The sequence below is a fragment of the Falco peregrinus genome, chromosome 5, assembly GCF_023634155.1.
Source record: "Falco peregrinus isolate bFalPer1 chromosome 5, bFalPer1.pri, whole genome shotgun sequence".
Classification (NCBI taxonomy): domain Eukaryota; kingdom Metazoa; phylum Chordata; class Aves; order Falconiformes; family Falconidae; genus Falco; species Falco peregrinus.
The window spans coordinates 58,632,589-58,704,245 of NC_073725.1; the positions used below are offsets into that span (position 1 = coordinate 58,632,589).

At 47.7% G+C, this 71,657-nt stretch overlaps 1 protein-coding gene across 1 annotated transcript; it reads right to left on the reverse strand.

The window, feature by feature from the left end:
• Positions 1–3,762: 3,762 nt before the first annotated feature.
• CSRNP1 (cysteine and serine rich nuclear protein 1) lies at positions 3,763–19,348 on the reverse strand. The gene is given in 7 exon segments (XM_055806172.1): positions 3,763–7,139; positions 7,142–7,342; positions 7,345–7,686; positions 8,826–9,122; positions 9,493–9,752; positions 12,123–12,318; positions 19,191–19,348. Coding segments are annotated over 6 exon segments (1,713 nt in total). The 5' UTR covers positions 12,295–12,318; positions 19,191–19,348; the 3' UTR covers positions 3,763–6,698.
• Between the last annotated feature and the right edge of the window lie 52,309 nt (positions 19,349–71,657).

Genomic DNA, 71,657 nt, shown 5'->3' on the forward strand with positions numbered 1-71,657 from the left:
CTCTGATCCCACAGAGGAGGCCAAGCGTAGCCCAAGAGCAATTTGGCTAGCTGGGAGGCTGGGAGAAGAGGGCAGCTGCCCAGTAGATGGCAATGGTGCCGTTCACGCAGCAGCGGGCTGAGAGGTATAAAACAAGCTGATGGAAACGTGGGCTAAGCAGCACTGAAAACTCCTCACGGTCATAGCTGTGAAGGAGAAAACTTAGTTCTTTCTGTTAGCTGCTTACCTAAAGTCTCACTTCAGCCAAGCTCTGGCAAAACAGGAATTTTTGCTCGTTTATGCAGGGAAAACACTGAAGCCAGAATGCTTACGTTTATCCAGCTCATTTAGCATCACCCACTTCCCCCGATGCTGAGGACTCACAGCTCCTCCAGAGGTGATGACCACGGAGGACCCTCACACAGTGCAGAAAGCAAACTGCTTTTATTTTGGTGTAAAGCTTGGGGCTGATTGGCTGGAGGAGGACATTTCCTTACGGGTGCAATGAGGATTTCTGTGATGCTGAACAGCATTAAGGACTAACAGTTGATTTTTTGTTTTTTCCCTCATCCCGTATTCATTGATAGATTAAAACCCAAATGGGCCATGTGCCAACAAAAGCCAATCCTGCCGTGCCTTTTTACAGGAAAGTCATGCAGATCTCTAGGTCTGAATTAAAACCTCAACACCTGCATGCAGGACTTCTGCCAATTCTGTGCAAAACACACGTGCATGGGTGGGGAAAGTGCCGGTTACAGTGACAAAGGTCTCAAAGCCAGCAGGGATGCAGAGGCATCACCTGGGATGCTTTTATTGCCTTCACAGAAGGGGCAGCCTTACCCCCTGCAGTGCCATGCTGCTTGGCCATGCGGTGCAAACCTGTCTTTTTCTTCTATCAGCCAGACCAGCAATGAGAAATGGTATTTTTTCCCAGTGCTCCTGCCTCCAAAGCAGACACAAGCCCTTGGGATGCAGGATCTGCCCCTATGGAAATGCCCCCGCTGCTGCAGAGCCAGCACCCCTGCCCTTGCCTTGTCTCGGAGCTCCTGGGCTGTTTTGGTTGGGTTTTTTGTTGTTGGGGTTTTTTTGATTTTTTTTTCCGTGCTGGAGATAAAGTCCATCCTACCCATCATTTTATAGCTGTTCCTGCCGAGAAAATTCCTCGGGTGTCTCATTCCCATGTGGCGCCAGGTCTGCAGGAGCCTTGCCTGGCGTCGCAGCCCGTCCCTGTCCCCGCCAGCCCTGGGTCATCGACTGACTCATCCCTTTTCCGGAGGCTGCTCCGCCACCCGGAGAGAAGTGCTTTCTAGTCTGGTGGCTACGCGCACGCTTCAGTGCATGGCGGCACCTAAAAATGAAACGAAAGCAGGCGATGAGTAATCTGTGCCGCTGGGTGTTACAAGCAAGGCGTACGGGGGTGGCAGGGTGGAAGGAAAAAATGAAATGGAAATGGAGGGGACGACGAAGCCCTGAGCGAGGGTGGGGAGTGCACAGATGGGTTTAATGGGGGTCAATGAATCCCCGATTCCCAGGGGATGGGAAGGAGCACCGTGTGCGTCCCAGCGCTGTGTCACGTCCGTCCCAGTGCGTGTGGCAGGTCGGCTGGCCTCAGCCCTGCCGAGGGCAGGGAGCAAACGCAGGGTGGCACCTGGCTTCATCCCTTTTCAGAGGCAGCCCTGTGCAAGCGGAGGGGCCATGGCTTCCACAGCATCGCCTTGCAGAGGGACAGTCCCAACCAGCCAGGGAAACTCTCCAGGGCTTCTGCCTCGCCCTTCAGCGCACACATGAACTCCTCCAGGCACAAAGAAGCTGGGATAAAACTGCCCCTTCCCTGTGGAGATGCCGGTTCCAGAGGCTGGTTGATGGGATGCGGCACCTCAGGACTGTTCTGTTCTGTTCTGGGGGGTGGCAGGTCCCCTGGCCACGATGCCCTTTGCAGGGGCACGGTGCAAAGCCACCACCATGAGCCGAAAACCCACCGGTGTGGCAGCTGGAGCCGTATGCTGGAGGCTTTTCCCCTCCCAATCAGAAAACAATGAATGTGAGAGGGAATTATAGGCATAAAGCCCATAAAAGAAAAAAATTAACACAAGCAAACCCATCCTTCTGGTGGGGAAACTGGGGCCGGGCACCACCATGCGCTGCAGAACCACCACGGACAGGGCATTTTTTCAGTATCACTGCTTTTATAGCCCAGCAACTAATTTGTAATGAATAGTTTGTTAATTAATTGAGCTTTGCTCTGGGGGCAGATGCCAACCTTTAAAAATGGATTCCCGATGGAAAACTAGACAATGGCATTCCTGGGCCAATATCCCTTGCTTTCAGGTCAATGCCAGTGGTTATGATTTACGCCCACGCCGCCAGACGCAAGCCCGTGGGATAGGTGCGCATCTCCCCATCTAGGTTTTGGGGATTTATTCAGCTTTTCCTCTGCACCATGGCCTGGCTCACATCCTCACCCTCTTGTTATTTCCCTGCCGTTGCCAGGACCAAATGTATTTTCCCTGCTTTTCCCCTGGGGTGCAGGATCGTGGTGATGCTTCTTTTTGTCTGCATCCTTCCAGATCCCAAAGGGCTGAGAAACAGTTTGTAGCCCTTGAGGGGAAAGGGGTTTCCGGGGTTTCCCACGATTTCTCCTAAATGCTTCTTGGTGATGGGGATGCTGCCACAACTGTTGCTTTTTCCATTGTCCCATAGAGACGGGCAGCCACCACCACAAACCTCAGGAGACAACACAGTTGTACCCCAGCTCCATGCGCTGATTTTTAAAATATTTTTTGAGGGGTGGAAGGGATTGTGTGGCACTGGTGGAGCAGGAAGCAACTTGAACAGGACAATTGTCACATGCACCACAAGTTAATGTGCCAGGCACATTGCCATGGCATGGCTGAGCAGCCAGAGACACCCCGGGAGCCTCAGGAGATGTTCTCCTTGCTGTGCAGGCAAGAGCTTGCATCACATTTTTGCCCTCAAATTAATTAAGCAATTTGCCAAAAAAGGTCCCTTCTAGTCCCAGCTCTGGGAGAAACTGCTCTTTGCCAGCCCAGGCTCTCCCCTGGCCAAAACGTGCTGCATTAGCTTAAAATTTGAAAGCAGGGGCTGGCACTGGGTGACTGTCTGCAAGGACACCCACCTCTGGGTGAATTAAGGGACTCTGGGGCACCCCTCGTGCATCTCCAGCTGCCCCAAGAGCTTCTCCTGTGTGACCTCCCAGGGTTTTGGTAGCATTCCCTGCTACGTTTCAGCGTTGAGGTGCCACTGAGGATGTGATGGACCTGGGGACACCTTGGAGGCTACCTGGGAAGTCTCCCCCTTTGCGTACCCAGCTGCCATGCATGGAGGGCTCCACCAGGAAGGATGAGCTGCCTGGGCTCCATGCCTCCTCCAGGGACCAACTCTACAGCTCATTTTCCATTATGGGACTGGCCTCATGCTGGTGCTCAGCCTCCCAGGCTCCCCCCATGCCTTTTCCCCATGCGAGGGCATGGGGACGCTCTTCCCTGGGCTGTTTTTCAGGGGGTGGGGGTGGGTGAGAAAGAAACAGGGGTCCCCAAGCTCAGGAGAAGCCTCTTGGAGGACACCAGGCTGGGACAAGGGTTGTTCCTGCCCTAGTAGGATGCTCCCATCTTAACACTTGGGGTGAGAACCATTAGCTTCAAAAAGGGGTCAAAAAAAGCAAAAACAAGCAAAAAAGGGACAATGATGACATACAATGCAGTGTACACACCCATCATCCTAATTTTTGAGCCAGAGTAAAATATCAACAGGGTGAAATCACTGCCATATTCAAACAAAATTATTTTATTGAAAGTGTAATGGAAATTTCTTCATATTGCTTTGATGAAATGAGAGACAGCAGCTGTAGACAAATATGCTTTTTTATAAACAAATGCAAATGGATAAGGTAAAAATAAAGCATTTTTTTAACTTGTACCTTTAAGCAACATAATCACAATATATACACAAAGAAAGCTAAAATAAAGCTATGTTGAAACCAAAGCGTTTCAATCAATACATTAGATAATTACAGATTGTGTCAATAAATACCCAGTTTTTAAACTGTTTAACAGGCAACTTTTTACACAGATACCGAGAAGAAAAAAAAAAAAATATATTTACAATTCAGTGCCCGGGGGGGGGGGGGGGGGGGGGGGGGGGGGAAGAGAAAAAAATTATTTTTTTTTTTATTATTTTTTGGCACTGACACAAATAAAAAGAATAAATTATAGAAAAAAAATCCACAAAGGCAGGAGTCTATCCCCACCATTCATTAAAAAAAAGGGTGTGTGTGTGTATATATATAAAATATATGTATATATTTTATATATATAAATATATATATATATGCAGAGAAACCTAGGAATGTTATAAAATATATTAGTGCCAATAAATACAGAACGGTACCAGACTTTCAATTGTCAGTATTTTTGATGCAGTCTGAAGAATAGAAACTACCACCTAGGAGATAACCAAAGGGGATTTTTCAGTCTAAAGAAACGACGCCAAGAACAAAAAATAGTCATTTTTTTTTTATATATATATCTATATATATATATCTCTCCAGGAAATCCTCCATCTGCCAGTAGTATTCCTACAGTCGCCCTCCTGCCCGGCGGGGAGGTCCCTAGGGGTGATGCTTTGCAGGAGGATGCGGTGGCGAGCACGGGGGCGAGCACCTGCCCACGGCCGCAGCGGGTCAGCTCCGCTTCCAAGTTGACCGGCTCAATACCAGAGAATATGTACAATTAAATAGTAATAATAATGATTAAAAAACCCCAAAGCAACCCAGTCTTCACCATATTTGTACGCCAGAAGTTTCCTAAATTGCTGGCAGGTTTGCACGAGATGCCTGTCGAATAGCAGGTACCCGAGAGCACCATCCCTGTCATCGGGGGTATAAACAGTTCAGCCAATGGAAAAAGCCTCAAATCCACATTTTGAGGTTTTTCTCCTGTCTGGGTGTCTGTGCACCCCCAGGAGCTGCTCCCAGCACCCCGCTCCCAGGGCAGCAGGGCTGGGATGCCGGAGCTGCCACCTCCCCCCGGTGCCAGTAATGCCAGGAATCACTCCATCACCAAATCTCACATTTTCCACAGGGGGATTTAAAGCCGGTTTTGGGGTTTTTTTTCATACCACTGGCATAGGCACTTAGTGTATCACTGATGTACAGATTTTAACGTCCAGTTACATCTCGTGGCAGATAGTGTCTGTTCTCAGACTGATTTAAATAGCGAAAAGGCCAAGAGGGCCTCCAATATCCTTCCCAAACACAACGATTTGCCTCATTTCAAAAAACAAAAGCCTTCACATTTTGCAGCTTTGTTTTCAGGCATTGTTTTTTCTTCCCTCTAAAACTGCACTCAAAGGATAAAGAACCCAATAACCTTCACAGCCATTTATTTTACTTGATTTACCTATATTAAAAAAAAATAATACTATAAACAGTCTGAACCACTAGATTTTGGAGCTGTAATACCCTTGATGCCAGGGAGTCCTAAGGAGCACTTCGATGAGGAGCGTGAGCACAGTGTTGCTGTTGTTGGCTTTGCTCTGCCAAAGCCCCCCCAGGGCTGCAAAGGTCCTTCCCGTTACACCCCCCCCCCCCCCACTAACAGTTCCTCTGCATATTCAGGCACCACAACTCATCAGGAAAGATCTCATGGCCAAATCCTTTGGAAATTAAATAAATTATACAATAATTTATGGAAAGGGGTTTGTTTTGTTTTTCAGAGCTAGTTCATATTATTGTTCGAATAGCTAGTTTGGCTTGTTTTGCTCTCCACAGCGGTATTATGGAGATCACCCACCATCACCGTGTCTGCTAGGGGGCTGATGGAAACCAAAGGACGTTGCTCAAACATTTCCCTCGTCCTCCCCACCCCACCCATCTGCATTTGGCTCTTTTAGAAATATAAGTGATGAACCGAACAGCCAACATCTTTCAGACTCAGAAAAACCAGGGTCATCTTTAGGATGGGTGCTGCTGAAGACCTTATTGCCCTTCCAGGTCATAGATAAACCACAGTGCTATTCATGTACTACAGGTAGAAAATAAATAAATACAGATATATTATGCAAAAAAAATATGATTGTACACATAATACATCTGAGGTATTACCAATTTAAATAAGGTTTCATGCTAGTTCAAGCTTCGGTGGCTAGTTAAATTCTGGAATTTGCAATAAATAGATGAAAAATGATTATGTATATAGTGTATGGATTCTTCTGTAAACCTTGTCCGATTTAAACGTAAGATTGTGTTGGGCTAACTCTTACGCAAAACACACATTTTCACAATAAATACAGCTTCAAAAAGTTGTTTTAAAAAGTTCCTGCAACACTGAAACATTTCTAGAAGGGGCTGTGTGTACAACTGGCAACGTCAGCGAGGAGTATTTCTCAACAGGTCTTTTCATACAAAACACAAGGAAATTCATATGCGAAATTCTTTTTTCCCTCCCTCCCCACCCCACCCCACCATGAAAGTTTAGAAATTTTTGCACAAACAGTGAGAGAACTGATTGTAGCTGCAGTATGTCAAAATGTCCACGTTCTATAAAGACCAAAAATAGTTTGTTTGCTTAGAAAGTATTTTTTTTTGTATTTTCCTCCTTATTTTAAGTAGCGCATCATCCTTTTGGTGAAAGTTTGCCCGTCCAATTGTTCTTCAGTCTTCCTTTTGGCACCAGTCCTTGCTGCCTGAGCCACATGGCATTTCACACTTTCACTGTCTCCATCAGCGATGACTTGATGGCATCCTCCAAAAGTTGATTGTCTGTGAAAGGGGCTGGGGTTTCGGGGACGGATTCGGACAAACCGATGAGGGACTCCAAGAAACAGGAGCCCTGATCTCCGGCTTGTGGGAAGCCAGGGAAATTAGGCAACTGAAACTGTAATGCTGAGAAGTTATCGAGGTTCTCGTACTCCTTTAAGGAGTTGTAAAGGGGTCCCAAGTTATAGTCTGAGAAGGACTGGAAGAAATCCAACGAGTCAGAGGAAAGGCTGAGGTCGACGTAGCTCTTGGAGCAGGGCTCGGCCGGCGATGAGGCGCAGCAGGACAGCCCATCGCACCGCGCATGGGCAGCATCCTCCAGCAAACCCCCACCATCCTGGTTGGCATTCTCATCCAGGCACTCAGAGAGGTGGGACAAGTCGGCCAGGGGACAGGCTTGGCCTCACCACTGTGGTCCTCGATGAAGAAGTCGGTGGAGTGGAAGCAGCTCAGGTCATCCTGGCCACGGCCACCATCTTCCTCGGCATCTGAGTCGTTGAAGTGGAGGATGCGTGCCAAGCCATCGTCATCCACATCCGATTGGGATTTGTCAGAGGGGAGACTCTCGTAGGGCTCCTCCCAGGTCCTCACTGGGGGTGGGAGGAGATGGAGGAGTCTGTCATGTCACTGCTGCAGCTGTTCTCCCCCAGGGCCTCCAGGTCAGGGCTGAACTGGAAAGCAGGTGCCAGCGGCACCCGCACGCTCCTCAAGGAGCCTTTCCCTGCCGCGCATCCCAACGATGGGAGCCGCTCCCGAAAGAGGGGCTCAGCCTCCACCACCTTCTCACTGCTCTGCTGCTGCTTCTCCAGCTCCAGCTTCATGATGGTGTGGATGAAGTGGGTCTGCACGCGGGCCTGATTGAACTCGATCCTGCCCTCGGTGTTGCCACAGCCATCCTTGGTGCAGCCGCAGGGGAAGGAGGTGTGATCCATCTGGCATGGGGGAGAAGCAAGAGGCGGAGGGTTAGGACCGAACCTGGTGGCACAAAATTGAAACCTCCCGCGACTCACCTGCCCTGAGAAACCAATTAACAACTGAAGGGTTTAAAAGCAGACTAAAAAACCCACAAAGATAGACACCCTGCTCTTTTGAAGGGTTGCCATAAAAAAGTTGGATTTCAGTGCAACTGAAAAAAGTTAAAAGGTTCCAAAAAAAACCAAAATAGAGCGCTCCAAAAGGAGGCATAAGGGGGAAAACATGAGGTTTTGTATATTGCATCATGATATTTAATACCAGATCCATATCGGGAGCTTCTGCCCCTTGTTGAGATAAGGACAAACTGCTGAACAGGCACCTTTATGTCCCTGTGAGCAGCAGCCACTAGAGGGGGGCTGTGACACGCACAAGGAGCGCCCATCCTGCACCCCTCTGCCTGTGCACACCCACCCTACACCACCCCCAGCCTGCAGCCACGGCATGGAGGGAGGGAGCAGCACCCAGAGTAGGCAATACGGCTCTCCAAACGCAGCTGCGCAGGCACCCATAAAAAATAAAATGAAAAATATAATAAGCTAATTGAATATAAATTATCCCACTTTGCAGGTGGTTTGCACAGCTAGCTGTGGGCTGAGGCTCAGCTGATGCTCCCACGTTTGCCTGAGCGCGCTGGGAGTTGTGACACCCACCAAGGGAAAATAAAATTAAAAATAAAACCAGGGGGAGGAGGAGAAATCGCAGCCTTGTGTAAGGAGCAAGAAGCTTTCATTTGTGAAGACATTCCCACGTGGCCCATCTCCAACAGGAGACCAAGCAGGTGCGGGTCTCGTGGGATGAGCGGTGCGGATGCATTCACGCCCCAGGCTCAGGCACTCCCCCACGGCTTCAGCACTGCGTGGGGACGGCTGCCTGTGTGATTTGGGACATGAACACTTTCGAGCAGCGTCTGCCTCACAGCCTGGGGGGAGCATCTCCAAGAGCTTTTCTTGCCTGCTGCGCTCCGAGCACAGGTGGGAACAGATGCATTTTACAGGCTGCCCTAATTCTGTCCTGCTTGCTCAGAACCCCCCTCCTTTAACACATACATCAGCTGGAGCTGTGGCTTTTCCCCTGTGGCCAGAAGCGAGGGCAGTACCTGACATTTAATGCCTGCCAAGCTGCAGCTGCAGGTCTCTGGGTCGCAGACCTCCCGGCAGTCGCAGCCGCAGTCCTCCCGGGACAGACGGATGTTGTGCAGCTCCCGCTTCTCCTCCTTGTCGATCTTCTTCACCCCCACAGCTTTCAGCAGCGCACGTCTCTTCTTGGCGGGATAGGGCTGGAGGAAGAAGCCATCCTCCAGGTCCACGTTGCTGACATCAATGTCGTCGTCGGAGATGTCTTCGATGGTGAGCTGGTTGGCCTCTTCTGACTCCTTTGTGCCGTTCATGGTGAGCTAAGGGCAATGAATGGGCAAAGCATTAGGGACCCGTTTGGGACATGGAGCCATCAGCACCTCCGGGTCAGGAGAAACATGAAAGGAAAGATCTGTCCCCCGTGATGGGCAATCCCAGGACCAACATCTGTGTCAGAGCCCCCAGAGCCCTCACAGACACCTGACACGTGGAGTTCAGTGTCTTTTCCATCAATTTTCAAAGGTGGAAAACTGAGCTGAAAAATCCCACACTGCAGCCTGTGTTTCTTGGAGGCCCAAGCAGGGTTAAGGACCAATGCCCCCAGGCCTCAGAGAGGCTCCTATAAAAACTGGCCATTAACTAATGACATCTACCAGCTCCTCGTCAACCCAACCCCACGCTCCTACTCACTTTCCACTTCAATGCTTCCAACTTCTCTTCTTTTAATTTCTCTTCGAGCTTCTCTCGACGTACGTTTTCCTGCTCCTTTGAAAACTCCGCTAGCGTGAACTGCCGGGAGGAGCTGTGTTTGCTCACCATCCCCAGGGTACAGCCCCCACGACTAGGCACGCTTGTGAACCCCTGGCAGCGTGGGAAGTAAAACACAGTGACCCGGTCAAACTCTACATTGTTCTTCTTTAGTCGCTTGGATTTCTTCAGGATAGATGTGGCTAGAAATGGGGAAAAAAAAAAAAAAAAGCACAGTCAGTACTGCCACCCTGCAGGCAGGATAGAAATATGACAAACAGGCTGTAAATACTACAAACAGGCAGGACTTGCAATTACTCTCTCAACAGGGACATGACGGGATAAGGTTGCAACATTGCTCGATGGTTCCTGGTGTTTTAGGATCTAACACTTCAAAGGTGGGATGAGAACGGAGTGGAAAGTAAGCCAAGTCCCAATGCATCGGAGTCACCGACCAGATTCACCCTAAGAAACGGTTGCTGCTTCTCCTTCCCGCTTGACTTCCTCCAGGAAACATACATTTGCTTATTCTTCAAGTGCAGCAGAGCATAGCGAACAAGCAACAAACCATCCTACATGCCTGTCTTGCTGTAAACCCAAGCACCCTGCCCCACATTCAGGAGCTCATGGTCTGCTCCCGGGATGCCAGAGTGCCAACACTCCAGCGCTGTGTGGCTCCAGCTTTTGTGGCAGGGCAGATAATAGCCAAAACAGCTGTTTTTCTGGTACTTCCCTTCACCATCCACTGGGAGCAACTATGAATCTATAGTTTATTCTCAAGAGGCTCATTTGAGAGCAGCTGCAAAGATGTTAAATCTTTATGCAGGTGATCCCAGGGTAAACATGGCAATACATGACGACTCTGGTTTATCTTAAAACTGCTGAAACATGCTACACACCATTTAAAGCGAAGCCTCTCCAGAGATACCTGGTTCTGCACATTTGCACGTGCAAACGTAGCAGATGGAGGTGGACTAATTAGCCAGGGCAATTTCAGAGTCAGTGAGTTTCCACGAACGTAGCTACCCATGGAAAACAAAGCAAAATGCAGTGGCAGTGGGTTGCAGAGCTGCCTTTTCTGCTGCATGAGCATGTCAGGAATGGGAGTGGGCTATGCACAAATTCAGTGGTAGGGTTTTTTGGTCCCATTCTCTGCTGGTGCATGGATGTCTCCGTTGCCACCATGGGGAATATGGAAAAAAATAACCCAGAAAGGATGGGTGACTGCAGAGCTGGGATCCGAACCCCGCTCTTCATGGCAGAGCCACAGGCAGCCCTGCTCCTGGGAAGCCAAGTGAAAGGACTGCTGAAAACCTGAGGGTCTCGGCTGGTCTGGCTGGCCCCGAAGGCTGGGAAAGTGCAAGACTGGGCAGTTAGCTGCACCCACATTTCACAAGTCTCGCTTGCCAAAATATAGCATTTTGGTTTCATATGAAAGCAAAAAAAAACCCCAACAATGTTCACCCAGCTGTGTCAGCAGCTTCTGCTAAATAGCTGGGGGTTTCACACTGGGATCTGCAGTGGCTTTGATGATATCTTAGCACTGCGCATTGCATTTTCATAATAACCTTGACTCAATCTTCTAAAACATTAGCTCTTTATCAAAAGACAAGTTAACCACCACGATCATCTATCGGCTGAGCTGCTGCACTTTGGCATTTGCTTCTCTCTCCCCGCACCCCTCCTCCAAAATTGTTTTCCCATTCCTGACCCTTTTCCAATTGAGCCAGAGAATACAAAAAGTTCATTGTTTTGTCACAAAACCTGGGAAGACAAGCCAGAATGAGACTCTTTATTATTACAAGACTTCTAAAGCCTTTTCAGACCACTGCATGTTTGTGTATGTCTGCTAAGTGGACCTTAACTGCTATATACAGTGGGTGTTCAGTATAATTTACTAGGTCGGACTATTTCTCCTCCGTGAAGATGTTCCCCTATTGTATTTTTTATTTTTCCCTTCACATGGCAGATAAAGGATTTTACAACCTTGCCTTCTGTGTATTTTCCTAAAAGCTCTCAAAACTGATATTGCTGGGAAAACAAAATAGCGTTTATCTGCACTAGCAGCGAAGGCAATGTCAAACATGTCATGTTCTTTGGCAAAGTACCAAACTTACGTAGGAAACAAGTTCCGAAATGGTAATTACGCTACTGGTTAATCATTTTTAAAAAACAGTGTTATGGGTCTTTGCTGTCTGTTTAATTTTTGCCTAAGGAATAGCCTGACAGGGGACTGAGGGATCGTCCTACAGTACTGGCTTGGTGGCACCTGCATGCCTCTGCACACCCAGGTCCCTGACTTTCTATTCCTGACAATTTGGACTTCAAAAACATTAAAAAGGAATGATAAATGCTGGGAGGAAGGGCTGAGGAAGACAACCCTGAGGATGCTGGCTGATTACAAAACCAAGATTAATTGGTGTAATGACAGGGAGCTGGCGTTATGGCTGCTTCCACCCGTAAAGTTGTGCCCCAAGGAGGTCTCTGCATGGTGATGACCCACCACCACACTACAAAGAAACCCATGCAGCGGCACGTCTGACCCCAGGAAAGGGGCTGCCGGAGATACTCACGGGTAAAGCTGGGCGTTAAGGCAGAGCTGGGCTTGGGCTCTCCGCGGGAGCTCTCCTCATCTGTCTCCCAGCCCGATGATGCCGAGGAGGAGAGGGGGGAGCAGGAGGAGGAGGAGCAGTAGGTACTGTCATCCCCCAGCTCTTCATACTTCCTTTTCAATACTCCACTCATGGTGACGCCGTATTTTTCATATAACTGGAAAACAAAGGAGGAAAGCAAAATAAAGCGAGGGAAATCCTGGGTATTTCGGGTGATGAGTAGGGTGGCTTTAACCCCAGCAACGTTTCTCCACCAGGTCCGCCTGGCTGCACAGGTGCAGTTCCCAGAAAGTGCTCCCCCAAAACCCCTACATCTTTCCACCTTCACTGTGCACACCTGCTGAATTTCTCTCCCATTTTACCACGCTGCAGAAGAACCGACTATCCCAGGCAACAAACTGTCCGGAAACCAATTCAATCAACACAAATGTTATCAAACAATAAGTATTACATTTTGCTTACTAATTCTTTTACGTTAACTCCTTACCCAGATCGCTTTCTATGCAGTTACAGCTTTAACGTTTCGCTAATTACAAAAATAAGCCAGTTTGCAAAGAACAATCTGTTGGCATGATTTACTTGCTACAGCCCCCTGGGGAAACAGACTTATTAAATGAAGCACTGAAATACAAATATATCAACTGTGAAGAACAGCCCTTCTCCTCACGGTGCCTTTCATAGTCAGTCCCCCATTCAATAAGCTATTCTTGTTTAGGCTGGGTTATGTATCAAGCATAGTAGCAATTAAAAACAACGCAGCTAATTAAAAACAAAGAAGCTCTGTACTTGCCTAGATTCCTAAATTTCCTGCATGCTTTTCCCCTGCTCATCTTAAAGAAAAAAGAAAAATTACTTTGTTGCATCTTTTTTAACCTTTGCTTTTACAAAGTTTGTGTGGGTTTTGTCTCCTGAAATAGCACAAAAGCTGCACGCTTTGCCAACAATAGGCTAAGGGGTGTCAGAGCCCACCTAACCTGGGATGCTCTTGCACAGAGGAGGGACTGTGTCCCTTTTTAGATGCTGGCAACACCACACCACGTACCCTTGGCTGCTGCAGAAGTAACTGCCAGTTTATTTTGCAGCCAGTGAGCCATACCCAAAGCTGAGCACCAGGCTGCTGCTGGAGAAGTGACTTGCTTTGACCCCATCCCACCGGGTTGCATGGCACAAGCGCGGGGATGCAGCCCCAGCCCAGAAACTCCCTCTAGCAAGGAGGGGAGAGCCTCAGCAATGTGGGATGCTACCCGTGCTTCAGTAAACCCAGAGGTAATACACAAAATCTAAAGCATCCCTAGAATTCGAGTGACACTGGGACAGACATATACAGCCTCAGGACGGTGACAGATATGGGGGTGACAGATACAGGGTGCAGATACGGGGGTGACAGACAGCTGGTCCCCATCCCCTCCCACCAGCTGAAACTCCTCCACTGGCCACATTTGTTCTTTGTAACGGTAACACCTTCTCGCCTTCTTTTGCATGTCTGAAGTTAATTTAAGTCTCTGAAAAAGAAAAATATAAACCATAACACTAAACCCGCCCTCCTGACAGCTCTGAGCAGGCAGCACAGAAACCACACCACCTTCAAACCCTCCTAACGTTGAGGTTTTCAGTATCTCGACTGCTGCACAGTCACACATGGTAGGACAGGAGCACACGCCGTGCCTTCAAAGCCCTGCGCCAGCCCTCGCTAATTATGTTTACCAGCAGCTTCCCCGGAGACAATAGTCCCCTAAAAAGTAACAAAAAAAAATCCCTGGATGAAGCAGTTCCTCGGGCTGAAGTTAATCATTCACTGCAACGTGTGCCTGTGGGGCCAGTGGATCCCCCACAGCCCCCTGAACCCAGGGAGAGGTGATCCCCTCCATCCCTCCTCCTCCTCAGCAAACCCAGAGCTGCAGGTGGTTCTGCCACAGAGAAGCTATTGTTTTTTTGGCCTTAATCCAAAAAGAGATGGGGAGAAGGTAGATCTGGCCACGCTCCAGCCCCAGCAGCACATGTCCTACCTGACACCTGGATTAACCCCTTTCCTGCCTGTGCTCCAGCAAAGCAGAGCTCGCAGGCAGCCACAATGCCCCAACAACCTACATGGCTGCATTTACAAGCCTTTTATTTTATTTTATTTTTTTTTTTTTTTGTGTGTGCCTTCTGCTCCGTTTCATATGTGCTTTAAGAAACAACTAGGAGTAAATAAACCCTACAAATCCATGGCAGGGGTCCGAATCAAAGCCTGGGCTGCAGCCAGAAGTTTGCTCATCCCAGTTGATCCCATCATCCACCCAGAGCAGCCAGAAACTGCAAAAAAATCCTGCACGTGTCTTGAAAGAGCATCAGTTCTCACCACAAAGCAACTGGTCGCTGCTCCAAGGGATACCTCCGACACTGCTGGTGAAGGATGCTACTGACTAGCCAAGGGAGGGAGACACTAGCTCCCCAAAAAAGCCCGCAGGACACAGTGAACACCCTCTTAGAAGTGATGTTGACCACATCCAAACCTCACAGGGGACCTCAGAGGGTGGTGGAACAGTAAGATCACACCACTGAAATAGGCGTCCCAGTTCCAGACCAAAACAACCAAACCCCACATGGCATTCAGTTCTCCCAGGACTGACCTGGTCTGCAGGACTCCCAGAGAAGCGAGAAGGTGGATATCACTGTGCTGCAGAGTGATGCAGCCCTGATGCTCAGGTCACCTGCAAACCCAACAACGCCCAGTATGAGCCGTGCTGCCTCCCCCCAAACCACACAGCAAGAAAAATCGAAGCGTTTTGCTCACGCACGCTAACCAAATGAACATAAACACCAAGCCAGAGCCAAGGCAAGCTGTGCATAAAATGGTGCAATTTTATTTATTTATTTATTTTAATACTATCATCGCTCATTAGCCACGCCTGGCAGAAGGATGAAAGGAGGTGTGTGCATCTCCCATCTATGAGAATAAGCCAAATACACAGGGGAAAAAAACCCCAACAACCACCGCTGGCATGCCGTCTTATTCAAAACACCTATTGTTTTGTTAATGCAAAGTAGGTGTCGTGCAAACATGATTCTCAATTAATGGGAAAAAGCTGGTGAACCTGTTGCCCATTAGCCAAAACACATTAATTTCCCCCAATAACGCTTTTCCCCTCTTTGCTGATTTACGTTTTCCAGGTCAAGTATTCAAATCCTTCTCCGGAGCTACATGCAATGTAGCAGGGCTGCACCCATCGGTGTCTTACTTGTTATCCACCCCCAGAAAATCCTCCAGACAGGGTTTTCGCTGTCAAGGCAAAGGCGATCCTCTCCTCCCCTTCTTGCCCTGGCACTTGGAAGCAGAATTATGCCAACAATTTGGACACTGCCTTGAAAGCCCTGTCGCTGAAACCGCTGTCCACTCAGCCAAAAAAACCCAGAGGCCAATTCTGACACAGCCAGGATATTTGAATTGCTGTAATTCCACAAGTAATCTTCAATCCACACTGATGTCTTACAAAGAAATCACAAAAATGTGCACAGCGGCATGGAAAAAAAATAAATATACATATATATGCTTGCCATTGTAAATCTCTACAGGCACCACCAAGCGCAGGATTTTACCACCTTCTCCTTCTCTCTCTCTTTTTTTTTTTTTTTTTTTTTTTTTTTTACATAACCTGAAATAAAATAATCCTATCTTCCTTTTAGTTGCCAAAAAAGACATTCTGTTCTTGGCTAAGACTTCTTACTCATCTATTTTACTGAAAACAGCTTTTGGAACAAGTACATAATGCAATGGATCAAACCCGCAGGAATTCCTCTCTGGCACCAGAACTCCCACTATCCTGGGAATACTTTCTAACAAATATTTAGCCCAGATGTGCATTCCTTTCTTTTTCTCTCCCTCTTTTTTTTTTTTTTTTCTTTTTTTTTTTTCTAAAGCATTAAAGTTTGGGTGGGGGGAGTAGGGGGGAGGTGGCTGTCTAGTTGGGGGGAAGGGAATTGAATCTGCAAAGTCCCATTTCTGGTGCTCGGCAAGTTGCAGGGTAAAGCCCTAATACACTGGAATGTGAGGAATTAATGTTTTAACTATCCTCCTCTTGGACGACGTCTCAACAGTAAATATTTCGAGTAATTTAGATTTAAGAAGGTTTGGCATTTGTTTAGCCAAGCGCAGAGGAAGGCAACTACAACCCCTACCAGTGTCCAGTTAGTCTATTTATAAGAGACTGCACAAAGAGGCATCATGGCTTTGTGCAGAAGTACGCGGAGAAGATGTTTCAGTGTTTTATTTTGGGGCTGTATATGGGCTTTGCACCAGGCAGGCGAATGCAGCACTGCGAGCAAGGCAAAGGAAACTTCTCCCAGCAAGTCCAGCAGCTGCATTTGCTCATGCCACAACTCCCACAGTATTGCAGGAGAACACCTATGAGCAAGCATATTTTGTATTTGGGGTTTCTGTCAGAGGAGTATCTTAAGGAATGGAAGGATCCCAAATCTGTGCATGAGCTATTGAAAGCAAACTTTCTTCTGCAAAGCAATTTGGGTAACAACAATCAAAAAAACCCCAACACCTAAAAACCCCCAAACCTCAGTGCAATGCACTAAAAGTATTTATTTTCCAGGGACTTTTTGAGCTGGTTTGCCAACTCTACAATTACAGCCATCTGCTTTCAGCCTGGGAAGCCAAGGTGGATTCTTCTCGGCACACCGGGACGAGGGCTCGGGCGCTGGGAGCGAGTTAACAACTCTGCTGAGCAATGAGTCAGAGCGGTTCCCGTTCCCTCCCCCAGAGCTGCAGCGGCTGTGCAGGTCTAGCAGGAGTAAATATTAGTTTAAAAAACACCACCACATATTTGCGCCAGGTACCGCTCCAAACATGACTTCTGGAGCGAGCCTGGGGGAGTTTTGGGGGTCGATGTTTATTTGCACGTTGCTGTTTATTGCAGGTCAGGCGACGCTGGTGCGAGTATCACCAAATACTGGTGGGGAGCTGGGCTTCCCATTCGGCTACCCTAGATATTTGGTGTCTAACAGCAGCAGTGATGCCAGCAACACCTCTGGGTTACTTAATCATCACGCTATCAACTCTGATTCACTGCTTGTTCATTTAACTATCTTAATTCTTTGCATATTTACTTAACTGCGCCGCTGTGACAGCTTCCACGATGATACCACTTCCCAATTTGGGGGCTGATGGGAGCTAAGGTAAGCAGGATCATCCCATCGGGACCCTCCAGGGGACAGTCCCGCGCGTGTTCCCAGCCACGCAAGCTGTGCTTTCCAGTTCAGACCAGATTATTTTCACCCAGCTGGGTCTAAGGTTTCATAACCTTGCTCCGGTTAAAAATAGCCTCTGCCTACTATGCAACAGCAAAACCCGAAGTACCCCGTGCCGTGGAGCAGGAGCATGAATCAGTTCGTAGCACCATGAGTTTATTCTCCTGCCAGAGACTGAACAGGCAAAACACCTTCCCTGGGAACAGCATCAGAAGCACTTACTCAGTCTACTAATTTTCACAAGGCTACAAAGAAAAAGGCTTTTCAGATTTTTCTATTCAGCTCTTATTTCTGGCTGACAGCTTGAAAGGTAAATAAGAAACATTAGCAAATACATTAAAGGTTATCTGACACAGCCCGAATGAAACAAGGTTCAAATGTACTCGGCGCAGATTGTGCTGTAATAAATATGAAAACAGCGAAGTGTGCTTTGTCTAGGAAAATCCTCTATTTGATTACACCTCATGAATAATTCACACCAGGTTTCCATATTTGTCCTCCTGTAGGTACACACTGTGCATTACCTAGCCTGCTATATATACGCACGCATTTCCCGCACTGAATTATTAAAGGGCTCGCCAGGAGCTGCGGAGTCTTTCCGCGGTGGAGCACAAATGCACCATCCCGAAAAATAAACCCCATCACCTCGACGGGCCTCAACTGCGAACTGCTCAGCGGAGAAAAAAAAAAAAAATTCTGGATATGGGGGTGGGGTGGGTGGGGGTGGAAATACTAATTTCTGATTTCTGAGTTCCCTGTAACGAATGACAAGACTCTGAGGTTCGTAAATGGCCGTGGGTTTTTTTTCTCTCCATCCCACCGAGGCGCTGTCATTCCAGCCGGCAGCGAGGCAGGGCTGCTTTAGGAAAGGGCTGTCCCTGCGTGTCAGCCTCTTCCCACAGCGACATTATGTAACTCGGAGGTGACAGACACTTCGGAGGATGCCGGGGGGGGGAGGGGGGGGAAGCAAAAAAAAAACCACCAACACCCCTCACCCCCCGAGGAAACTTAGTAGTTTTGCGGGTTTTTCCCTTTTTTTTTTTCTTCTTTTCCCAGGTGCGCCGCCGAAGCGGCGATATTTTGTTTCGGGAGGCGGGGGGCCCCGCTGCCCGCCGGCCGGCCGGTCCATCCGTGCGCCGGTCGGTAGGTGTTGCTGTAGCGACGGGAAAGCATCCCCAGCCGGGCAGATTTGGGGAAGAGCGAGCGGGCAAGGCTCCCCCCCGCCCCGCCTTTCTTTCAACCTAAGAAAATTGGAACCGCAGCCGTAAAGATGGAGCAGAGCCTTAACTGACAGGGGGGCAGCTCGGCGCTACTCCATAGGTGCTCCTGCGTACGGTCAGCACGGCGCTGCCGGCCGATGGGGAAGCGCGGCGGGCCGGGAGCGCAGGGCAGCCCCCCCCCCCCTCCGCCCCGGGACGCGGTGCCGCTGCCCCCCGCCCCGCCGGGCTCCCCTCGCCCCGGGGCGGCAGCGGCACGGCCAGACGGCGCCGCCGCGTCGCGCCTGCCCGGCTCCGGACGGCGGGGAAGCCAGACGGACCCCTCACGGCGGGGCAGCGCCGCGGGCTGGCACCCCGGCCCCCCGACAGCCCAGCGCCGCGCCGGACACTGCACCGGGACCCCGCGCCAGCGCCAAGCCGGCTCAGCACCGCCGCCCCGACGGCCGCGCACCCCGCCTCCCCGCCCCGAGCCGCAGCACCGGACGGCGGAGCCCACCGCCTCTCCCGCGGCGGACCCCCGCCGCCGCTTCCCCCAGCCCCATCCCGGCGCCGGCTGCCCGCGGCGGGCCCCTACCTGAGGCGGGTCTCGGCGCGACGGCTCCGGCTGCAGCGGCGGTGCCTGGCGCGGCGCCTCCCGCTCTGCCGCTGCCGGGGCCGGGGCTGCGCCGCGCCGCGCCGCGCTGCCCTTTTTCGTCAGTGGAAAACTCCGGGCTCTGACGCAGGCGGTGACAGGCGCGGGGCCGGCGCGCGCCCGGCCCGCCCGGCTTCCTGCCCCCCCGGGGCGGGGCGCTGAGTCAGGGCCGCGGGACTTCCCGCCCACGGCCCCGCCCCTTCCCCGCCCAGGCCCCGCCCACGGCCCCGCAGGGCACCCCGAGAGGGGTTGGGGGGGGCCCAGCGGGCTGGGGGCACCAAAATGGATGTGGGTCCCGCGGCGCGGGGCAGGGGGAGTGTGGCCCACAAAGGGTTGGGGACCCACAGGGCAAGGCATGGACCCCAACATAGATTTTGGCTCCCCAGGGGGTTGAGGGGGTCTCCAGGAGATTGGGGACCCCCCAAGCAAAGGGACCCTGAAAGAGGTTTGGGTGCTTCAAGGCATTCAGAGCCCGCACAGGCACAGCTCAGACCCCAAAATGGACTTTGGCCCCCCAGGGGCTCCGCAGGGGGTTGGGGACCCCCCCAAGCAAATCAACCCCAAAAGAGGTTTGGGTGCTTTAAGGGGTTCAGAGCCTCCAAAGGGTTCAGAGTCTCGAAAAGACTGGGGACCCACAGGCAAGGTGAAGATCCCAAAATAGATTTTGGCTCCCCAGGGGGTTGGGGGGTCTCCAGGGCATTGGAGACCCCCCCAGGCAAATGGATCCCAAAAGGGGTTTGGGTGCTTCAAGGGGTTCAGACCCCCAAGGAGTCCGGAGCCTCCAATAGGCTGGGGACCCACAGGCAAGGCATGGACCCCAAAATGGATCTTGGCCCCCCAGGGGGTTGGGGGCTCCCCAGGGAGTTGGGGATCCTGCAAGCAAATGGACCCTGAAAGATGTTTGGGTGCTTCAAGGGGCTCAGAGCCCTCAAAGGGTTGGGGGCCCACAGGCACAGCTGGGACCCCGAAACAGATTTGGCTACCACAGGGCGCTGGGGCCCCACAAGGCCTTGGACACCCACAACCAAACTTGGACCCTGAAAGTGATTTTTATCCCACAAAGTTTCGGTCCCTGCCTGAGGTTTGGGACCCACCAGTACAGCCTGGACCCCAAAATGCATTTGGGGCACAGGGGATTTGTGTCCCACAAGGAGTTGGGGACCCACAAGCACAGCTTGGACCCCAGAATGGATTTAGGCCCCCCAGGGGGGTTGGGACTCACAGGCAGGCTTGGCCCCTGAAAGGGTTTTGGACCTCACAAGTTTGCTACCCCACAAGGGCTTGGGACCCGCAGGCACAGCTCGGACCCCAAAACAGGATGGGGGACCACAGGGGCTTTGAGCCCCGCAGGGTTTTGGGACCCACAAACAGAATGGGCCCCTGGAAGGGATTTGGACCCCACAGGGTGTTGGGGCCCCACAAGGGATTTTGGACCCGTTGATCCCTGAAAGGGGTTTGGAGCCCCACAGGGCGTTTGGGACTCACAAGCAGGCTGGGTTTCAGGCCGCACAACAGCTTCAAGCCCCACAAGCAATGGCCCACAAAGGGGATTTGGGGCCTGCAGAGGCCCTGGGACCCACAGGCAGCCTTGGACCCCAAAACAGATCTGGGCCCCAGAATGACTTTGGGCCCCACAAGGAATGTGGGATTCATGAGCAAGGATAAGAGCCCAAATCCAATTTGGGCCCCACAGGGTGGTTGACTCCACAGGGATTTGGGACCCACAGGGGGATTTGGGACCCACAAGCAGGATTTAGCCTCCACAAGGGATTTGGGCCCTCTAAAGGGTTTGGGTCCCACAGGAGGGGTTTGGCCTCCAAAAGGGGTTGGCATCCAACAACAGGGCTTGGCCCACAAGCAAGAATTGGCCCCACAAGGTGGTTGGGATCCAGAAGCAAGGTTTGGCCCTCAAAAGGCTTTGTGGACACCAAGGGGGTTTGGAACCTACACGAAAGGCTTGTCACCAAAAAGGGGTTTGGGCCCCGCAGGGGTTTTGAGCTGCACAATAAAGGCTTGGACCTCAAAACGGGGTTTGGTCCCCTGAGGGGTTGGGGATGCACAAGCGAAGTTTGAACTCCAAATGGGGTTCCCCCCCATCCCCCCAAAGATGCATAGCAGCAAGGCCTGGCCCCCAGACGGGACTGGGGATTTTGGGATTTGTTCCCCAAAAGGTATTTGGGTCCTACAGTTGAGGGTTGACCCCCCAAGTGAGTTTGGGCCCCTAAAAGGGACTTAGGCCCCATGGGCAAGGGCTGACCACAAAAATGGGTTTGAGCACTACAAGCAAGAGCTGTACCCCCAAAGAGAATTGGGTCCCCAGAAGGGACTTGGGCCCCATAGGCAAGGCTTGGCCCCCAGAGGGACTGAAGGCCCCACAAGCAAGAGACACGATGTTTTGGGGAGCTGATTTCCCAGCACAGCTGGGGTTGAGGGGATGCCCGTGATCCTGCACCATCACTCCCCAGCTCTGGTCGCTGCAGTGTTCAGCTGAGGATCTCCACATGCTTCCCATTGACCACCAGGAGCTTTCAGAGAACTGTACCACAGGGATTAAACCCCTTGCAGCTGTAGGCGAGGTGGAGACTGACCCGCATTTCCCAGTTTCAGTATCTGGCTGGATTTCTACCCCATGAGCTGGAGCAGGGCCAGCGGCCAGTGGCATGGTCAGAGTCCCTGGACTGTGAAGCTGCCTGCTAAAATGTATCCCAGATGTACTCCACAGGGTTTGGGTACAGCCAGGCTGCAGCAGTCCCTATGTAGGATAAAGTCCATGGAGGTAGGAGGACTTGTCTCCTCTGGCTTCATAGCGGAGCCTGAAGATGGCCATACCAGGGTCTTCTCATGGCCATCTCTGCATCTAGCCTCTAAGGGGCTGCTCAACCCCTTCCTCCGCCAAGGTCCCACTTCAATCCTTCACTTGCTGTAGCTTCAACTCAAAATCAGACAGAATTGGGTTGGATTTGCCTTGGTCAAGAAGGTGGACAAGGTGTGGAGGGATTTCCCCAAGCATACATACCCACATGCTCTGTTTGTGACCCCCTTAGCTCCAAGATGCCTCCCACGCAGTGCTGCAAGCCAGCGTGCTGGCACCTCTTTCCAGGAATATTATTTTGCTTGTAAACCTCTTGGGATGCCTTTCATCTTGGTTTGGGTTTTGTTTTGGGTTTGGGTTTGGGTGGGTTTTTTTGGTAACACAGGTGTCTCATTTGGAAGGTGCCCAGTCTGACTGAAGAGTGGAGAAGACAAGCTGAGAGCTTCATTGTGGTACAGCTTTTTTAGAGTAGACTGCTGTGAAAGCCTCAGCCATAGGCCAGTGAAAGCTTTCAAACTCTGGGGCTAAAGTGTTAGTAAAAAAAATAATATGATGTTGAAAAAGGTCCTCTCTAGAACCAAAGCCAGTTTGATACCGGCATGCAGAGCAGTGCCACCAGGATTTTTGCTTCTGGTCTTACCTCAGTGTGTGTCAGTGATTCCCGTGGACAGGGCAGCCCCACCCGTCACCCCAACGGCACCGCTGCAAGGGCAGCAAACCATAGTGGTGTGCAAGGGTGAGCAGCCAGGGTGGACTGAAAACGTCTTCAAGTGTATTTTGCTGCTGTATTTGATGCAACTCCATAACCTGGTGGTTGCCCCTTGCTTCTCATGTCCGGGTGCTTCACCTCAGTAGCTGGCTTGCCCAGTGTCTCTCTCCCCAGCCCATGAAACAACGGTGACAGTGATAGAGAAGCACATAGGGGAGGAGCTGAGATTTTGCTTCAAGTATGCAAATGTCATGGAAGCAATACATAATTTTAGATGGTGCCCCGATGACGGGTGAGTCCTGTCTTTGAGGCACAAGGGCCTTCCTGAATATGCTGGGGTACAGCACTCGATCACCAGAGGAGTGGTTTTCCTGAGGTTTCGTTTACCATGTTTGGACATGGCCGTGATTAATATTTCCTAACAGGAAGACGTCATGCGTGCAGGCTTTCCTCTTCAGGGTTTGGGTTGAGGGTGATCAAGTTCAGGTTATACACTGGCTCCTCACTTCCTCCACCTCGGAGACTACACCCCGGCCAGCCATTGCCTCCCTGCCAGCCCAGCAGCCACCAGCCGCCCTCTCAGCAGCGGCAGTCACCCATCACTGCTCCCAAAATGGGTCCTGGTGCCGGTGAGGTCTCACCACACAACCTCTGGGGACCTGGACAGCTTTGATATGACAGGACCAGGACATAATAGCACCTATCTATATACCATGTCTGTGAGATGAGGGGGGGTCATTTGTCACCATCCCCGAGCCGAGTTTTGCATGAGGGCATCAGGGAAAGGGGGTATCCTGGAAAATGGTCAGAAAGGCTGCCAGCGACCTCCAAGGGTACCCATTTGCTCTCTTGCTTTTATTAGTTTTAATGAAAGTAAAGTCACTGTGAGATACAGCCCCATGCAGGGCAGAAATTATTTAGTGATTCGATCAGGTGATGAACAATTCTGACCCAAAACTGCTTATATTTCTGTGTGTGAAAGAGAAGGGGGATTTGAAACAAAATATTCTCACTCTTCTTTTTGAAGCAATATTTTTTTTGTTGTTGTTTTAAAATCAACCTAAAAGCACTACTACATAAATAAGTGGAAGCTTACACAGAAGGATAAATAGCCCTCAACCAATATAAGAGGTTTTCCTGTGTAGGTTGAAAGAAGTAATCTCAGTTTGACTCAACATGTATTTTGTTGTTGTGTCTTTGAGCCTCCTTCCTCCAACAAATGAATTCAAGAGAGAGAGAGGAAAAAACTCCAATCTGTTTCTTTTTAACCTGAGCCAGGTTGGTTTATTTTTTAACATGGCTTTTTCACCTCTCAAGGAGCATCCTCCTCTCCCTGTGCAGCTGGAGTGGCTCACAGCCCCTGTGCCCAGGAAAGCCCTCACTCCTTTGTAAAGGCTGCTGGCAGCACTGGCCCAGAGCTGGTTTCCCTGGCTGGGTGCCATGCGAGTGCCGCTCCAGCGGGAGGAAATTCCCTGCTGACGGGCCACGGCGGCGGTAAGTGGCCTGGCAGGGAGCAGCAGCCACAGACCAAGTGCAGGAAGCAGGGACCCTGGCGGGAAAGGACTGGAGGAGGATGCTTCGTGATACATGGGGATGCGAGATAAGAGGTGTGAGCCAGACTTGTCTGGATGTCAAGCTCCTTGCTGCCTGTTCTGTGCTTCTCCTGCAGCAGAAGAAGCGCTTTCCCTGGGGTTAAAAGCCTTTTGGTGCTTAGGGATGGATAAATCAGGAATATCTGGGCTTGGAGGTATGAATTTTTTTCATAGTGCACATCCCGAGTGCAGTTCTGAAAGGGCTTATCGGCTGTATCTGGCTGTGGATGTGGGGCTGGGTACAGCAGCAACCTATCTGAGAATGAAGATACGAGGAGATGGGAAAAGAAACCACCGCTGAACCAATCCTGCTTGAGCAATCATGTGTCCACCATCACCCTCAGCCACCCCTGTGGCCCTGACTTGCCCTGTGGCCCTAACTTGTCCTGTTTTGCATTCAGAAAAAATTAGCATTTTGCTTTTATAATGCATTGTGCAATCGCAATGGCTGTGGCTGCTCATGGGCTGCCTATCTTGGTGCCAGGGCTCCCTCCCACCCAATGCAGCTGAAACATGATTTGAACAAAAGCATTGGACTGTTTGGGTCTTTTTTCCCCCCTGAAAGATGGACGTAAAAGTGGCAAATTAAAGACTGCTTCAGCCACACTCTGGGCTATTCACCTACACTAGGAACTGCGGGAGGGATGTGGCTGTGCTGGGAGAGCCTTAGGTGAGTGGGTCTGGCCATGCAGATGTGATAGCAGGTGTCCTGAGGTTTCCACATTGATTTTACACCAGCACAAATCAGCCTCTGTGAAGCTGCTGCTTTGAGCTGGTGCTGGAAGACAGATCTACAGCATTTAAGGCCCTATATGCCATGCTGTTATATACCTTTTTGTTAATTATTTATGCATCTACTGAAATGTGCTTTCTTCATGCATTTCGCTATGCTGCCAGTCCATGATGGAGATAGGGACATCGTAATGCGGTGCTCTCTTAGATGTACTGGTATGCTGTACACTTGAGAGAGATGGAGAATATGACCTGTTTGCTGGGGAGCACTGATGTAATTGTTAGATTCCCAACGAACACGCAAAAATCATCAACCTGAGTGAAGAAGTGTTAATTTAAAATGCAGGCATGAAATGGGAATTGTGAAAGTGCTGTGCAGTTTCAGCCACTCGCTAGCAATGGTTAGCGTCAAGGAAAATAAGTACAAGAAAAAAAAAGTGTTACCCAGACAGCTGAATTCAAGTGGGGCACCTGTGTCCTCAATTAACCCAACTAATAGTTAACTTTGATGTCAACAGAAACCCTCGCACCAGGATTTGGAGGTGGGAAATACATGAGTGCTGTGTTTTTCACTTCTTGACATTTCATGAGTCGTCTGTTTTAGTGCTGAAACGTCTCAAGTGATGGGACTGTTGCAATTTCTCTTTCAGTGGTATCGTTCTCGCACAATAATTAAATCTCTGGCTTTCAAGCATAATTGCCAATGACAGTGCCTCCAAAGTTGCTTTTTATGCTCGACTGTTCTGTCTCCTGGCATAAAGGGCTTCCAGAATAACAAAGCCAGGGAAGAGTTGCAAGTGGCAGCAAAGGCAAGAAGCAGCAATACAAACTCCATCCTTCCCCACACACACACCCCACCCCCCTAGTAGGGACAACAGCTGTCCCTAAACACTGAGGCAGCTCAAAATACGTTGCAGTCCTGGACACCTAACAGGCCCTGAAGGAAATGGTAGCTTACAGTACAGCTCCATCATTACCAGGCTTGTTGGAAAACGATAATTTTTCAGTGCTGGGACCTGTCTCCTGCTCCAGGTTGGTAATTGGTGGTGTTGGCTGTGAGCCAGGCAGCACTCGCAGCTCTGTCTTGAGAGGACAAAAACCTCCATTACTTTATGCTTTCTAATTCTCCCAAGGTGTGCTGCTGTCTATCAATAGAGTCGCCATGAGGTAATAGAAATTACAAACCTCCCCAGACTTATTTGTCTGAAAGCGTTTCTTGTAAAAATAATTATATGAGTCTCCGGAACTGTGGTACATGAGAATGGCAGAAGAGAAAGTTTGCAAATTAAAATGCAACAAAAGGCTCTTTATCATAAACTATGAGGGAGACTGGGTGAGAGGGTTATTTCCCTTTCGTTGGGTTGGCTGGTGGCAGCTTTCAGAGAGAAAAAGCAATTTTTGTTGTCTGTCACTTTGCAGTGAAGCTGCTCTAGACCCAGCTCCGAGTAGGGCGATGGGTTTGGCCAGACACCACTTGGGGTTCATTCCCTACCCTTGCCATGGTCTTTCCCTGCGAGCCTTGGTAAGACACTGCCCTGTCACTTTGTTGGCTCACAACAGGGATCTCCTGTCTCACTTGCTTTGCTTAGCTGCAGCCTGGGGCTACAGACCCCCGCCAGCCCCTGCCCTCCTTGCAAGGGGCATCCTAAAGCCTCCATCACATCCGTTCTTAACCAGCAAAACACCATCCAGAGCAAACATATTTGCAGTGATGTGACAGACAGAGCTCTGGAGGAAATACCTGAGCTGTCTGAAAAAGTTGCTACCCCCCTGCCTCCAGCAAAGGCTGATGAGTTGACTCTGGCATCTCAGCACAAACCTATTTTGATGCAAAGTTTGAGTGAATGGGCTGGACTGCAAATGGGAACATCTGGGGCACCCACACATCTGCCCCGTGACTGCCAGGGCTGAAGCCCCCAGCACAGGAGAGGGCTGGAGGCTCCTGCGGGGCTGGGGTGTCTCCTTAAGCTACTGCAAGTGCTCGTTTCAGAGCTGAGAAGCCAGGATCCAAAGCCATTAAAAAATAAAAATATGGCTAAAGCTCAATCTTCTCCTCTAAAGAAGGTTTTCGCAAGCCCACAGTGTGAGGCAGGGGCACTGCTTCCCCTGGGCAGCTTTTATGATATTTGAGCTGGACAGAAACAGCAGTAAAATACATGCATAAATTGTATATATACAAGTAGATGTGTGTGCTTCTCTATGTATTTAACTTGATAGGCTGAATTCACAGCAAATCTCACAACAAAAACTGCTGCTCCTGTGTCACTAAGGGCTGAAGCAGCCTTCGGTGGCCACAGTGACCACAGGTGACACTTCAGTGCTTGCTTCTCGGTGCCAGAGCTCCAGATGACGATGCTTGTTTAAAAATGGAAGCCACCAAAAGAACATCAGGTCTCCATTTGTGTGCTGGTTTTATCTGGGAGCTGTCACTATCCTTCTGACACTTGCAGGATGCCCAAGGCCACCGGGTTTTAGAGTCAGAACCTGGCAGCATGGAAAATTGGCTCCGAAAAGAGTAAGTGCGTGGCATTAGGTACAGAGTTACTTATTATTTGCCTTTGCTGGTGCTTTATGGGCTTGGTCACAGGTCATGCACCTGAAGTGCTTGGGTTCAGTGTTGGGGCTTCTGAGCCAAATTCATGCCTGCTGTAAAGCTGTTAGACTGCCAGCAAGGTCATCAACTTAGCTGCCATGTCTGGGGGTCTCAGCACGCACCAGTGTGACTGTGACACCTTCATTGCTCCCTGAGGAGCAGGACCTGGCTCTCACCCCCAGTTTTATCAGTGGGAAACTGAGGCACCAAGCTGGGGCCGTCCTTTTGAAGCAGGATGGACACAGGCATAAAGTTTTAAGGCTGAGCTTATGCCAGCTGTCACCAGGCTCCTCTGATATCAGTGCAGTGGGAAAGCTCAAAAAAAGGAGACTCTGAATTACCCTGTGCAGGAGCTCAAGTACTTCTATAGGAATCCTCACCCCGCACTGCAGGTACCTACGGAACACAGGTACTTAGGCAGGGCAGGCACTGCCCTGCAAGGTGGAAGCTGCATGGGAAAACTACCGCTTAATAGTTTATGGCAAAATATTGATCCTTTGGGAATTTCATTGCCAGCCAAAACAGGTGACCTTTAAATCTGGGGCACTGACCCCGGAGAAGCTGGGAGCATCCACATCTCCTAGCGTCTGCAGCAAGGAGCCAATTTTGCTCATGTAAATTGTGACAGATCTGGGCTTTTCCTTTTTTCCTTCCCTGCAGATGCTGGCAGCCCAGCATGCTGCGCTTATCTCAAAATGCTTTTGAGCTCTGGCTCCTGTTCATGGAGCAGCCAGCTGCTGTGCTTTAAAAGGTTATGCAGCCCTCAGCTACCTGCTACGGAGTCTGCGGGAGGAGATTCCTGCTGCAGTCAGCACAGGCTGGGGCTGTGCCCCCACCACCTCAGCACCCACCCGACCTTGCGTGGGGTGTGAAGGGCAGAGAATGGGGCACAGGTAGACCTCCTGCCTCGCTGGGGGCTGCTCTGTCAGAGCCATTAGCAGCCTCGCTATAAATTTAAACAAATGGGCAATTTTAATGAACCTCTGCCGTCAAGGGTTGGCAAATGATGGTTTGGCAGTGTGAATCAGGTCTGGTATGGGCAGCCATGGTGTGCTGATCTAGCCTTGTGTCCCAGCCTGAGGGGACATCTTGCTTTTCCGGGATGCTCGCCATCAAAAGTATGTTGGTCTCCTAAAGCCCACAGTACTAACGGTCCTGGGGGGCACAATCTTCTGACTCAGCCGGTGTCCCATTAACTGTACAAAGGCGTTAGCGACCTGGACAGCCCCACAAAGTAACCTGTCCCCAGAGCAGCAGGGAAGGTTATGTTTCTGGCCCCATCTGAAGGTTATTCTGCCTGATGCTGTAAATTTGAGAGCCTGCTTCTTCCCCTTTACTTTCCCCAAAGAGTAAGAATGAAAATGTAAGAGATATATACAAACACTTACAGATACACTTTTTAATATAATGTATATGTGGTGGTGACATCTGTGGGTGGCAGAAACCTCTGTAACACAACAGGGTAAGTGATTGACACCCCATTTAACAAGAGACAGAGAGGGAGAAAGGGAGATGAGCACTGTCCTGCTGGGGCCAAAATGCCCACAAACTCATAGGAAATATGAGCAGCTTGGCCAGGTCCAGCTCAAACACAAACGTGCTGCAATTCAGAGAGGATTCAGGGAGGTCAATAAACCCGTGTCCTTTTGGTTTCCATTCTGGTTTGTGAGCTTCTAAGCATTTGCACATGCAGGCTTTTCACCTTGACTGTGGCAGCTGCAAAAATGAGTTCTCTCCTCCAAACGAAAGCCAAGATTACCATGTAATGACTTGACCCCAGGAAACAGACTTCTAAGAAAAGTACCAAAAATGTGGCAGTTTCCCTGCATCGGCAATATGCACATGCATGTCCAGACATGGGATTTAGGGGAAGGTTTTGGTAAGCCAGCATTTGCTACATGCAGTCTGGAGGGCAATGAAAAGAGGAGGCTTTTTGTTTTGAGAAACACCATTTATTTTATTTTTGAAATTAACTTACTCAAGACAACAGAAAGAAAAAAGATGGCAAGAGTAGTATAAAAAAGGAGGTTGAGTTTAATTCATAAAGTTAATGTTGCAGGAGGCCTGAAACATCTTTTTAGGACTCAACTTGTCTCCACAGGTGTGGTTTTCTGTTCATCCATCGACCTGAGGAATCCCTTCCCTGCCTGGCTCTGCCCATGGTGCGGTCGGGGTTATTTCATGCACATTGGAAAGATCACCACTTTAACTCCACAAAAAAACACTTCAGGGGAGAAATAGTTCTTGAAGTCAAGCATTATAATTTACTAACAGGTTTATTAAAATCTTATTAGAAGATTATTTTTTAAAGTCCATTTTACACAGCTGTTGCCCTTCTGCTGCTGTCTAATCCTGGAAAATCTCGGTGAATGAGTCATTTGCACTTACTGTCTATTACACCCTCTTATTATAAGCCTGAGTGTGCTTGCATTTGCTTCAAATAGTATCAATAGAGACATAAAAGTGACATAAAGTCTCACACACCTTCCCTCTTGGAGTCCCTTTTGCTGTTGGAAGAGAGGTGTCTCAGTGTGGTTTCATGGGGTGGTTCTGGTGCACAGGGGGATGCAGGGAGCATTTTGTTTGGAAATAGCCTATAACTTTGCTCCCCCGGTCCTGACCCTTATGGAGAGGCTTTTAATGCATGACTTTTGGGTTGTGTGGGTCAAAGACACAGCACTGAGGATCAAGGATTTGCAAAAGATGTTCCTGCTTCCTAAAGGCAACCTCGAGCACCAGCTACTGTTACCCATGTGCTTGTATGTTGTAACAATGAAGACATCTGGCAGTGGTGCATCAGGGGTATCTGAGAGCCCCCTTGTTTATTTGCTGGGGTTTGGTATCTGAAGTCTGTTGTGTATTAAATGTGAGTTCAGGGCCCAGGATCCTTGCATGTCTGCCTTTTTGACTTCAGGACATGATGTTCCTGCTTCCATACCACCATTAAAAAGAGAGTGGAGGAGGACCCAACACAAGGACAGTAATTTCTGGAGCAGTGTTGTTGGTTAGCAGGAGGTGCAAACATGGTCATACAATTAAAAAAAAAAGAAATATTGGTAGGTATGAAGTGTGGTTTGGTCATAGCCTTGATTCCCAGCAGTGTCTTCTCCCTTTACCAGTTGGTGAGCTTCACTGTCCCTTTGGTGATGCAGCCACTGCACCACGTTCAAAGCCCCAGGCATGCAGCGAACCTTCCCTCAGCCTGTTCTCCTCCTCTTACCCACCTGGGTGGACTGATAGGGGGCAGGGACACGTGAGGAAGCTGCCCTGTCTCCAGATGGGCTTTCCCTGGTTGTGCAAGCCATGTTCTCCTGGCATCCCAGAGTGATCCTTTCCTCTGGGACAATTGGCCAGGAGTCAAGGGAAGAGATTTGCTCTGAATGTAGCTATAGGAGGGGGAAAAAAATGCACATTCAAGGTTTAAAATTGCACTTGCTGCAGGGGATGTTTCCATTGGCAGAGTCTCCAGAACCAGCACAAATGATTCAAAACATTTTGTTAAATGAAATTCTCAGATGATGTCAAAACTGAGGTTGCTTTAGTAAAACCAAAAAAGAAGGAAGGTCGAAACCAAAAAGAAGAAAAATAAAATTACACGATTTGACAGGGAGGGATTAGAAGCTTAAAATTATATTTATAAGCTATCCAAATATTTGAAAGCTTGGAAATTCATAGTTCCAGTGCTTTAGCTCAGCTCTAGAGTCCTGCCAGCCTCTTAGTGTAAGTCACGCAACACAGCCAGCTGGGCTGGACTCGCTAAACTTGCGAAGCCTATTCTCTGTTATCCAGCCCTAGCTCTGATTTCCTGCAGGCTCACAAACAAATCCCACCTTGCGTGCCTCAGCTTCCCCCTCTGTCAAATACAGATAGTTCTGTCCTCCGCCTTAAAGTGCTTTGAGATTTGTCATTGAGAAGAGCAGGGGAGCATTTTCATCTTCTCTCATGGGGCTCAGCACCCATACTGCATGGGTCCAGATGAAATAGCAGAATTCAGAGACCAGCAGAAGCTCTTTGCATGACCTTTTTTTACACCACCTGTTTCTGTTGGATGCAGAAAACCTATGGCTGAGGACCAAGCTGTTGAGATGCTGTTTTCTTTCATGCCTGCTGCACCTGTCTGTTTCTCCAGGACTGTGCAAAACAACCCCATCTTTGTCATGGCTCTACTAGCCTGCTTCATCTTTATTGATTAATAGGTCATAATCCTCTTTTAGTGAAAACATAACCGTGCCCACGGCTAGAGGATTCAGATATCACCGACGGGAAGATTACAAGCTCTTAGTCTGAACATGAAGAGTGAGACAGACTGTCAGAACAGCAGCACTTGCTAAGAGGAAAATCAATGGTAAGCTGTTTGGGGAGGGGAAAAAAATATCCCAACCACCACAAACGCATTAAACACAGACTTCAGTGCTCCATCTTTGTATAAGCCCAAATTAAACATGACCATAATAAACTGTTTACTTTCCTTGGGTTTACCCAGTAGAAAGGAGATTCCAGTTTGCTGTAATGCCTGTGACAGTGGAAGTGTTGCATCTAGTTTGTGGTAATATGGTTGCTGTTATTAAGTTTTGCTAGGAAACACTTCAATACTTTTCCCTCCTCTTTTTGGGAAAGTAAACCAGCTAATCGTAAAATGCTAGTTGGGGCTGTAGACTCAATTAGTTACATCCTTGCTGAGGAGTTGTGGTGGCTCATGAGGATTTGTGAGCTGGGGAGGTGGGCTGTCCTGCCTTTCTCTTCCCTTCCTTCCCCCTGTTTCACCTTGCTAAAATCCCATGCTGGAACTGAAGGCACATGCATCCAGATCTCAGTCACATCCCGTAGCCTAGTGCCTCCTTGATGCCCTGGACAGTGCTTTCCTGCTTGTCCCCCCCTATTTATAAGCTTTTGCCAGCAGCAACTGCTTGTTATTGCATGAACATCCAGCCTTGAGCATCAGGGAGGGATCAAAACCCTATATACTGCAGGCAGCCCACGATGTACAGAGTACTTGTTTCACCAGTGGCTTTCAGACAGTGCTGCTGCTGTGAGTTTCTGAGCAAGGGTGCATTTAAGCATGGGTGACCCTGCAGCTCGGCTCCCTCTCTGGAGCCAGGCTCACTGTAACCAGCCACTTTTACCGGTCACCAGAGAGACACAGAGTTAACAATAAATAACGAAAAAGAACTAGATTTCCTTTGTTATGCAGTTCATTGAATGAGGTTTCCCACATCTGTAGAACTCACCACATCTTTTATGAGATTTGACTGTCAGCAAGATGTTATGAATCCCAGATGTTAAAATATGGATTTATTTATAACTCACAGCTTATAATAGAGAGCACTCAGAAAGATTATATCCAGCCCCCCTCCTCAAAAGATCTTCCTGAAATAAAAGTCTTAGCTTTTATTATTTTTTGATTATTCTTGCTACATGATTTATCTTTGGTATTACCTCTTTAAATGTCCTTTAATTACTGTGGCTTTAGGAGTGGTGTGTATTGGGCTTCAGGGAGCATTGGGCAAGGAGAGCTGAGCACCGACTCTCCCAGCCACAGTGAGACTGCTGTTGTTTGGAGGCTGGAGGGCAGCGTGGGGAGGGGGGTGGCATGGGGGAAATCCTTGGCAAAGCCATCAGTTGAAGGCACAGCCAGCTCCAGGCACCTGTGAAACTTGGAGCTGGAGGTGTTTGGTATCTATTGCAGCCCTGAGGAAATGCTCTGGTCAATAAAAAAGTGGTTCCTCACAGCTGGTGACCATTACACTGAACACAGCATTGGACATGCCACAGCTGCTATTCTGCCGGAAGATGGAAATGTTTTTGGAACAGCTCTTGGAGCATTTGTTCCATTAGTGCTTTCTCCCTCCCTCCTCCTACCCCTTACTTTTCAAATCGTTGCAAGAAAAACCTGCAAGTGAAAGAGGAGAGGCCTCTCCATGTGCAAAGGCTACACTGAGGGTTGGGGTGCAAATATTCCTCTGGATTAATACTCCAGCAAGTCTTTCGGGTCCTGAATGAGGCATGCAGTGCTCGGACCTATGCACTTGCAGGAGTGAAAGAGGCTCCATCACAACCCTCCATGCTGTAAACAAAGAGGACAGGTCTGAGGGGAAGTATGAAGAGTCTCATTTTGCACACGAGGAGCAGGAAGTCAGTGATTTTACCCCAGTTCACACAAGCAGCTGGCAGCAGCCTCAGGAATCATAAGACAAGTGCTTGAGGCAGTGGTAGTCAAGAGCAGCTCTCCTTCCAGTCCTCCCTGCTCCCTGTCACCTCCTCCTCACATGGCAGCCCATGCTGCCATCTTGTTCAGGGACTTTGCCAAGATTTAGAACACCTTGACTCCCACTTCCCTTCCTTTCTTTTTTCAAACCAAGTCATCTCCCGGGTTCACTTAGGAAAATTGTGGTTGGTTCAGAGATAGCAGAGAGCATCTGGCCAAGCATGACCATGCCATCAACCCCTTGAATGCCATTACTGCAGTCTTTAAAGACCAAACCTGCTCTCCACGCCACAAAGCTGCAAGCTTGCAAAGGTGCTCCAGCTCCTAGGCTATGTCCAGGCCCTTCCAGCTTGCGAGCGATGGCCTGGAGCACAGTGAGTGCATGGGATCCCAAGCTCTGGTCGCCAGGCTAAGGGCCAGCTGGACAGAACAGAAAGCAGGCAGCTTGTGAGCCCTGCTGACCTTAGCTTTGGTCTCATGCCTCACCAGGTCCATGTTTCACTGGAGAGCTGGTGGCTTTCTGCAGTCTCCTCTCTTGAGCTTGGCAGTCTGGCATTTTAAAGGCAAAGCAGAAAGGAGGATGCATTGAAATTGTACTTCAAGGTGGGCTTCCCACACCCTGAGGTTCGCAGAGGTGGAAACCTGAACCTTACCTGCATCGCACCAGCGATGAACTGACAGGGAGCCAGGAAATCAGCTGTCAGTGCTGGCACTACACAAATCTCACGGCACCGTGAGGAGGTAACCAGGAGAAACGACCTGGGCTTGGCATTTCCTGGCTGCTGGGAGATGGTATGGAGAGGACCAGAGCTCTGGTGTAAATCAGCACAGCTCCTTTGGTGCCTGAAGAGAAAAATCTTTGGAGAGAGTTTATGGGATGCTCACCAGCTTGTAAATATTTTTTGGCATATCAATTTGTGTGTCATAAGATTTAAAACCTTCATCACCCTAACGTTTTCCATCCCACTAGAGAACTCTGATATGAATATGATACACACTCAAGAAAGTCTGCCAGTAGTGTGATATTACAAAACTTGTGAAATGCCTCGCTTAACCACAGTATTATGTATTTTCCAAGCCACATACCTATCTATTACAAGGTCTTTCAGATAGAGTTATAGACAGACTGTGGGTCATGAGATCCTGACCTTGGCGTGTTTTTGCTCACTTCTTCTCATGAATTAACTCCTGAACTATTGACTCTTTGTTGAATGGATAGCAGAGTTCAGCCACATTTTACATGCAAGCTTTCCCATCCTGTATCTCAACAACTGCAAACCCCAAGGACAAGTAAATACTTCAAACTCGGCCATAAAATTGATGTGTTGCAAAATGAACAAAATGGGTTTAGTAACTTACAAGGGAGATACCATCAAGTCCATAATGAGCCAGACTGAGAGTTTTACTGTCCCTCTCCTTGGCAGTGTGGCTGGGAGAGCTGGAAGTAGATCACCCCTTTGCAGGTACTCAGTTTACACCTTACATCTTATTCACTGAAAGCAAAATCCACCTGTGGTTGTGTCAGATCTCAGTCTCATGATCCCCCTGAAATAAAAAGATTGACTTAAGAATCAGAAAGCTTGTGAGGATCAACTTTTAAGTTCTTTTCTTGCCTTCTGGTTTTTGTGTCTGCATATCACTCCCTGCTAGGTTAGTGAACTTTCCTACACAACCAGAAAGGCAAAAATGTCATCAATAAAACATAAAGTTCCCAGGATCTTGGGGGAAAAAAAAAAAAAAAAGCAAGCAATAAAAGCATAGAAATCATCCAAATTGCCAGTATCACATTAACAGATCAGCAATCACACTCTGCTGCCGTAACAGGGTGCAAATGAGCATAGTAAATGTGACTACAGCTGCAGATTGAACCCCTTTTTTGTCATTAAATAAAAGAAGTCCTCTAAACCAGCATATAACACTGGCATATTAGAAGCTGTGCAAGTTATTTCTGCATTGCACATCCTGCTGAACAGAGTCCTTAAGAAGCTGAAATTTAAAAACTAAAAATAAAAAGTGCAGTTTTCTTTTGAGTTAGAGGTCAGATGGAAAACATAGTTTAAGATCTGGTAAAGAAATTGTCTTCAATATCTGAAAGTTGCTTGGCTGAGGAGTGAAACAGTTTCATATATTCCCAAGGCTCCCTAGCCAGTCTGGCTCTGAAAAAACACTCCCCCGTGCTCCTGTGGCATCAAGGATTAAAGGTTTGTAGCTTTTCATGCTGATTCTTCATGTCTAACTGAAAACTAAAACACAACATCTGTCTCCCCATTCCAAAATACAATGCAGACAGTGGTGGCATATTAATAAAAAATCTCACAAGAAAACATTATGAAGAATCAGTAGGCTGAGCCTCCAAGCATAATATTTCCATCATCTTGGCAGGGAAAAGTCACTGAAATGCAATGGCAGATTAAAATGCAATGGAGAACAGAGCTGGACTGAACCCACCTAGTTCAGCATAAAGGTGGTAGGGAGCTGGAGAGACGTGTAGGGTGTCTTTGCCCACCTTCCCATGTGATCTCCATCAGGTATAAACAGGGCAATAACACTTCCCTATCCCAGACATGGCTTATCAGGAGAGGTCGGCGATATATGAACTTGGGTCATATTCAGGCTGCCTACACATATCGTCACGGGGGCACCTTTGCTGCAGAGATCAAAGTAGCTGTCTGCTACCCCAGGCTGGCAGACTGGTTCCTGCTTCCTCGTAGGCTGTGGAGGGAGGTGATGGCAACGCTTGAATTAGGCTTGGCAGTAGGTGGTCTGAATGCTCTACTAACTAAGCAGAACCTGGGCACAGGATCAAACGGTCTCCCATGATCACCAAGAAGTTCTCTCATTCCCTGGCATGACTTTTGGTTCACGCAAACTATCAGACTCCCATCTGGGCATGGTTCAGGGCATTGCATGGGCCAGGGTATGTGATGTGACCTTATAGGCAAGACCACTATGTGGGGCTTGTGGAAGAGGGCAGGAAGGAGGTAACTATGGATATGAGCTGTGTTGTGGGTAACCATATACATATGAGCTGTGTCCTGGTACTCATCCTCAGGACCAGAAAAAAGGCTTGGACAAGCTGGTCCTGCTTGCTTTGCTGCTGTAGCCACAGCCAGCATGGGCTGCCAAGCCCTCCAACTGGAGTCAAAGGGAACCCCTAAGTATTAAAAAAGGCATATTAAAAGGAAAATGGGCAGCTAAATGGTAACTGTCATGTTCAACCAAGCATCTGTTCAGATACGGTTCCTAATGCGTAGAAACTTCCTCAAGCTATGGCCAGTCACGTCTAACTTCCTTCACCACCTAAAATTCCGTACTCAAAACTGATGTCTTGGATCCCCATTAAACCTCAAGGTAAGGTTAAAAAAAAAAAAAAAAAAGAAGAATGGAGGAGGTTAATATTCCCCCAGGTTTCCTCAGCCAGCCCTTGTGTCTCTGTGTGAGTTTGGGATGTCAGACATTTGCCTGGGATTTCAGCCTGCCCCAGTCAGATCCATTCTGTGTGCTCAGCCCCTCCATATAGTGCATTTCCAGCAGTCTGACAAGCCCAGGATATTCATGTACTGTGTATTTTTTTTCCCAGGAAACCCTGTGAGAATCCTACAAAGCGGGAATAATAAAATATGCATGATACATCACTGTTCACTGAATGCATTAGCCTTTGCTGCACTTCATCTTACTTCTTGCTCTCTCTCCTTCCTGGCTAGAAACTCTTTAGGCCATGGAGCGTGCCCCTGAGTCCTTACTATCTGAAGGATGCTCTGGAAGGCCCAGCTTGTGGGTAAGTCTTGGTCCTCACATGGCTCCACTGAAGCTGGCTGGGCTCTCTGAAGAATGAAAGGCAATTTAATTCAACAACATGGCAAAAAGTGGCTCCTATACTTCAAGGCTTGATTCTGCACTTCAGTTTCCATAAGGGGAAAGGATGCTATGGAAAGGGAGAAGAAACATTAATGGAAGCACATCAGGGAGGACATGTTACATGATGAGCATCTGGATTAATCTTGTAGGCACTGATTGTTTTGAAGGTTAACTCTCACTGTATAAGGAGCATTCACATTGGAAAAGTCCTTTCAGAAGGGCAATAGAAAGTTTTAAGACACATATTCAAGACAAAACTTACTGAGATTGCAAAGCAACTTAAGTTCTGCCCAGCAGAAGAAGAGCCTAAAACTAAGAAAAGGGAAGTGTAAATCTCTTATAGGATGCATCCAGATTTTGGGTTAACATTTTCATGTAAGTTTGCTTCCATCATTTGTCCACAATTAGTCACCATAAAGATTGCCTTACCAGTAAATCTAAATACCTAAATTTTCTTCCATTCGGCAGAAGTCTGCTACAAAAATATCTGGGTTTGCATCACAAGAAGTTTCCTCCTCCTTCTTTGCAGCCTGCGATGATCTAGTGACAGGGAGAAGTTTCCTTTTCCTCTGAAGCAAAGCAGCTCTATTGGAATCACTGCTGAGAATGAGAAAATAAGATGTTTTACATGGATATCACGTGCAACCCACCCAGATCCTGCTTACTTAATCAAAACCACAGCAGTTCATATTCAGAGTTTGCTTGGTTTCTGACTGAAGAGCCTGGAAGGGCCCCCCTCAATGTCCACCATCAAATATCCACCGTCCCTGCTCTGAGCTCAGCTGGCTGGAAAACTCCAGGGCACTCAGAAAGCGCTGTCAGCCAGACACGTACGCCACGAGAGAGAAGTAGGTCAGAGCCATCATGTTGTGGTCTGATTTTCAGTGTGCAGCCAAAGGCATTCTTGTGACCGAGTCTTTAAAAACATGAAAAAAGAGGGAATGAACCTTAGAGATACTAAGATACCTAGAGATATGCAACTACCGCTGGCTGGCCCACGCCTTTTTGGCAACACAGGAGCCCTTTGGTTATGGTACCTCCTGGAAACAGAGCAAAATGGCCGAGGACTGGCTGTGGGTAAGTGCCTAGAGCATATTAGCCAAGACAAAACTCTGCGACATGAAGGAGAGCTCTTCAAAGGCACAAAGGGAAATCTAACTCCTCTTGAATTTCATGCTTTGGAAAAACTATCTAGCTATAGTATTATTTTGCTTCACAGGCAAACTTAGGCTCAAGTTTCTCTTTTTTAAAATAAGCTTGACAAACTAATTAATTTTAAAAATCTAGCTATCATGTTCTGCTAGCGCTTGTGACACACTAACCATTAGTGCATTAGTAGATAAATTTATCTGAGCTCAGTGGGAAGTTTGTGTATACCTGGTTTACATTAAATAGTTGGTCAACACAGTAAAGTTGAGCACACAAACAAGTTTGATCAGGACTAGAGAAAACATTAATGTGATTAAGCATGTCATTAATTGATGATTCACAAGAGGCAGGCTACAGGACACCACAGAATTACTCCAGATTTATTTTCTCTGATTTTTTTTTTTTTAACTATTCCGTTTGGATGAGCCCATCTGGGGATTCAGGCACACTACAGAATCTGGCTAATCCCAGCAGGACCCGAAAGGCAAAATGACAAAACACAGTGGAGACAATTTCCATGACCTGGCAGACAAAGACTGACCAGCAAAAAAACTGATTTAGCTGTGAGTTTTCAAGCAGCTGATAGCTTTGATCTTATCTTTCCCTCCCAAGTTTAGGAGGCAGATTGAGTTGCTTTATGGTCCTTTAGGTATCTTCAAGAACCTGGGAAAATATATTTTGTTTATATTTTAATTAGGTTTATTAATTGGAAAGCCTGGAGCAGATTATTCATGTTTGTATCCTTTAAATACATATATTTTAGAAAAAAAATCTCTGATCTGTTGTTGTTTTGTTTAAATATGGATGGGAAAAAAATACAAACCTTAGAAAATGGTTCCTGTAGTTAATACTTCTCATTGCTGAAAAATATGTGTCTTGTTTCTAATGTGAATTCATCCAGCTTAATTTTTTTGATATCTGATTTTATTATGGCCATATCAGGTAAGCAGAATATCCTTCTGTCATCTTTTTGATGACTTACCAGAGTCAAGTCACCCCTTAGCTGTTTCCTTGCTTTTCCAGACATCCTGAGGGCCCTTTCAGCCTTTCAGTTTAGGCCATATATATTCAAATCCTTTTATCAGTCCCGTGCCTCCTTCCAATTTATTAATATTTCTTCAGCTTCAGAAGCCTGACTGAGTCAAATCTTGCATCCGCCAGATCTGTGCCAGATGCAGAGCACTGTGCAGAAGCACAGTGGTTGGGTTTTTACCTTCAAGTTCCCTCTAAAACCCTGGAAGATAGTCTACAAAATCTCTGCTTCCTGGGGCACTGCCCTAGACAGTAAATACACACAGAAAGTCTTCATTCCTCAAAGGAGGAATGTACAATGTACACCGAATATAATTTTCCTGCAATGAACGTAGCAAGCAATCAAGGGTACCCACTGCCCTCACCTCTTCTTTCTTGAGCAGTTCCCAGATTTTCCCATCATTTGCAGACCTAGTAATGCCTTTCTTTCCATAGTATTAGTAAAAAAGGCCAAAAGCTGAGGTCTGCAACACACCACTAGAAGCACAGGGCCTTAGTCAACTGTCTCCTGTTGCAGTTAGGGTTTGAGATCTATCAAATGTCCAGTTCTTAACAGATTTTACATATGCCAAGTGGATTTAATCAGCTTAAAATACCCTGTGCTACTGATACCTTCATAAAGTGCCAACTCTGTTAACACTGCTGTCCCTATCGATGGTGAAAAGGTAAGTTTACTTTGACAGGATCTCCTTTCCATGAACTGGTGCTGATTGGTATTGACTACATGAGTGTCTTTATTAATCTAGTAAATTTGAACTGATGTAGTTATCAGCGGTTTATTATTGTGCTAGGATTGATACAGTCTCCAATTCTAACCCACAGACACCCTGGAAATAATGAAATTCAATACTAATAGCCCTTGGGCCTCTTGGTGAAAATCCTGGGGTTCGAGTTATCCATTTAGCTTTAGTCACTTGCTGCTTAATGACCACAACAAGTATTAGCACAGCGGAGGTATTTAATTTTCAGCACATAATAAGACTGTCACTGGGTTTTTTCGCCAGTACAGTACAAAGATACTTACTGAACAATTCTTGCCTCTGTTCCTTTGCTTCTTTTATCAAAACCCTTCAATTTCTGACTTCTTTTCTATACTTATTGTTAAAGTCAGTTTTCTCTTTCTTCTGAATGTGTCGAGTCTGACTCTGTAAGTGGCCACCCAGACATGACCCTATAGGTAATGCATAGTCACGCCTCTGCCTGGGTCAGTGTCTCGGCTGTGGGGCTGTGGGACAAGAGCAAAATATGCTCCACTGAATTTGTAGTTACCAGCCACATTCTTACTTAAGTTCTTTCTTGCATTTTTTTTTTCTCTCGTAACTGATATCAGCCTTAGGAAACTGGCCATTTTAAACAGCTCAACATGCATATAATATGTACTTTTGCATATGTGTACTTACATACGGATTTACTTCTCAATCTGCTGATTTTTGGGTGCATATTAGAAAATCTACGTATTCCCAGTTCAATCCCTGCTTCTGTTTCATTCGGTCAGTAAAGGAGTAGCTAGAGATGTCTTAGGAGGATAAGGGAACTGGGCTCCAGAAGCTGTAAAACCCAAGCATCTGTTGGAAAGTAGGACTCTCCCCACATGGCAGAAGCTGATGCTGGATACCTGCCAGCTTCTCCTTCCTTCCCACACCAGGATTTTTTCAGCTATCCCTGCAGCAACAGCAGCAGCAACTTTAACTCGGAGAAGAGGAGAAGGGCTCAGGGAAGCCTCTTTGAGTAACTTCGATGTTAGAAGTGAGATTCCTATAAATACTTTTTTCCTTACCTGATGAATAAAATACTTGTTCCTTAACTCAGAGAGCACTGTACCTCCATGGAGGAGGAGCTTCAGAAGAAGACCAGGTTAATGACAGGCACGATCTGAAGGTTCGGGGGCATTGACAATCTCCCACCTGAGGGGTAAACCAAAATCAACAGCTGGTGTAAGAGAACATTCTTCTTTTGGAAGACCCAGTGCTGAGGTGGCCAGTGTGGGGCTCTTAGGTTGCATATGTGAGCATCTCCTTTGGTTTATATGGTGCCTGAGATATGTCTTGTGGTTCTTGGTCCTAGGCAGGTTTTGGTGCCCAGCTCATGAAGCCAGCTTTACTAGCCAAAACACAAGGACAGTATGAGCTCCTCTCTGAGAAGCACGAGTGAGCCAAGGTGATGAAAAACCCTGCTCTGAACCCTAACCTTCAGCTGTGGTTAAAACTACTACTCTGAGGGCTATTACTTCTCTGCTTGGGCTCTCCATATTCCCTCTTCATTACAGCAAGAGGAAGGGATCTTCTGGTGAAGGTACTAGCCTGGGCTATTCAACCCAGCTCTTGAGTAAAGACCTTATCTGTTCAACATACCTGAAGGTAACCACCCACATTTGGCCAGTGTGATCCCTCTCAAGGCAGCTATGGGAGCTCAGACTCATAGCTGACCTGTGTGTAGTGTAGACAATAAATTTAAATAAAATGGCTAAATTTAGATGTTTTGGCTGTGAGTTGAATCTTATCCCACCATGCCTTGTCCCAAGACACAGTTTACCCTTGGACTACTGTATCTACAGGCCATGGCCAAGACTCCTGTTATTCTGAGTACAAGCCTTCAAAGACCTCTGCTAACCGAAAGGGTCTCACCACCACCTTGGTGTCCTCTCCCCTTCTCATGCTCTCCATGAGTTCCTGACTGCTGTTTATTTTGGAAAAATCCACATTTCTCAGGCGTCCCACCCCATCCACCTGTACAGAACACCTAAGCTGACACGGCTTGAGTTTTACCAAATACCTTGACTGTAGCAGACTCAACGCATCAATATTTGACGCAATACAGGGGCACAGCCTCGATTCACGATAACACTCAATGAGTGTTCCAAGAGCTCTCCTAAGCTATTGAGTGTCATCAGCAACGTCAACAAAAAGGTCAGCAAACTTTGTGGCTAAGCTCTGACCTCCTGGGTAGATCATGATTTCCTAACACCCTTGTACTGCGACAACAGTGACACATTAACCTGATATGCTTATGCAGGTTTGGCCTGAAAAACCTTTACAGCTATTTATCTTCTGCTATTCCTTTTCTTGTTAGGCTGGGGGAGAAACTGGGTTTTCAAAGATTTCTATTGTTGTTGTAAAACTTAATTTGCTCTGATGCAAAGCAAGCCAGGCAGAGAGAGCTGTGACTTTTCCTTCCTTGCTGTCTGCCTGTCTGCCATCACTTTCTCTCATAAGCTGGGCTCTTAAATGAAGACAGTGCATCCAAGGTAAGGATATTACCTCAAACCTCCTCTCTATAAATAGTCCTGGCTGCCACCCCGAGGTTGCTCGTTCTGCTGTCAGAATATGGCTAAATGGCCACTTACGAATTCCAACATGTGCTTGATGTGGAGATTACAGCTGCTATCCAAAACAAAGGAGCTTTCTCTTCTCACAACAGTGCTGCTCCCTTTACGAGGCAGTTTGGAAAACTCCCATCTTTTGAGAGGTTTTAATCTATGCCCTGGTGCTTCTTTTGTGTGAGGACAGCACAGCTTCCTCCAGACCTAAATGAAACCAGGACCCTTCAGTGTCTGCAGGAATATATTTGGTGTCCTGAAAATCACAGGGGAGGAAAGGTCTGATCCCTGGGGATCGTATGGAGCAAAATGCGAAGATGCAAGTTATGTCAACACAGCATAGGATGGCAGAGTGTAGGGATGCCAAACTTGACCCCAAAATGGTCTCGGTGCAGGAGTGTGGCATTGCCCCTGTACCCCCAAGAGCCTTCACCCAAAGGAAAGGTGCTAGGTTTGGGCTCAGGACCATACTAATGTGCCAGTGGTGGTAGCGTTGGTGTCTGAGTTGTGATTAGCCGAGGGTGGCTAATGAATATTGGTTGGTACAAGAAGGTGAGGCTTTGCAAAGAAAACCATTTGTTAAATGCTCCTGCACAGCTGCGTTTTCTCACAGTAGTTTTAACGGGGCCAAAGAAAACTGTTTTTCTTGTACTTTGTACTTACACTATTTTTTCCTGCTTGAGGCATTTTGCAAAGGAAACGGGAATGGCTGCACTCACTTGATGGATGTGGGAACTGGGACATCAAGTGAAGCGATGTTTCTTCCTGTCCCCCAGTAAGTCCAGGAAGGGTTTGAGGCAGACTGCCCTGCCACGCAACCTCTGACAGGGGAGAGCATCCCTCACACCGAGATACCGCGGCAAAACGTGAACGTGACATAGCAGCATCCCCTAAACATGTGAAAAGCCTTGTCCTTGCTGCTATGGTGGGGCTGAAGAGTGACTAACCCTGAAACAACTTCTCTTTCAGTCCTGGCAATGGAATTTGGGCCTAATTTATTTGCGTATGCTTGGCTGGCATCTCCAGCTGCTGTTGTGTCTCTACAAAAAAATATAATTAACTTTCTCCTAGGCAACCACAAGGCAGATGGTCATCATGGGCTTGGCAACAGCCAGCCAGATGGCACGGTGAAGGTAGTGGCTGAGGGACAGCCATGTTCCCCCACCTACCAGCTTTGGTGCAGGAGTTGGGTATATTCTGTGGGTGGCCAGTATTTATATTTGCTTGTAAATTACGGCCCACAAAATGCTAAATGAGTCTGGCTGCAACCTCAGAGCACAGCCTGGCTCCTGTGACCACAGGTTTGAGTATTGCAAGCAGAGCCATGCTCACCTCCCAGCTACAAAAGAGCCCTTTGTGCATTTTCTCCTGCTTCTCTCCAGCTATGCACTTCTCAGCTACTCCACTGTCCCAGCCCATGCCTCAGCCTCTTTGCTTCTAGCCACGCTGATGCTTGTGACTCAGCTGGACTCTCTTTCAACTACCTAGAGCTCTTAGCTACCAATCAAGACACCTACCACTCTTCTCCTGCCATCTGCTCTCCTCCTTTCCTGACATCTCCAGAGCTTTGCTCCTCACCCACCAGCCATTTGGTTGCATGTCTCATGGAAAGCATCACCCGGGCAATGCTTCCTCACTTTCACCACTGAAGGCCCTTGCTCCGGAAGAGGGGAGACACGGCTCTCGGTGATGGGAACGCTGATGGTCTGCCTGTGTTCCAGCCTTCACCAGCAAGTCACTGCCAGCAGCCCTGACACCTCTCTCCACCTGCAGCATCCTAAGGAAGGGTAAGGGTAGTGTGCACAGCCCAAGTCACCAAACAAGGACTGCCATCACTTTAGGAAAGCAGGACTCATCGTTCAGGCTCTGCTGATATTGTCTTCAGCTCTCAGGCTGGCATGCTCCCGTGTCCTTGTTTAACCGACTTGCTGCGGCTGTATCAGTCCCTCAGCCTCGCCACATTACATGAGAGGGAAACCTCAGCTCATGTCTGCGACCGTAAGCTCGGTTTCCTTCCCACTGCACTCATTTCCCAGCAATGGTGACAAGCAGCTTCGATTTACTGGCTATGAGGGAGTTTTATTTTGAATGTTTTATGCAAGCCAGAAGGTGGCTGCAGCCAGGGGCAGAGCTCTGGTCCTGGGGGTGGCAGCATCTACTCCCCACCCCAGCACAGCCATAAGTGTGGGAAGGTTGCCCAGGTCGTTGGTGTGAATAAACATCCAAAGGGACAGACTTTGCAGCTTGTCTCGGGCTAAGGCAGCTCTCGTTAGCTGATGATTTTTGATGGAGATGTGTGTGTACTAATGGGAGATTGCCAGGCTAGAAGTAATTAAAAAAAGTTCCTTTCAGCATGTTATAATCATTCTGAATTATTAAAGAGGACAGAATTTTTAAAGTCTAATTCACTTTTCCATTATTTATGCTGTCTGCTTCAGTTTTATCCCATCTTTTGAGAGGTATGAATCCACCAGAAAGTTTCACTTTCAAGTTGTGACACTCGGAGACTGCCAAGGCTGCAGTGCCACTCAGTTAACAAGCCCGGGTGGAGGCTGCATCTTTTCCACACACAGCATCGAAATTTCAGGCCACTTTTCAAGGAATTTCTCCAGTTGCAGGAAAAGGCCACTAAGGATCAGAGAAAAAAAGTCAGCACATCAAAGGTAGAGGGTAGGGAGCAGCACACGGGCAGATCTGTCCTGCAGTAGGTATGCGATCAAACAGATAAGTGACCATGCCTGCAACCCAGTGCTGTCCTCCAGCCCTTGCTAATACATCCCAGCTCTAGCAGCAATCTTCGCTTCCTAAATGCTCTGGAACAAAAGGGTTTTAAACCATAATTTACTGTTTCTTTTTTCAACATATTTCTAAATCAGTTCAATATGGTCTTGAACCACTAAAGTGTTTGACTTTCTTCCAAATCGAAGTGTTCATAAAAAAAAAAAAAAAAAAAAAAAGAGAGAAAAATTTAAAAAAAAGAAAGGGGGTGGGGAAGAAGAAAAGGCAAGAAAAAGAGAAGTGCTCGGGTAGTTTAAATCAGTCAGCCCTGCACAGTGATTTAAAACCAGTGGAGCACTTCAAGTTTTCATAAGCACTTCGCTTTGGAAGCAGTCCGAGTCCTGAACACGTGCATTTGTGGAATCATTTACCATTATTAGAGAGTCTGAATGGTGCTTGAGCTCTCCCTCTGCCCCGATAAGCACTTAGATTGCCTATGATTACTAGGGTGGTTTCAAGCTTGTGCACAGTTGAGAGTGATTATTTTAAAGCGTGCCATCGCCTGTCCCTATCTCCAAACATCTGAGATCTTCCAAATTCATTAATTCCTTCAGCTCATCTGAATGGAAATTACTAACTAGACGGAGTTACCTCAGTGCAATTTTACAACATGTGTCACAGAGAATAATAAATGTTTGCAGCCAGGGCAGATGGCACAATAATGTGCATGCCATAGAGCACTCCTGTGCTGGGCAAGACCTGTTATTAAGATATGTGATTGTAGAGACTCTGCACTTCAGCCACGGACTGGGAAATTCTGGTTTGAGATGCCCTGATGCTTCCTTGAGCTGGAAAGGACAGAAGGACAGTACTTGATATTCCCATGTGCTTTACTGTGTTGTATTGCATTGCATTGATGGACAATACTTGATTAGCCCAAGTCCAGATTCTTGCACCAGCATGCAGAAAGTCAGGGAGGTTGTCAGATGAAGCTGTGCAAAGAGCTGATCTTTCAGGTTTTCCGACCGAGCCAAGAAAGTCAAAAAAATTGTAAGAACTCAGGTTGACTAAAGATGTGAATGTTTTGCTTTTCTGAGCTAAGCAAAAATCTGAAAAACTGCCCTGTTTCGGGGGTTTTTACTTGTAAACCTTTTGGTTGTTGACCGCACACAAATTTTGAAATAAAATTCTGTTGCAATAAGAAAAATGGAAATGCTTTGCCTTGAAATCATCTAGCGATTTCCCCCAGGTCTTTTGCCGAGGTGGTAAAACCAGCAGAAAATGCAACCCCAAATTCCTAGTTTTTCATGGAAATTTTTGACTAGTAAAAACCCCACATGGTTCAGTATAAAAGCAACATGAAATGCCCAAATTTATGCATGAAGCAAGCCGGGTTTGTGACGGCTGCTGTGCAGTCCAGCTCCCTAACAAACAAAGCTTTGCAGAAGCCCAGAGCCCTGCTGCTGCCGGTAGGGAAGATGACAGGAGTCTGAACTTTCGAGAGGGTCCCTAGATTCCTCCATGTGGAAAATCGGAACAATCTGCTAGCAAAGAGGTCAAATTGGAGGCATAAGAAAGATAATCCCACCCCTGCTCCCCCCAGACATGCAGCCAATGGTCTCCAGCACCCTGGCCCGCTCCCGAGTTCCCCCAGCCTATCTCAAGACATCATGAGCTGGCTTGTCTCTAAAAAAAAAAAAAAAAAAAAAAAGGGAAAAAAAAAGGGAATTTTCCCTGGCAGACAAACGATGGGAGTGGTGATGCACTCCCTGTCTCTGGGACTGTTGAGCCCCCCACTCTGGGGACTAATTCTCTGTGTTATCTATGCAGGTTATTAAGTGCTATAAGGGTCCTACAGCTAGGCTTGGGTCCCAACCTGCCCCAGGTCTTGGTTAGGTGTCTTCAAGAGGGTTCCACTCTTTGCTAATTAGCATGCAAAAGAAGGGATTGAGGCGGACCAGGTGCTTGGGTGTCCCCACTCCATGGGAGGCTGCAGTCCCAGCCACCCCTGGGTAGGTGAGGTTGGTTGGTTCCCCTTCTCCAAGGCTCCACCTTGGGCTTGTGTGTCTGGCCCATTGCTCCATTGAAACAGGTGCCTCCAGAGGATCACCTGATCCAGACCCCTGCTTTCAGATGAGATTACTGTCTCCTTTGGGCGTAAAGGCTGGATGACTCAGATGGAGACATTTGTGCTACAGAAACCTAAAATCAGGGCAGATGACTCCCTTTCAACCTACTGACTCTTACCAGCGTACCCCACAACCCCGCCATCTCATACACAGCAACCCTCCTGGCAGCTCTGTTTTATGGCAGCTGAGGGACTGTTTGACTTTCTGCAGGTCACGCAGGTTGTCTGTAATAACCGAAACCAAAACTGGGTCTTCAAGACGTGGGCCAACATATTAAACATGTTCATCCTTCCTTGTGCATAGCATGTGTGCTCTGTCTTGAGCTTGTCTGCTGTCTTCTCCTGCAGAGTTGCAAAGCATTTCATGCACAATATTGATGTCCATAATACTGGCAACCTTTTGCTGGTATTTAAAAAAGCAGATATCTACTGATTTCCTCTTGTAGTAATGTCAGTGTCTTTAAAGCTTGCTTTAAAGCGTTTACAGGCTGTGTGCAGATACCCTGAGATGATGGTGTTATAGGGCTAAACAGGGCAGGGATATGGAGATTAATTTTAACTGGGAAGTTCTGCATACTCCTCTGATTCCCCACCAAAATTCAGCAATCGCAATCCTTCATTCAAATACTTGAGTGAAAAGCTTTTCTTTGGAAGAACAAATTCGGAGAATATTTTTGAGAGGAGTGCCCAAGAAAAACTTCAAAGCCATTGATTTGACATATCCAAGATTCCAATGTCCCAGAGAAACATACAGCAGAAGGCCCTCCCCCACCCACACCTTTATGAAAAAGAAAATAAACAATTTTGGAGCAGACCTAGCAGCCGTTTCTTGAAAGGAGAAAGCCGTATATTTGCACACTGCCCTGCTGCCCTATAAAACACTGAGAAACTGGGTCTAAAGAAGGTTATTGCTTTCTGGAAATACAAAAGGAGTTTGAAAGACCAGGACATAGCCTAAATATAGCTGTGACAAAAGGGGACAACTCTTGGGTAGCTGTGCCAGTATCTTTAATTACATCAGTGCAGGCTGTAGTGAGAGATATATGGAGGATGCAGTTCTTGCTCTGACCAAGGACTGTCTGGATGATGCTCTTCAAGCTCTTTCACAGCTCAGTGCCTCTGTTTCCCCTTCTTCAAAATGGAAGCTGGGGTTCAGTCCTGCCCTGCAAACAGCTTTGGGCTGTGTTTATGCACTGCTGTAAAACAGAGGTCTGAGAGGTTTGTGGGGCTGGGTTGTTGTTTTTTTTTTCCCCTAGAACCCTGGGTCTTTTGTTTTACAGTCTTAATGGAGGGGGGAAATACACCTGAATTTGCCGTGGTCTGGAAGGAGAAAGTCATTCTCATTATTAAGCTGTTATTTTTATGAAGCTATAACTTACAGGCTCTCAATACTCATGTTATAGTAGTCAAAAACCAGGATGAGATCCCATAAACCATTCTTTATCGTAACCAGATGGTCATCAAGGCTGCAAAGGTACCTGATAGTGCCTATTACAGGGAAACACCTGCACTAACCTTAACCATCTCTGTGCCAGCTCTGCCAGGGAGGTGACCTCTCCTGCAAAAGCTGGGTAGTTATTTGGGGGACACTGTCACACTGCCCAGACCCCTAACCGATGCTGCCCTGACACAGAGTTGTGTTACCAGCCCTGACTGCTTTTACTTTTAACCCCTTCATTGGATATAATGTCAGTAGGTGAGATATTTCCTCCATGCTTTCTCCACCCATTAGAAAACTAAGCTGACTTTTTCATGGCTTCCTGCTTTATTTCTGCCTTCCCTTGGGAGATGCCATCAGGAAGGCTTTTTGGCAAGTACTCGGCTCACCATGGACCGGGCTGCGGGCTCACATCCCTCCTGAGACCCTCCATGCTGGCAGAAGATGCCAGGTCCCCCCAGCCTTCCCAGTGACACCCAGTGTAACCCCTTTTGGAGGCCACTTTCCTTCCCATCTTGGGGCTGGTGACTCATCTCCTTGCACGACTGATAGCCAACATGAGCTTGTGTAAGTATTAGGTCAGTGCTAACTCATGTCACCTTGACCAGGACAGATTAGCAAGCAGCCTCTGCAGCACGTTGGCTGGCTGATGGCAGGAGGATGCTCAGGGAGGCCAATGAGCAGACAATTTTGAATGAAAAGAGTAACCCATCCAGGCACATGTGTCAGTGCTGTTGGCAAAGTATCTACAGGACTAGTAATTCCTAATAGCAACAGGTTCACAACACCTGATGGGGCAGGGAAGTGCTGTTCCTGAAAGGCTTATTTCATCTCTCCTAAAAATCAGAGATGGACTGGTTCTGCTGTATGAACCAGTAATTAAGCAGAACTCATGGGAAAAAAAAAAGAAAGAAAAAAAAAGGAAAATGAAAACCCTATGGGGAAAGGCAAACCATTGGTTTTGCAAGATGAAATGTGAAATGCTGTTGTTTCAAACCTGGTTTGATCCATGCATGTCCCAGCCTCCTTACAATATCCTGCAACAGGTGAACATTTGATTAAAAAAATACTGTTCAAAACCACTGTTTCAAGAGACATAACTACTTCTGTGGAAAAAAATGCTGTCAGTGAGCTGTCACAACAGGCGTTTTATTTGATATTATTTCTCTTTGACCAAAATGGGCTTTTGTAACCTGTGAAAGCAATATCCCCCAGCCGCATCATTAAGCTCCGTGGCTCCTGAGCAGGGGGAAAGCACTGGCATTCTTTCCTCACAACATGATGTGACCTTCATTTATGTGCCACTGTCCTGCATGGCCCAATTCCCCTTGAAAAAAAGAAAAAAAAAAAAGAGAGAAAAAAAGCCCTTACTCATGGGTTCTTTCTTCAGAAAAGCCACACCATGCTCAGTTTCCCAGAGGATGAGTCACGCGCTGGCCTCACCAGCATCCTGCCTCTCACTGCTGAGCCCGTAGTGGGACAGAGGAAGGGCAAGAGGGTGTTCGGCAGAGAACTTCCACAGAAAAGGTGAAGATGTCTTGGCTCTGAAGTCCTCAACACCACCACGCTTTGTAACCCTGCATCAGTGTGCTGGGGTTGGTTGTGGGTGTGGAGATGCTGGGCTGGACACCATGGAGGAGAAAATGCAGCCATCCTGCCACCCGCACCTTTGTGGCAGGAGCGCCCCTATAAATAATAAACATGAGCAAGCAGGTTTTTTGCCCTAAAGCAATAGGTATGCTATAGTCCTAAAAGGGGACACCTAATGGCATGGGAGATTCATGTAACAAATAGGTATTTCTACTTTCTGCAGAGTTTTTAAAGTTGCGTAATTGTTTATTTTCATTATTTGGTTACAGATATACACTACTGAGTTCTTTGGTCTGAATGCCTAAGAGCGACTTTCTAGCCTCAGTTTTTTGATTCATGGCTAGTTCTGTCCTCTAGAGATCATGGGTTACCTTTGAAAAAAGCAGTCAAAAGTGATGGAGAGGGACTGATTATTCAGGTTTGGGGAAGTCTGAAGGTCCTTTGGTTGCTGGAAGTTAAAATAGCTTCAAGGCTGCCTGTCCATGACCTCCCTTTCCAACCTGGGCCTCTCCATGCCCTGCCCCTCCATCCGTGCCTTGTGTCTCCATCCTCTCTGTCTCCACCCTCTACTTCTCCATCCCCTGCCTCTCCATCCTCAGCCCTGCAACAGGACTGCCTTTGCCCACATAATTTCCAACAGTGACATGTTCAGCCCACCAGCTGCCCTTCAGAAGTGCTCTCTGATGTCTCTAATCCACCACTGAAGGACAAGTTTGCATCTGTCCACCAGCATCTCCCCTTCTATTTTAAACTGATCTTCCAGACACTTCCTGAAAATAGTTGACGGCTCATGTCCCTTCCTGAGAAATTAAGTGCTGCGAGCTATCAGGATCGGAAAGGGCAGATATCCAGAAACAAGGAACAGTGGAAAGTGCTGATTTCCAGGCTATTCCAGTGTGATATTAAAGCATGATGGAAAAAGAGAGGATTGGGTGTTGCCGATGCTTTTGAGCTTAGAACTGGTACCTATAAATAGAGACAACCAAAATTATTCTTAGGAATTGAGTCATTAGTTGTTAATATTTCTAGTAAGTCAGTGGGAGTTGTGCTATTAAGACAGAAGCAAAAAGTGGGTAAGCCCACGCAAAAAGCTTCAAAAACCAATTACTGGCCCTTTCAGTCTTGAGCAATGTTTTCCCTAACAGGAAAATGTGTTTAACAGTGAGATAACTTATTCAAATCAGCTGTGCACAGCCCTTTTTGGCCATAAAGGCACAAAATCAACGCCTCTCCCAGCTCTGGCTGCTCCCCTTGGCAGTCACTAGGTTTTCTCTGTTGGGTTTTTTGTTCCCAGGGAAAGCTCAGCCGTGGTGGAAGCACTGGCCGGGGTGGGACGAGGTGGTGGTGAAGGAGGAGGTGGGCTGTGGAGCCTTGCCCTCTGGGATGGGGACGTGGTGTGGGTCCAGGTGTATCGCAAAGGGAAGTGTGGTGGCGTCTCATCGTACAGCATTCAGACCCCCACGTGGGAAGAAGTGTGGGTGTCCCCACAGCAGCATTTTCTGTTGTCCACCCGTCAGCATGTGTCAGCACAAAGTGCAGAGCCCAGGAGGGATTTTTCACCTTGTTTTCTGCCTTTCCTTTCTTGGCTCCAGCCAAATGTGTTCAAATCATGTCTCCTCCGTGCCGAGAGGGGAGGGGGGATTTCCCTGCTGCTCTTACGGTGCTGACTCCTGCATCTGGTCTGCAAAAGTTGCTCTCTTTGCACAGGCAGGAAGAGGATGAGTAACGGAGCCCCAGAAGTTCTTCCTCTTGCAGATTTATGGTCCTTTCCCTGCATGAGGGCTAAGTTCTTTCCCTGAGCAAAATTCCTAAATCAATGGCTTGATTAATAGGTGAGAAACATTTTTCCTGTTGAGTCTGGAAGTACTTTTCACACGTTATTAGACAAAAGAGCCAGAGAAGACATACAGTTTTGTCTTAAATTGTATGAAGCAATCAGGTTTAAGAGTCAGATGAATAAAACGACCTTCCTGGGTGTTCAGTCATACAAAGGAGAACAAAATATAAGATAAAAGGTCTGAGATAATCTGGAAGTCTGTTTAATTCACAGCGTGCCAAAATATGTGACTAATGACCATCTCAAATTGCATAAAGGCCTGAACTAGTAGGGGTCATCTTAATTTCCTCCACCTTAACTAGTGCATCTCTGATAAGCAGTGTGTGTATTAGAAGATGGGAATAAGCCAAACCAGAGCATTCCTCATCTGAGTATACACAGGATGAGGGCGGGAAAAAATTCTCTCAGAATTTAATATGTCTGTAGTGTGTTTCCCAGAGTAACTCCTGTTCAGACAAGCATAAAATTTGCAATTTCCCTTTAACATTTTTCAGTGGGTTAGGGTTTTTTGTAAAAAAAAAAAAAAAAAAAAAAAAAGAGAAATAATCACTAATTTATTCAGAGTATGAGGCTGGGTCAAGATTGGATTTGGAAAGTCTGATGCTACATGAATTTTGGAATTTTGGGTTCATTTATAACTGGCACCACACTGTGTTGGAGGATGCAAGGCACAGGGGTAGGACAGGCTGTCTCTGCCTTACCAGGAGAAACTACGTGCTGTGTCTCAGGTCTGTGTGTAGCTCAAATACAGATCATTGCTGCATGAGAAGGGCAGGAGATGGAAATAACGCATGCATTTGGGTGGATTTCAAAGCAGTGCATGGGTGAAAATTACACCTTTTTTCAGAAATGCCCGGGTGCGGTCAGGTTATCGGCAGCTCTGGGTGCCGGTTGGAAATGGTGATCTATCTTTCAGCCAAACCAGACCTAGTCCTCTTTGCAATTCCTGCCTGCCACAAGTTGTTCATGGAATCCCTTGGCCAAGAAGAGACATTTTCCCACTGGCAAGACAGGAGGTTTCTCCCTTTTCAGCTTTGGGAGCAGACAAGATAAGCCTTTGATGGAGATCCACCTAGCCTTAGCTCCCTGGCCTCACCTTCCCCATGACAGTGACTGTCTAATGTGGGAAGGAAACAGCCTCAGGTTGTCCAGGGGAGGCTTAGATTGGATAGTATGAAAAATTTCTTCACCAAAAGGGTTGTCAAGCACTGGAACAGGTTGCCCAGGGAAGTGGTTGAGTCACCATCCCTGGGGGTATATAAAATATGTAGATGTGGCACTTTGGCACATGGTTTAGTGATGGACTTGGCAGTGCTGGGCTAACGGTTGGACTCAATGATCCTAAAGGTCTTTTCCAACCTAAACAATTCTATTGTACTGACCAACTTTGACATACGTGATTAATAGAAGGCCAGTCTGTTATTTATCATGAAAATTAGGCAAAAGATACGAATATATATAGTGAAGTTTGAAAAAAAGAGGATGTTACAGACAGCTGGTGAAACACAGCCTTGGCAGAAGGGATAGACATCATAAATACGTCAAGCTGGGGCGTAGCAAGACAAGCTCAAGGAGAAACAAATGGTTAATAAGACCAAAGAGAACATTACTTGAACTACGAGTGATCTAACCTAATTAGTGTAATAAAAGATCCACCCTCGAGGGAAGGAAGCCCCCTACTAACAAAGCCCCCTCCCCACAGAACATGTGCAGTGAAAAAAATAGAATGCTGTACTTTTAAATGGCTTGTAAGAACCCATAGGAATTAAGTGTGAGTAAAGGTAATTGTAAACAATTGTTCAAAGTGTATAAAGTGTTTTAGTATGTGTTGAGGGGTGCGCTAGCTCCGTGGGTGTGCTACACAGCACCTATCCCTGCGCATCCCCTGACTCGGTGTGTGAATCGGCACTGTGCACTGGGTAAGGAACTCTGTGAGGCAGTGCTACGGTGCTGTGATTCTGTATTTTGGGAGGTCTGTCCTTCCACCAGTGCCCAAGGCGTGCTGGGGAGGGAGATGTGCAGGCAGGGGTGTTTGCATGTCATCACTCCCAGCGCATCTCCAATCTCCCACCCCGCTGGCCAGCCGGACTAGGTAGGGGGGTAGCTTTCCCCGCAAGGTTTGACTGAGAACAGTGAGATTTTGATCACCTTCCCTGCAGAGACAAGGCCTTGCACACAGCCCGAGAGCTAGCTTCTGTTCATGAGTGCATCAAATCAGAGAGCATGTTGAACACAGATCTGTGCTGAAGTTAAACTTTACCCAGAACCATGAGGTCTGGTCTGGCAGACGCACAAGGTCTGGGTTTATCATCTCCGTTGATAACATGCCCTCCAGCATGCTGTAACACCAGAATTTGCTCCAACACAAGAAAACCACATTCACCTCATTATGCTTTACAATCCAGCACCTCCGCTAACCGCCTGGGACCCTGTCACGGCCAGGACTTGAGAGCACGGGGCATCAAGCCAGGTTTGGCCGCCTGCTTGTTGACGAGGCAAGTCCTGGTCTCCCTTGATGAAATCTCCATCAGCTGCAAAGGGAGACTTGGGAGACTTGCTCAGATGGGCAATTTAAGTGTCTGCTCTTGTCAAACGAGTCACACACAAAATATTCAAAGGCATTGTACTTGCTGCAAACAAGCAGGCTTTCTCATGAAACCTCCTGTTTGCTGTTCGAATACTGACACCAAATCTGATTTTGCACGATAGGAATCAAGTCGTTCTTACTTTGGTGTAACGAGTGCTGTTTATCACATCAGTTTATTTCTTTACATGGAATAAATTGCAAGGGGTTTATCGCAACTAAAGTTTTACATGGGAACACCACAGAAGACCCAGGAATAGCATTGAAATAAAAGAAATTAATCTTCTGCTAAGACCCAAATGATGGTCAGGGAAACACAGCCAGAGAAAATATGAATACCCAGTGGTTGGAGATAACTGCACATAATCCCCGTGGGTGGCATTCCAGGTCTAGAAATTTAAGCCAAAATTTGGATTTTTGTGCAGAAAGCAATTTAATAGATTGTTTGTTTCATTTCCTGGCAGTTTTTCCAGATGAATCGCTTTGTAATCCACTCTCATGTCCGCTGGCAAAGAGGAAAGAATCCTGTTGAAAGGGTAGACAAGCACGGCAAAGAAAAAAAGGCAACGATCAGAAATCATAACTTCACAGCACAAGGGCAGAAAAAATGTGACAAGTGGAGAGGACTGCATCCTTCCCACGTTACACAGCCACTGCCACGGGGGAGGGTGAGGACAGGGAACTAAGGTCAGATGGATCTCTGCCCCGAAACATCCCAAGAGATGCTACTGACCATTGCAATCCCCTCACACATCTCTCCCTGTCTTTTTGCTCCTAATAGGAGCTGAGCTGGTTTTAAGGATGTGCAGAAAACCAGCGGCACTGTTCAGGGTCCTACGAGAGCCAGCAGTGAAGACCAAGTATTCTGGTTGTGGTATTGCTGTATGGTGTAACCACAACATGTAGTTTAGCTGACAAGACATGGCAGCATGATCTACTGTGCTGAACGTCTCCTGAGAGCTGATTAGCAAAGCATGGCACTAGAGCCAGGCAATGTTTATTGAATCAAGTGATTTTGGATGGGTAAAAATGGCCTCTCCCCTAAATTATGGACTCACAGCAACATCTCATTTTGACCTTCTTTTCTTTTTCAGCAAAACACCCCGCAAACAACAACATGAAAAATACATCCAGTTTTCATTCATCCTCCCCCTCTGGTTTTTTTGGGGTTTTTTTTGGAAACAGCAAGAAAGAAGTTTTCTGTGTGTGAAAAACTAAGTGGATGGATGTTTGCACTGATATAGCTGCAAGACATTACATTAACATATAGCTCATGCCTAAAAATTGTAAAATGAAAAGATTTGCTATTCTGTTCATTAAAAGATCTCTATGTGGATACATAATTCTATTAACTGCTCCTAACTGCTGACTGCTCTTACAGTATAACCGGATCCCAGCAGTAGGGAAGGGCAATGGATCTCATTCTGCCTTGGGCAACTTAGATGAGGGATAGCTTAGGATATAAGAGTCTTGCTCATGGGGATCTCCAGGCATGTCTTCTCTGGGTGGTCTCCTTTGAGTGTTTTGAACCAGGCTTTGCTTTCAGGAAAGCTGCCATCCTTTTCTTAGACTCAAAATGTCACTGCTGCACCCTCCTGCAGGAGAAGACTGGCGTGCCACATGTTCTGGGACTGTGGTTTATACAGCCCAGAGCCACACAGACCTGGACTCCTGGTCTCCTCCAAGTGCTTCTCTCTGCCTCCATTAAAATTAGTGTTGTTTTTTATTTGTGGTGTTTTGTTTTTTTTTTCCCAAAAGGCTAGCTTCAAAACAAGCCAGACAAGGAGAAAACACTGGGATGGCTTTTCATCCCCTACAAGTCTGAATGATTTGAGCAGGTTACAAAGGGAGCATTCTCAACCTCTGTGGAGGTTGTGGAACCTGTGGGGGAAATGCCATGAGGGTTTTGCAGTGGAGTGACTTATACTTGGCCTGTAACCATCCCTAAGTGTAGGCTGTGCACCACAGAGGGAATTGCCCTGTCTCCCACACCTGGCCTCTGCTGTCTGTATGCTAGCTTAGTGCTTGTGTGCATGGGGGCTGAGCACCTTGGGGTCTGGAGCTGCCCCTGACCAAGAGCATAGATGCATCTCTCCTGGCTGTCAGCAGCATGCACAGCTCTGGCCATCAACCCCATCTCCTCTGGCATTTGGTTCCCAGGTCTGTGTCTGAGTAGGGGACAGCTGTTGTGGCTGGACACAAAGTCTTTTTTCCCTGAGCAGCAGAGGCTTTAGGATCACAGCCCCCTGCAGCATGCTTCACCCAGTCCTGAGCAGGGGGCTGGAGCCACCCATGCCCAATTTAGAATCATAGAATAGTTTGGGTTGGAAGGGACTTTTAAAGGTCACCTAATCCAACCTCCCTGCAATGAGCAGGAACATCTACTAGATCAGGTTGTTCAGAGCCCCATCCAACCTGGCCTTGAACACTTCCAGGGCTGGGGCACCTACCACCTCTCTGGGAAACCTGTGCCAGTGCTTCACCACCTTCACCGTAAAAAAATTTCTTCCTTATATCTACCCTCCTGTACTTTAAAACTATTACCTTGTCCTATTGCTAAAGGCCCTGCTAAAAGCTCTGCCCCCATCTTTCTTATAAGCCCCCTTTAAGTATTGAAAGGCCACAATGATGCCCATGGGGGACCTGGGCTGCACACTGGTTTTGCTGATGCCTTGTGCCCTGCTGCCCTTCCCCTGAGCACCACGAGCCCCCTCCATTTGGAGGAAGGGGGTTGCATTCAGGAGACCAAAGTGGCAGCAGCAACATTCCTTCTTCCCAGTTCCCCTCTTTCCCACCCAGTTCACAGGAAATTTCTCAGTTTGCATGTTCAAGGAGAGGTTGCAGAAGTTGATGGAGAAGCATTATTAAGCAGAGAAAGCCCCTATCCAGCCCAGGAAGTCCCTGAGCTGCAAAAGGCTGAGGGTGGGGAGATCTGTGGGGAAGCATCACCTCCTGTCCCAATTCTTACATCCCTCCCATGGCATCTGTGCTTGGTTGCTGCTGGGTTCTAGGCTAGCTGGCCCTTTTTTCTGGCCCAGTTCACCCACTCTCATGCTCATTGCAGCTACCGCTTGTGGCATGTCCAGCAGCAGAGCTGGGAGCTGAACTCCTGCAGGGTAGGTGGCAGGGGTGACAGTAGACAGTGTTCACCACCGGCTCCAAAACATCGGTTATTCACCTTCATTTACACTGAGTTCTTCAGACATAGACTGACCCTTGTGCACAGCACTTTGCACAGGATGGAGACCATCAGTTTTGCTTTGGAGCAGGGACTGGAGGCTTGTATACATTAACCCATGTGGCTCCAGGGTTAAGCCCCTACTTGTGTATCTCTGAATATATATATGTATGTATAAAAAAATACGCATGTGCTTGTGTATTTGTGTGTGTGGCACAGAATAGCTCAAAACTCATTTCTCCCAAGCTCATTTGCTGCACATTTTTAAAGTTAGGGAAAAGATGGGACAACTGGTAAATAGGTTAAAAAAGAAAAATGTCTTTTTTTTTTTTTCTTTGTGCAGCTCCAGAAGTGAAGTGCAGTTAAAAAGCACAGAACAAAACCCACCAAAAGACCAAGAGCAACAATAGAGTGTTTTCCTTCCTGTGTGTTTGTTACAGTTCTTGCTGGCCATGCAAAAAAAAGCCAAAATAAAATCTGGCACATAGGTCATTATGTTCTTCGGGAATCAGAAATAGACTGAGTGGGCTTGGTAGGCAAACACACATTTCACAAGCTCCTTCTCGTCACAAAGCCAATATTTGTTCAGGAGAGAATTCTTCCTTTGGGTAATTAATATTTTTTTGCTATTTATTGCTCACTGGATGGAAGTTTTGGAATGCGTAAGGAAGGGGGGGAAACCTGGCAGTGTTCCTCGCAGTTATTACATTGCTGTTGAGGCCTCCAACAAAAATCACAGCACTGAGCGTACATTCCTTTCGTAAGCAAAATGGATCATCAGGCGATGGAATGGCTTCAAAGGAATGCGTGCATCATGCCTTTGACATTTTGCTACAGCTCAAACAGGAGAGGGGAAAAAAAAAAAGAAAAGGAGCTATGGATAAGCACTTTTCTTAGGTCATACATTTGTTCTTGCCCGTCCGCTGCGAAGGAAGATTTCCACTTGGCACCTAAGAGGCTGGAGCCTCGGCTGTTCCTTTTCCAAGCTACACGTTCGAGAAAAGCCAGAGAGTTTACATTAGAGAGGAACAGGAGGTGAAGGAAATTGTAAACTCAAGTGAGATATTATAGGGCAGGTTAGATGCTGGTGGGTAGACTAACAAAAGTGGAATGTTATTGCTAAAATCTGGCTCGTTCCAAAAAACCCGTAACATTGTCAAAGCCTTGAGTTTCGTCTGCTAGTTTCAGACATTCCAACATATGCTTCTTATTTTGTTTTTAATACTTACAGTCCATCCAGAGACAATTCATGGCAACTGTGGCTATTGTAACACTATATAAAACACAGGGTTTGATGACAACTGATATGAAGTGTGATTGGAAAAAATAATGCCCCCTGGTAATGATAATATTTCCTGCTCAGATTGGTCTCACGATAATAGGCCTGCTCCAGTGGTGTTTTCAGAGTTATATACAGGACTCTGGTATTACATTACAGCTGCTGCCTGGTTATACATCCGTGTGAATGGGAGGGAATAAATGCACATGCAGAAATACCAGAATGTCTGAAAATGGGGGCCAAACAGTGACGATTTCTTGCTTGGCTCTTGGGGGATGGGTGAAGAAGCATCGTCTGCTTGGACCCGACTGACCAGGGAAGCATCTTGAGACTGTTTTCAAGGAGAAAGATGCAGGCTCTGGAGTGTGCCCCCAGGTATCCCGGGCTCTGCAGCCCCCTGCCCTGCCCCAGCAGCCAGCCTTGGCCAGCTCGTCCTTGGGAGCTTGGCAGCCTGGCTCCGGAGGTCAGAAATAGCCCAGAGCAGGAAGCTTTGCTTTCAAAGGGGAGGGTGGATGTGGATGAGAAGCAGAGCTGCTCTGGATGGAGGCGGGGAGAGGGAGGACGAAAACCTGCCCAATGGATGGGGTTGCGGATGGTTTACTTCATCCTGTTCCAAGAGGAAACACGTTTGAATCCTTTGTTGTAGATCCGCAAGCAGTCCGGCTCGCTGGCTCGGGGGTGGGGGGGTGGGGGTGGGGGGGGGTGGTTATTCTCACAGAGGAGCAGAGCCATTGCTGGCTCGGGATAGCAGTGCTAACACGAGCCTGTTTATCTTGGGTTTCCCCATCTCATCCTTCTCACTCCAAGGCACTTAATTACAGCAGTGCCAGCGGAGCTAGGGACGGGCTCTGGTTTCTGCCCTCTGGCTTTTAGCATTTAAATCCTCACTTTTTCCAAAGGGTTCCAGGTTTCAGAGGTCAGTGCATGTAAGGAGAGGAAGACGAGGGACCGGTTTCCTCAGCCAGATGTGCACGAATACCTACATTGGTGAAAAACCTGCCCGAGAGGCCAGTGCTGCAGGGCTGGAACGAGGTGAGGATCCTGGTTCTATCCGCTGGCTTTCTGTGACCTGAAGCAAATTCCTTCCCAGATTAAAGGCCTAAATCAATGCATGTCAGATAAGGGCACCTCCCCGCTATCTCTGCCTGAACCCAGCCCTGCACAGCAGCGAGGTCTGCTTGTGGCTGCACGTTGGACATCGAAGCCCTATGCACAGCTCATGTGAGCCTTGGCCAGTGTGAAGCATTCAAAGCTGATTCCTGCTGTTGAAGGTGACCACGACAGCCCTCAGGGGACAACTGCAGCTGGAAAAGTTCTCCAGAAAAGGTGTGAGCAAAGGAGAGATTCCTGAAGGTGGGGAAAAAAAAAAAAAAAAAAAAAAAGAAAGAAGGAGAAGGTCAAAGGGACTTTTCTTAAGAACCTGGGGGAGGTGTCTTGGCTTTTTCAACCTCATTTCTGCCCCACACAGCAAAACTGCAAGGAAATGAGGGTAAAATTCCCTGGTTTTGAGGCTGGTGGAAGTCCTGGGACCTAAGAAACTGGGCTGTAAGATGTCACCTCCAGAAAGCAGGGATACCTCAAAGGCCCCTGTGCCAGGGAAATGTACTACCAACAAGAAGGAACGAGATGATGCTGGTACATGCAGAATCCCCCAGAAATTCAGAGCCCTTGGACTCAGTGGCCCGAGACTGTATATCTGGCAGTTATCTAAGCAGGGGGATGTAAGGCAGAGTCGGCAAACAAGATCTGATCTCGCTCAGAGAGGGAGGGAACTGAGTCACCCAGATACACATTAACATCAAGGGGAAACTTCAAAGAGGCCAAGAAATTCAGGATCAAGGACTCCAAGGAAATATCTTCAAAGGCTGAGCAATCTGACCCTGGGGCGGAGAAGAGTGCTAGTGTCCACCCTCTCCAGTGTGACGGCGGAAGGGGAAATTAGGCAACTCTCAAAAGTCTGAAAACATGAGCAAAGACACGTGGAAACTGGGTATCGTTCAAGACGACTGGCGTCACGCCTTGGGAGCAAAACCAGCTGAGGTCCCCACCGCTCTCACAAGGGAGCGGACAGGACTTTTTCTTGCCAAATCCCAATGGCCTGGTGTAAGCCTTCGGCTCTGCGTCACAAATATTGGTAGTGAAATTTCCAACTGGGTTTTTATTCTTCCCAAACTGTCTTTCGCAACCGCTTCCCCACGCTGCAAATTGTGTCGAGCTGCTGCTGCAGAAGGACCCTTGGTTTCCGTCTCAGTGATACCATGCAGAGGCAGAAAGCGTGGGGGCCATGAAGGGGGTGACTTACACATGGTGTCTTCCTAGATTATTTCACATCCCTCTCCAGAGCAGCATGTTGCAGAGTTGATTACCGCACTGTCTCTGCTTTTGGTTTTGTCCTCAGAGGTTTCCTTCAGCCTGAAGTGGGAGATGTCTAGTGCAAAGGGATGCAGTTTGCTCTAGGTTTGTTGGCCAGTGTCATGGGTCCTCATCTCCCTGTCGAGGATCCCAATCCCATTGCAAGGCACAGCATTTCAACAGGCTTTGGGGACGGACAGCCCTAGAGCTACCTGCCCTGCCCCAGTGCACACACGTGCTGTACTAGCAAAAGAACCAGGAGGAAGCCTCTGGAGGAGGTGGCTCTGGAGCCACTTGCCAAAGCAGGGCCCAAGGGCAGATTTGCCTGGCACCAAGGGCAAAGAGGGGAGATATGCCACTAGCAGGGATACCAAGTCCCAGGAGGAGAGGGAAGAGCCTGTAGCAAGGCAAAGCACATCCAGCTGTATTCCTGGAGTCAGCACGTGGGTCTGAGTATGACCCCTCCAGCTCAGAGCGAGCAGAAGAGAGTCTCAGACCCGCCAGCATCAGTGACAGACAGTCCTGGTGTGTTTTGAACTTGTCCAGGGCTGAATGTTGATGGAAAAACCCCAGGGCAGATTTTACCTGCACTAAAGCTCCAGCCTTTGTCCTGCAAAGCAACAACAAGGAGTGATGGGTGATAGGAAAAACGGTTCAAGGGATGGAGATGCTCGGGCCAGGCACCCTGTGCACCCACATGCTGCAGAAGAGGAGTGCCGACAGGGTTAGCACGGTTGTGCATGCTGGGCAAGGAGCACCCACCTCCCACTAATGCTGCCTGCCACACAAAGCAGCACATCCGGCTGTGCAGCCTCGACGCCGCAGCCTCCATCCCCTGGGTACCAGGGCTGATTTCATCCAGCTGGCACAGGGAGCCATGGAATTGGCTGAGAAACATGCTAGCAACCACCACGCGAGCTCTCCGGGGGCTGCCGCTTGCCAGGCCCTGCCGCAGCCCGCACTATCTTGCCCCGGCTGCCGTGCTCCCCTAGACAGCCAGCACAGGTAGGCACCTCGCCCAGATCCACACTTCCCCGGGCTGGGCAGACACCAGCACCCAGCTGTGTGGGTTAGCTGTCTGCCCGCGATAAAAATCACATGAAAGAGCTGGCTTTTGGGTAATGGCTGTGATTTATTTTATTTTATTTTATTTTGTCTTTTATGTCTACCACCCTCTCCTGAGTGCTGCTGTGAGGGGGAAAAAAAATAATCCCAATTAGAGGCACAGCGAAGATGGTTCACCCAGCAGCAAAGAGCAAATATTCCCATGGCCCTGGAATCAAGCAACGACTAGAGGCCAGATTATAATTTTAGTTGTATTGGCAGAAACTTGGAAGAAATCCACTTAAATTACTTGGGTTTGCCGTGGTGTAAGTGAGATCACAGTCCCCTGCTCTGCTGCTCTCAGCCTGCCAGGCGCTGCCTTCACCCTTCGTCTGATTCACGGGTGCAAGTTTGGCTTTCTGGTTGTGAGTACAGCTGGTTATTGCCAGCCAGGAAACCGACTCATTTGCCATTAGTAGCAACCGGCTGCCAACGCCGTGACTCGGCTTTTAGCCAACATGTGCTTTTTTATATTTTTTTTTCCTTGGTGGTAAAGAGAGCTCTGATTATTCAGAGGGTGTGATTTTGGGGTGTTCCAGGCACAGACATCACTGTGCATCTGTTTCTCTGTTTGATTTCTATTTGGGACCAAGTGCAAGAAGCGTGAGTGAGCTTGGTCTCCTGTTTTCCCTGGGCCAGAAGATCCAGGCAGGAGGCATGTATGCAACAGGGCTCTGAAACAAACTGCTTGCCAGCAAGCATGGGCTGGCTTCTCCAACCATGCATTGAGTAGGTTCAAAAAGTTCAAAGAAGACTCAGCCCGAAGTGCTGGAGAGATGCAGGGAACCTGACATCCCTCTTGAGTCAAGCTCATGGCTCTGCCCCAGGACAAAAGAGAACAGAAGAGAACATCCTAAAAATTATTAAGACTGGCACTGAAGTTGATGGGTGCGACTGGAGGAACATTTAGAGATCCTGCCAGCAGCACAGTGTGGAGGTAGAAAAGCTAGCCCGGCAGGAGAAGGAGGAGGAGAAGGAGGAGCAGTCCAGGCAGTCGGCTGGGTGTGAAGACTGAGGGGACCACCTGCCCCTCAGGTAGTTCCTAAGTAGGTTGCTCCAGCTCCCAGCATCTCAACTGGGGTCACCTGCAAAAAGAAGGCTACTAGATGCATTCAGGACAAAATGCACAGCACCAGGCCATGGGAGCATGGGTTTTGTCTACTGGCAATACCTAAAAAAACACTTTGCAGAAGGACCTTCTCTGACTCTGAAGCCTTTGTCTCTCCCCAGGCCTTGTACAACCTCCTTTCTTGCCCTGGCAGAGGGGACTGCTGCTGCTTTTGGCTGTTGCTACCTTTCCACCCCCAGGGCTTTGCATCTGGGGGGTTGCCAAGCAGAAGCCGTCATCAGCCCTGGCTGCAGGGAGCCTCCACTTCTTTGCAGCTGCCCCGTTTTGTCTCGCCAAACAGCTGGGCTTGCAGCCGGCACAACCATTTCCATCTTAATCCCTTTCCCTTCAGGTGGGTTGGGAGCAGAGAGGAGGAAAATGGACTTTGCCAAAAGAAGGAGAGCCCCTGGCTTTGGCAGGCCAGGGAGGAAACGGGAGAAGGTGGTAATGCTGTTGTTTAGACGCGATGATGCTTATTGCCTATAGAAACCATGGCAGAACCATGAAAAGTGTTATGCCCATGCCATGAGGAAAAAGAAATGAGAGGATTGACACAGGGAATACACCCTGCACCCTGGAGCACATTTCATGCAAAAAGACTGTTTGAATATCTCTGAGGAAACAGCTAATTCGGTGCCTTTTCAACGCACTAAATGGGATTCTTCTAGGCTGGGCAGCATCTGCCTGTTTTACTGTGATTCACATCCTATCCCTGCAACGCTAAATCCAGCAAAATGGGAATGTGCCCATTGACAGAGGAACTGCCACAAAATAGTTTTGCCCAACTTTACATGGATTTTTCATCTCTGAAATTGTTATGCAATTCTGAACATTGTGTGTATATCTGGTTTATTATTAATTTATCCTTTGGGATTGCATCCTGCCAGAACAAAGTATGTTTATAAAACAGTTATGTAGGTGTACTGAGACAGTATGTGCCAATGTCAGGTGAAAGTATGTTGCAGCAGTGATTTAAATGACAAGGCTCTGCACTGATGATTTGGCCCAATGTCCTCATAGCAGACGCTGTAGGACTCTCATCCACAGATTTCCATATGAAACCTATAACTTCTGGTGGAGGATTTCCATTCCTTCTCATGAGCTCCTCTGGGCCAAGCGCACTGTAAATTAAGTTGCTTTATTTAAGGACTAGAACCAAAACCCTGGAGCCAAACACATTCTGTCTTCATTCATATTTGAATTTGTGGCTTGGGCCCATCTCCAACTGTATTGTAACATGTTTTTTATTTTTCTCTGTTAAGGTGTAGACAGAGCCAGCAGTCAGAGATGATGTCCGATGCGTGGTGTCTCACACTCACATTCAACAGATCCTTTGAGGTCCACGTACCCGTACGTGGAAATGGGTTATTTAGAGCAAGAGTGGGATACAGCACTAATGCCCTGTGTTTTCTAAAGGAATATTGTACAAGATTTATTGTGTGATTGGGCGCATTGTCTCACAGGGTAGGAGAAGGAAACCAGATCCTTGAAGGCTGAAGAAGACCCTGTGAAGATTTGCCCTAAGCCCTGTCAGGCAGTGGGAAGTCTGGAGCAGGGAGCCACCACCGCTGCTGCCTGTGCCCGCAGCCCACAGCGTTCATGACTAACAAGGTAGCATGAAACACGGAGAACAAAGGACAGATCTGCCCAAAGATACCCAAACCTTGTCTCTGGTGCTTTGCAAACCGAAGCGCAGCAGCCATGTGGTGTGAGGAGGGGGCATGGGTCCCCTGCTATTTCGGACCCAGCCATTTTGCCACCAAAACCCCACACACCAGCACTGCTGATGTGGATAGAGGGGATGGCATTCATACCATTTCCACCATTTTCACGGTGTTTTCTTGTGCAGCTGCTGAGAGTAGCCAGGTCAGCCTGTTCGCCCACAGAAAGAACTCTCGGCCAGCAGGGAGACAAGCAAACAGGGTGGGATGTGACTTAAACCCACTGTCAGGACAAACAGGGCATGACTTGGCTTCCCCTGAATCTGATTTGGGCTGCAAGGCAGAAACCAGATAACAAGGGAGTTTTGTGTTTTTTTTGAATGAAGACGCCTGAACACCAAAGGGCTGAGAGTCACATGCCGGTGGTGGTTAGAAAAAAGATAAAATGCATAAATCTTACCTGTTGGGACAGACCTCAGCTCAAGAGTACTGATGCCCTTGCAAATAATAAATCCTTCCTCCTTATTTTGTAGAGTTTATGAGGAAAATTGTGTGCAGGGTGGTTAAAAATACGGCTTATGGTCTCCCAGAAAAGCCAGTAACAGAACTAGGAGCTCTAACACCAAAAAGTGTTCTCTACAGGAAGGGTTTAGGTAGAGAAAGCGTGGAGGACACCACTGATACACTGATTTTGGCCACAGACTCGTGAGGGCTTCCACCCTGCAGATGAGCTTTCCCTCTGTTCCACATATGCCTCTGGGAAAAAAAAGAAAGCATCGAGAAAAGGATTGTTATTGCTCTGTCTGGGTCCAGGAATGAGGCTGAGCAGCTCAACTGGCAGTTGATCTTTAAAAAATAACAACCTTTTGCCCCTCTGTCTTGTCCTTTTGCAGGTTTGCACGTAGGCTTCTCTGAGCAAAGAAGCAGGCTGGTTCCACACACCTCGCAGAGAGGGAGGAGAAAATAGAAATGATTTGTGCTGCGGTATCTGTGTCCCTCCAGTAAGAAGATGAAGCCCTTTAAAATGCGCTGGGCTCACACCCCAGCTGTATAGGAAAATTTCCTTATTTCAATTGCTCTGGCTTTTGAGGACACCGAACATGGTTGTGTTTAAGGCACCGGGGGGTTTAGATCAAGCAGGAAGATTTAAGCTGGAGTAGGAATAATATTTGAGTGTGTCCAATAGGTTTGTGGAGGGCGCATCACCCTGTTTCTCTGCATCCTCCTGTTACACAGAAAATCCAAGAGGTTCGAAGAGAGGGGCTGGGCCTTTGAGGAAGAAAAGAGGGGGGGAAAACAGCATTAGGTGGGATATTACCCGCTGACTGCTATTTCATTTCTTGGGAGAAATTTACAATATGATCATTAAATCCTCAAGAGACAAACCTGAAGAGTGTTTTCTTCCTTCTGGGCAAAAAATCTTGGAACTCTTAAAAAGACATTGTATTTCACAGCTCAGCAATCTGCAGCATTTAAAAAACTGGAGAGAGAAGAGGAATTTTTAAATGAGCAGTCTTTTTTTTTTTTTTTTTTTCTTCCCCCTTTTCTGTTTTTAAAGACTCTATGCTGTCAGAATTCTTTTCAGGAAAAATAAATAAATTCTAACATCTGGTAATTAATAGCTTATGAGCCAAAGAATCGTTGTCTACAGAGGCAGTTCACAAGAGTGCAGTGTTTGCCTTGCCCCTTATCTCTGAAGATCACTGCTCTCTCACTGAAGCAAAAGCTCTCCGGATATGGCATTTAACTGCATTTCTGCTGTTGCGCTTTAGGAAGACAAACAGTAAGATCAATTTGTCACAATACTCAGGTTTTCTGTCTCAGTTTAGTCTCCAGCCACGACTGGTACAGCTTCACGGCTGCATCAAGCTCTGCTGCTCCATCTTGGTGCAACCAAGGGGTTGCAGCAACTCACCGCTTGGATGGTTCCCCATCTTGGTGGCATCTAAGCCTTTCGGATACCAGCAGCATTTGTCCTCAGAAGCTGTTCTTGTGGCAGGGAGGGGGTTCTTTGCCCTTGTTTTATGGGAGAGAACTGCAGCAGAGGGATGAAGTGACTTGCAGAAGGTCACAGAGGCAAGGCGGGTGTCTGCTAACAGACTCGAAACTATAACCACAAAACTTTCCACTTCACCCTGCTAACGCTGCTGAGGAACAGAACTAAAACACAAAAGCCTGGTACAATACTTCAGTACGGATGTCACCCACACCATTACAGCTTCAAGGATGGCATAAAAATGTCCAGTTCGAGTTAAATTTGTGGGCTTCAAGAGCTGCAAAGCAGAATCTTTGAGTTTCTGAAATGTCCAGGCCCATTTTGATTTCTATTTCCGTCAGGCAGCAACCACAGCTCCTTAATACAAAAAAGGCCTTTCCCTTGTTCAAAGCAACCCCATGCTACTCCTCAGAAGACTGGATCTCCCTGGAGAAGACACTATGAGATGATGCCAGGACATCCACAACAAGTACCTGCAGCACTCAGCTCGGCAAAATTTAGCAACCTTGCCACCTGTGAGGAAAAGCTTGCCTCATAGCTGTCACACATCTTCAGATAACTGGGCTCCTTTCCTTGCATTTTGGTGGAATTCCTGTGTGATAGCCCACCAATCCATACATCCCTGTTGCTTAAAAGTGTACAAGTGCTTAAATCCACTTGAAATCCACACCCCATCTCCGCATTGCTAAATGACAGCACCAGCCTCCAGATGCAGTGAGGATCCACACACGAGGATGGTGAAGTGTTAGGTACTGTGCAAATAAAGGTAATGGTTTTCATCCTTCAGCCCCTCTGATTCTGAGGCAGAAAAGAAAAGAAAAAAAAAAAAAAAAAAAAAAAAAAAAGAGTCCTAATGAGTTTAATGCTCACACCAAATTGCAAAGAACCACAGGTTTTTGCAGAAGTATTCGTGGCACTGGTACAGCCAGAAAGGTACTTTTCATCTGGCGTGGGTGAAAATTATACAAAAGGTGAACACCCTTCTCACAGAGCAGGGATGCCATGCGAAGGCGCCTGGGCAAGATGCGGCTGGATGTAGCTATTTAAATCTGACTTGCTCCCCATGCAAATGGCTCTCCCACTCTTTCCCTGAGCTGCTCCGTGCTGGCCCTGCTGCAAGCAGAGGGACAGGGCACCTCACGGCTGCTGCACTTGCTGCTTACCCTTGCAGCATGGGTTCCTGGCCATTTCTGCAAAGCAATTTCCTTTTGGTGATGCTCAAGACACTTGGACTTCTTGCTGTGCGAAAAGTGGGTTGACATCTCGCCCCACGGTGATGAAGTGAAATTGCTGTTGTCTGCTGGGACAAGGCGAAGTACAGAGTGATACCTGCTGAGCTGGGACCGAGCCTGCTCAGGCTGTCTTCTCCCTTCCCTCTCAGCTGCTGGCTGCAGCGCAGTTCAGCTGGGAAGAAATGTATTCCAAGGAGGTGGGAGAGGCAAAGTGGCAACGAGTGTTAAATCCACACAGGGACTGCGCGGCATGCAGGCGGTCCGCATTCCTCGCAGCCCCATCCTCTGCAGCCGGGCTAGCCCATCGGAGCAGCCAGGACACCAAATATTGTCCTATTTAACCTCAAGACAGAGGATCAAAGTGCTACTCTGACACCCCACCTAGCAAATTAAAAACTATTGGAAGATAAAGAGCAATAGTGTGTCCATGCTGTGCCCAGGTGACATCCCTTAATTTTCAAGAAAGAACTGTCTCAGTCCTCAAAAATGCAGCCAGGAAAGGAATTAAAATTTTTCTGCGACTTTCTGTGCTTTGAAGGGCAGCTAACCTCAGGTCAACCTCGTGGTTAACACAAAAGAGCAGAAGAGAGTGTTCTTCACCTGGACCTTGGCACTGTCAAGTATTTTGAGTGCCTCGTGTCGTTTAGGGAGGAAAACGTGATTATCTTGCTCTCCATGACATGTGCCGCCGACAGCATACTAAATTTTGAGTAGCTGAAGTTCAAAGGAGACAGATTTACGTGGCAGAGGGATCTGAACTCTCTGATCAGCTGAAATAACTGGTCAAACTCCCATGGACTTAATGCCGGAGTCCTCAGGGAAATCAGTGGGAGTTTTCCCATAGGCTTGTGCTGCGGTGGCTTAAACAAAGCAAGGGAAGCGTTTCTTAGTCAGACGCCAAAAGAAAGAAGTCTCCTCTCTCAGCAATTAAAATATAGAATTCTACTGAAAAGTGATTAATATTTCTAGTGTCTACTTACGGCCAAGCCATGTATCCCCAGCCCTACCAAATATGACCTTAAATACACAACACTCTCCGGAGTTACTTCTCAGTTAATAATTTATGTATTCTGGCAACAGATCAATGCAACTAGAAACTAGTTTAGTAACTTACCTTCGAGGTTGTCTATCTATAAACACTGCAGATTCCTAAGTTAAACAGAACCCAATTGTTTTCCCATGTAACAGAGGCCAGGGCCTGATTTATATAGTTAATTTAAATGGTAATCTTAAAGAGTTGGGAAAGAAAACAACGTGTATCATTAAAGGTTATGAAAGAGGGAGAAACTGTTTACTACTGGGTTCAGGAATATGTGATATAAATGAAGATAAAATGCAAGTATCAAGACAAAAGTAATAAAATGATACCGGTATATGCTTATATAAGAGTGCATTAATCCTCACCAATATTCCCTGAGGTTACCCTGCACTCCCAGCACTGTCTAATGCTGGGAGTTGTGCACAAGTGTGCAACACTGATTCTTGCCTTTTTAACACCAGGTTGAGCCCGGTGTCAGGAAGCAAGCAGGGCTCACCTTGCTGCAGCCAGGCCTGGAGTTTAAGCAAAACAAGGGTGTCCAGGCTTGCCCCTTCTCCTTACTCACATCTGGAGAAGAGAGGGGACAACCGCCTTTGCGGATGGCTCGTGCACCAAAACATGGCTTGCATTTGCAGTGACTAATTAACAGGCATCTGTTACAACTTGTTGAGCCTTATCTTCATTTTCATACACGCTATTTTGGAATGAAGTTTTATTTAGGCTCCGGCTCCTAAACGTTGCTCAAGAGTCACATTACAGGATTAGCCTTCCTGACGAAGGGGAGGGGATGCTTTGTGGTTAGCAGTGCGGGGTAGGAGTCAGGAGGCTGGTCCCTGTCCTGGCTGCTGCCTCATCACCTGCTCTAAGTCGGCTCACTTGACTCAGCGCAGCTAAGCCTGCACAGATAGGAAGGCTTAGTTAACGTCTATAGAGCATTCAGAAGCCTTCTTTTAAAAGCTGCCAAGTAAATAATGATTTAATAGTTCTCAGGTGCTGCTGAATTACCCTTCTGCAAATATCTGCTCCTGCAAACTGAGCTGCATGGTGTTCCCCTAGCTGCAGGCACTTGTTCTCAGGGGCCAAGCCTTACAAGACTTACCTCCACCCCATCAGAGCTCCTCACAGCTTTGCCTTGGCTAGAGTCAAGTCAACCAGGGCAGAGACCTCT